Source organism: Cryptomeria japonica, chromosome 2 (assembly GCF_030272615.1).
Source record: "Cryptomeria japonica chromosome 2, Sugi_1.0, whole genome shotgun sequence".
Classification (NCBI taxonomy): Eukaryota; Viridiplantae; Streptophyta; class Pinopsida; order Cupressales; family Cupressaceae; genus Cryptomeria; species Cryptomeria japonica.
The window spans coordinates 119,873,719-119,945,807 of record NC_081406.1 but is presented as its reverse complement, the minus strand read 5'-3'; positions in this window follow the sequence as shown (position 1 = coordinate 119,945,807).

The following is a 72,089-nucleotide window of genomic DNA, read 5'->3' as shown; positions in this document are numbered from 1 at the left end:
CAACTTCCTTTATTTACCTTAGATTGATAATAATTTTTATCAACTTATGTAATAGATAGTACTCTCTACCTCCTCTAGTTTTAAATAAGAACCATTTTTCTATCTTGTTTATTTATGTGTACTAAGAAAGAGTCATCTTTGATCTACAACTATTATTTTCTTATTTATTTGTGAAAAATACATCTCATACTTTCAAACCCTTAACAAATTTATTGCAATATTTATGAACCTTTGTTTTGACCATATATATATATATATATATCATTTCTACAACACGCATATCTATGGTTTTATTTTGTAGATCCATGCACAAGATTTGTTTATTCTTATATTTTAATGTAATATAGATTATGTGGTTGCAAAATTACGTGGATTTGGTTCATTGTTATTGTGAAAAGGACAAATGATCCATAGTTTGAACACATAAATAAAGAAACTAATGCATTATATATTGACTACAAAAAGTAGAATTGAAACAAAAGTTTTGTCATCACTTTTTGAGAATTTGTAGAAAATATGAAGAAGGCATATTTAAAGATGCAAGAATGGTTTTAACATATTCCTCATTTTTTTTCAAGTTATTCTAAGTTCATTTTTTTAAGTGTATAACACCTACGCCAAGTTCATGTAGAATAAATAAATCTTATTCTTTTTAAAATTTTAATCCAAAACTAACATCAAATTAAACAAGAAGAGGTGAAGGATCAACACATTCATATATGTATGTGGAAGAAATGTGTTGTATAACTATAAAAATATATATTTCTCATGTCAAGTTTCAGTAAAATTAAATTCTATATTATATAAACATTGTATACTCACAACATAAGAATGAAATTTGAAATCTATGATGAATATTACTAAATTTAAATTAAATACACATATATGATAAAACATTCCAAAAAAAAATTTACTAACCAAAGACAAAAATAAATAAATAGTAAGATGCATAAATAAAGAAATGAAAAAGTCTATAAAGTAAATGAATTAGAGAATGCGAGAATGCTTACCATTAACATTTTGTTCTAAGTCACTCTAGGATATAGACTTAATTTGTTGAATGACACATAATCTTTAATGAAGAAAACTAACACATCTTAAATACATTGACAACCACCAATTTGTAATTTATTTTAAACACAAATGGAAAGAAACAAAAAATGTTTGTTGTGCTCTTGAAGAAATATATTTTCAACATTTAAAAGATTTTTAAATGTATGATGATACTTGTCTCCCAAGATACCAACCACTAAGTCACCTCCATTGTGCTTGTGTTTAATCACAATAAAAATTGTGCATACATTTCACATTCTAATCTACTCTCGTTGAATTCGTATAGTCATAAATTTCGTACTAAATATGTTAGGCCATAAATTTTGCTTCACAATTTAAAAATAATTCCTTTGGTTCTCTCTTGACATTGTTTTAAGACCAAGTCAAATGTTATCTTTCTTTTCTTCTCCCTATCATTTAAGGACGTGGCTATTCTGGTTCTAAAATGACACGTTAATGACATTTGAAAATTTGTCTTATTGATATTTCAATTTTTTTTGAAAAATCAAAGTCGTAGCTAATTATGTTGATCACAATCAACGATCTGTATTTTTTGCAAGAATCAATAACACGAAGGTTACTGATATGTACTGTGTTGTTTTAGAGCCAGTTTAGCCGCAAACTTTATTTAATAGGGGTAACAGTTTTATCATAATTGTGTTTATATATTTTTTAAATGTGTTGGTTATTAATTAAATCATTCATAAATATCACCATGCCCTTTGCCCCCTTTGGAACCTCATGCTCACTCAACCCCCTATGCCAACCCCTCAGCAACTTGTTGCCCTTTTTATGGCTTTTCCCAGATTTTTCCAACTTTCGCATGAGGCTTTTGCTATGACTAATTTCCCCATGTCTCTGCCTGGTTTTGCCTCCACGGTTTCAATCTTTGAGGTCTCCCCCAGCTTGACATTGTTTGCCTCTCCCAGCATGTCCAGCTCCCTTTCCAAGGGTAAAGGTAAAACCCCTGTCAAACGTAAACGAATAGTCTTTGAGGACAATTCGTCTTCCGAGGATGCTGAGAATGTTAACCCCTCCCTTGACTCTAATGGAAGAAGGAGGTTTGGCAGATTGGCCTCCAAAAGCTTGGTTAAAAAGAAGACCCCTGTGATTGAGATGATTGACTCTGAGGAGGACCCCACGGAGGACAACGATGGGGGGGGTCCCCTAAAAACACTATGGGGGCCCCTAGTAAGGATGCTACCAAAGCTAACAAGGGAAGGGATCCTATGCATATGGGCTCTGTGGGAGCCACTAGTGAGGGTAATATTGATACTCAACCCTTGGATTCTGTTGACAATAAGGATAGGGTCCCTATGGATATGGGCGTTGTGGGAGCCACTAGTGAGGACAATACTAATACTAAAGCCCCGGATTCTGTCGACTTGGACCCAGATGACAATTTGAAGATGGCGGAAGAGGTGATGGACTCTATTCCTCTTATGGTCCTTAACACTGGAACTGATTGTAACCCTGTTGAGGATGTGGCCAAGGCGGTGGATGTGATTGTGGATGAAAAGGCAACAGAGACCCCCTAGGGGGTCCCTACCCTGGAGCAAATGGAAAAGTTGTGCATCGACGTGATGGACATCATGCAAAAGATTGAGAATCTGGGTCTTGTACTGGAACTGAAGGCCATCATGGATGAGGTAAAGAGGCTCTAGAGCATGGTTGAAGCCAGGGACGCCCAAATTGTTGTCCTTAATAAGTTTTACCTACAGGTTTTACAAAGCTTGGCGCTCACCCTCTCTTCGATGAGGGAATGAACTGTGGATTCAGAGGAAGAGAAACAGGAGGCTAGGGAATTGTATAAGTTCATGTTCATTGATTGGAACAGTGTCATAGACTGCAGTGGGGTGCACAAGGCGACCCTATAGATGTTGTGTTTTCTCTATTTTTTGTTGTTTTTTATTTCAAAAGATTGGTTCTAGTTTGTTGTTAATGTTGTTATAGTGTTGTTGTTGCACTGTGGTTCCATTGATAGTTTTGCTATGTAAAGGGTCAGTGCCCTGGCCCCTAGTTTTCACTGCTATTTTAATAAAAAACATTAGCAATCACATATTATGTTTCTATACATATATTTCACTTTAGGAATTCTATATTACAAAGCATTGTCATACAATTAGGATCATACATGTTCATCATATGATATCATCTATGTCACATATCCCAATGTCCTAATTGGCACAAGTTTGACATATGTCATCATCATGTTCATGTAAGCAAATAACTATACACTTAGGATTATTTTTTAGCATATATGTGGAGCCTTGTTAATGGCCTACCCATATTATTATGTATAAATACCCACTTTGTACAGTCTTTAGATTAGAAAAGTCACAAATAGATTCACATTTAGCATTCATTATCTTTATTCTTTCTAAATATAATTGGTAGATTTGATATAGTCTTTCTACATCTTGAATGCATTTTTAGTTTAAATACATGATTTTCATTATGCATTCTATGATCTTGTTGCATTACTAACTAGCCTACAAAATTATCCACTAGTTCACTCTAGTAATTGAATCCTTCGTATTAGAGTCAAAGTACTTCTTTCATGTTAGTGTAGACATGCTTACAACAACTAAGGTAACTTAGCATATCTAGTTTAGTTTGTGAAATTTTAGATGAACATTGAAGAAAAAAGGTCAATCAGTGCATACCAAAGGTTTTAGTGGACACTTAATTAATGTTCAACTTTCATTCAAAATATAGTATAAATAATTCTATAGACTATTTGAGACTTCATAAATTTTCTTGGACTAGTAGTATTAAACCCCACTTTAGGATAAAATTAAAATGCCAAAACTAATCATACCTAAAATCATATACTTAAACAAATGTAATCAACACATATGTTGTACCCAATGATATGATCTAGTTTGATTGAAGATAATTTAATTATATTAATATAAATTGAATAAAAGACCCATGTTGAAAAAAATTGATGCATAAAACTGAATAGGAGTTGCACACAAGAAGGTAGATGCTAATCAGATTAGAAATAATACAACAACTACCTAGCATCATTATTAGTGAAGTAGAGTAAATTCTTGATTTAATCTATTAGCCTCATTGATATTAGAAGTTCAATCAAGCCCCTTCATTCAAATATAATTTGTATACACCTAAAAATGGTCTGAAGATAATTAATTAAATAAGCAATTATTTAATTAATCCCCCGTCCCAATTTAATTGAATTCATTAGCAATTTGATTAAATTCCCCCTTTTCATCTACTTATTAATAAATCTAAGGATTTATTTAATAGGTTCATTTTCATAATCCCCTTTAATTAATTAATTCAAATTAATTAATTCCCCCCATCAAATTCATCATCAAATTCATTTCTTCTAAATCCCCTAATTAATTAAAACAAATCAATTTATGAGTTGTTGAGATTAATTAGCCTTTTCCTATTATTTGAATTTTTAAATTCAAATTCTCCTAACTTCTAACTACCTAACCTAACCTCTTCTAAACCTAACTCATTTCATCTAACCCCGGGTTTAATTAACCATCCTAGCTTGCACATCCTAACCATCATGTCCCCTTGCCTTGAACTCTTTGCCCTCTCATGAGCAAAGCTTTGTGACACTTGTCACTAAGTGTTCCCTTTCATCCAACCTTTCTAGAAGCCTCTTGACACTTGTCACCATGGAGATGACAAATGTTCCCTTTCATCCAACCCCTTCTCCTACCAACCTCCAAATGTCCCCTTTCATCCAACCTCTTTGCCAACCTCCTCCAATTTAACCATTGATATCTTTAGACTTAATCTTGACCGTTGATTCCTGCCACCTCACCCCTAGCCTTGGAAATCCTATAAATAGACCCCATTTTGGAGCTCAAAGGATCCCCATCCCCATCCCCATCCCCATCCCCATCCCGATCCCAATCCCATCTCATTTTCATTCAAGCATTGTTACTATAGTCATATAGCTCTTAGCAATATCATTTTAGCATTGTTATCATGTTCAATTTTAGCTTAAATCTAGTTTATTTTCTAGCTCAATTTGCTTATCATCTAGCTTAATCTTATCATTTCTAGCTTAAATGCATCATTTATCATTTAAATCCTCCATTTAAGTGTAGTCAAGTCACATAATTTGCATGACCATATCTGAGAGCAAAATTCATACTCGCATTTACTAGGAGGCGATCGATCGCTTATCTATGGTTTTATCTTTCTTTGCTTTAAATTCATTAACCATGCTTGTAATGATCTATTGAGTGTTTTGTGTTGCAGGAACAGGTATACACTTCACAGGCACGACATTTTGGCACCCACCGTGGGCCAGAATCATTATTTTTGGCCTCTCAAACTTCAACAAGACTTCATCTATGTCGGGTCTGATTCATAATGTCGTACGAGTTCATTTTCTGGCTCACACGAATTTCCTTTTAAGCCGAGATGACAACTCATCCTGACTTGTATCAAGTAAATTCTGTGTCATATGATATCATTTAGCTTTTCATGCGAGGTGTAAAGGTGTGTCGTATGAGTCTCTGTCTAGATCTATTTTGACTCGTATTAGCTTATTCTTGTGTCGTACGGGCTTGTTTCTGCCCCTGTACGAAATTAGAAAGTTTTATCTTTTAATCTGTCAAAGCATGTTGTACGAATATCTGCCTCTGGGATTTCAAAATAAACTACATTTTAGGGTTTTTAGTTTTTAATCCGAGCTTTACTAATGTTAACCTTGGCTTGTTTGTGAGATTTTTGGCAGCTTAACTCTTTCCTGCAGAATGATTGATGAAGATATGCTTATCAAAGACTTAATTCCAAACACATCAATGACTACTGATGGATCTATTTTGCAGGTTGCCTAAAAGAATTCAACAAAACTTTGTGTATTCCTTAAAGTTTTTTTTAGGCACACTTGATTTTGCTAAAGGAATGAACAATCATGTATTTTGTGTCTTTGATGATAGGCGAGTATGCTCTCACCTTTCTTAGGTGATCATAAAGCTAGACTCATATTTTGCTTTCATTTATGCATATCTTTAGTAGGCCTGCCCTCCCGAGGAGCTAATAACTCTTAAAGCCATTACGGTCGGTGTGAGAGTAACGACCTAATTGGGAACGGCTAACGCAGGGTAATCCAACCCGCTATAAAATAAATGTGATTTGATGAAAATCAAGTCAACGACAATGCTCGGGAATAGCTCTCCTATGTACCTTTGAGTATAGAAAACCTTGGTTTTCAAGGCTGGGAGACCTCTTAATTGATTATTATACCCCGACGAATAGAATGCATCCCTTACTAGTGCCGGTTAAATTAGAAGCTACCCGATTCACCTCTGAAAGGGTGATAATCTTTGTGCAAGAGAGATAGTAACTCTCCCAAGATACTTGCTATATCATACCTCCATTAGTGTTTGGAGTTGGATAATACGGCGTTGAGAATCCATTGCGTGAGACTCAACGGCCGTATTCTGATTAGCTATTGGGTGCGTACCTAAGTTTGCAAGCAAAGGTTTTCTCTCCTCAACCAATTTCCTTAGGGTTTAGCATGCTTGGAGTCACTTATAAAATCATTTGTTTGCTGTGTATTCATACCTAAATTGAAAAATCAAACATCTAAAACTGGAAAACATAAGCAAAACATCAAAATTCACTAATCCAAATTTGACCAAACAAACACATTTTTCTATGTCCTATCCTCTATCGTACGAGTCATTTATCTTGTCGTATGGTTTACAAAAGTTTGTCGTACGAGCCTGTTCTTTTGCACATAAAAATCTCAATTTGTCATTTGGTCTTATATCTCTTGTCGTAAGACTCTGTTTTTATCAGTCTAGAGCTACTACTTTGCATGACTTTTTCAGGTTTGTCATTTTGCTTGATCAGTTTGCAGTAATCATAAATATCTGTTATCTATTATTTTGTGCTTAAATTGTCTACTTGGTTTGCTTGGTCAAGTTATCATCCATCAAAATCAGACTTTAGAACATAAACACCTTAAGATTTTCAAGTGCTCAGCCCCAACAAGTTTAAGATCTAAACATCTCAAAGTGCATTATCACCCTATTTGATAAACTAATCACTCAAACATAGTTTCTCATCAGGATCTATCATCCTTTATCATGAAACTGAAATGTTTGGTCAAGATAATCTTGTCCCACATCATAGGATATATCATTCCTACTAGACTTGGTTTTTATCAAATCACCATCATTGCACTCCTAAACCGAATATCGAAAAACTTCCAAACCTTTAAACACTTGAACCAACTTTTTGTGTCATATCGCGCTATCACATTTGCATTGATAGTTGATCACTTATCAAAACAACTTGTAGATAATCGAACCCTTGAAACGGAAACATAAACAATTGCAATAGTTGAAAATTATATCAACATGACATACCAAAGAAAAACACAAGAAAAAGACATAACAAACCAACGTATTAGAGAAATCAAACAAGTCCAAAATTAAAATCCAACTATTTTAAAACCTCACAAGAATTCAAATACATCTCAAAAGAAAGGTGGCTCTTTTATGCAACTCTTAAAGATATCCCTAAAGGATTTGGCTAAAGAAGATCAAAATCACACACCTATGTCTAGAGCAAAGGTTCATCGGTCCATAAGAAAATTGACTCTCCAAAGGCATTTATTCCTACACCTCCTAAAACCTTGCAAGAACCTTCCATAGCATCCTCACCAAACAATATACCCATCAAGCCTGTTTCAGAGGATCCTATTCAAAGTTCATCTCCTTCATATTCAAGCATTAATTCATAGTAGCATCCCCATAACGCTTCCTTGCAAATTGAAGTCCTCATTCATAGAACGCTCATTAAATGTGTTCTAATAGATGAGGGAGATGGACTGAATATTTTCTCTTTGAGTCTTGTTCATGGTTTGGGTTATTCAGAAGATGCAGTTGATCTCATGAAAAAGATCACATTTAAAGCCAATGATGAAGAAGAACGTTCCTCCAAGGGAATTGTGATTTTACCCATCAGAGTGGGACCTTTCTAGAAAGACACAGCATGCCAAGTTCTAGACTTGGACCTACCATACAACATACTCTTGGGAAGACCTTGGATACAGGATATACAAGCTATTACATCAAAGTGTCATCAGTGCCTGAAATTTCCATACAATGGGCAGGAAATCACTATATCAGTAGACTCAAATCGAATGCAGTGTTGTAGTAATATGGAATCAGCTAAAGAGGTCATAATTTCACATAACAGAAAGGCAACATCTTCAAGTACACAATCAAAGGAACAATCATCTTCATCAATTTTGTCAAGCATGGAAAAACAAATGTAGCTAAGAGATCGAGAGAATGGAGAATATTTCCTATCAAGGAAAAACAAACAAGAGCAACTTCAAATTGAAAGGGAAGAAGAAGCAGATATAGTAGTTGATGTAGTTCACACGTATGTAGGACAAATGTTAGGAACTAGCCTATTTGAATCAGAATCACATTAGACTGACATGGACTTAATTGAGGACAATCAGAAACTTTTTGTGAGAGGTCATTCTGATGAGAGTACTGTTCTAGACATGGAAATACATACTGAAAGCTCTGACATGTCTATCATGACCCCTAATATCTTTGAAACTATTCAACCTAAAGATCCTTTATCCTTAAGCTATCCTGAACCTATGGACTGGGAAAATGAAGAACATACTACCATTAAGACCTTACCGAATGACCATGCCATATCCTTATATCTTAATGAAATCGAACCTACAACAACTTTCACCAGGGATTTATCTAACGTATCTTCCAGACAAGTGGGTGTTAAATCTCCTAGTCATAAAAGTGAAAAACAAGAATACAATATCAAGTATAATGCTGAAAACCATTTATTGGCAACATTAGATTGGGAAAAAGTAAAAACAAATGACACATCTAATGGTGAAAACCTCCTCGAGGTGCCGAAAGATGGGAGATTTGACACCTTACCGGAATTTTATCAAAAGAAGTCATTTATCTTGATAGAACTAGCAGAGGTAGTTATCATTGGCACAACTAATCTATATCCAGCAATCTCTCTATTAGAACCAGCAAGGCAAAAATATTTAGAATCCTTCAAAGGATGGGAAATCAATTTTACCTAGTCATATGTACACATTTCAAGGTTCAATCCATATCTTACAATACATCACCTGAATATCAGTCCAGGAGCAAGCATCAATAATGGAACACAACACAGATCAGGAGCAAGTATTCTATTCATCACACCACAAGGTCATACAATCCCAAAAGCATACAAATTAAGCTTTCCATGCACCAACAACACCGCAGAATATGAAGCTTTGGTTACAAATATCAAAATAGCTATAGAATGGAACATTACACAACTTCAAGTCTTTGGAGACTCTCAGCTCATCATCAATCAAATCAATGATGACTATCAAATAAAAGATGAAAATCTAATGCCTTATAAAAAGATGGTTGATGATATCAAGAAATACTTTGTAGAAATAACTTTCCAGCGGATCCCAATAAATGACAACAAAGCAGCAAACACCATGGCTACACTTGCTTCTCTCCTCCAGACATGGGAAAATCAACAACATTATGAATTCGTGGTGGAAGAGTTATTTTACTCTGCCTATAATTGTCTAATTCCCAAACCATCTGTCAACTTATTGGACATGGTTTCTCTCGCTATGGCCAAACTTACACATACCTAAAAGATAACACCTTACCTCCTAACACATCAAAGAACCAAAAGAGAAACTTTATTCACCAATCCTCCCATTATACTCTTGTCGCAGATACCCTATTTAAATGAGGTCTAGATGGTCCTCTTTTAAGATGTCCTGAACAAGAAGAATTTGAGAAGGCCTTACGTGAAGTCCATAACAACATTTGTGGAACTCATTCAAGTGGTCTTACCCTTTCGAAAAAACTCATACACTTGGGCTATTATTGGCCGACTATGGAATGAGATTCTTTTTAGATAGCTAGAACATGCAAACAATGTCAGATCCATGGGAATTTGATTCATGCACCAGCACAAGAACTTCATGCTTTAGCAACATCTTGGCCTTTTTGTCAATGGGGTCTTGATCTAGTAGGAAACATAAATCCTTCTTCATCTAATGGTCACACATTCATCCTTGTAGCTACAAAATATTTCACAAAATGGATTGAGGAAGTACCTCTCATAAATATCACAGGAAAATAAATTGCTTCATTTATCTTGAACTACATCATCTATCGCTATAGAATACCAATGACCATTATCACTGATAATGGGTGATCGTTCAAGAATTAGGATGTACAAGAGCTATGTGAGTAATTCAAGATCCAACACAGATTGTCCACACCCTATTATCTGCAAGGGAATGGGCAAGCAGAAGCATCAAACAAAACTATTCTAAAAATCCTCAAAAAGATAGTGAACGATGCTAGAAGAGATTGACATATTCAATTGAACCCTACTCTATGGGCCTACCATAATAGTATCCACACACCAATAGGTGCCACACCTTTCTCTCTTGTATACGGATCAAAAGCAATATTTCCAATCGAAGTAGAGATACCCTCTCTACCTGTATCATTAAAAGGTCTCATCCCAAATCAAGAACAACGAGTATCTAGACTGCAAGAGTTAGAACTAATCCATGAATGAAGACAAAATGTCTTTGATCATCTAAAGGTATATCAACAAAGAATGTACCGGAGCTATAATCACAGGGTCAAACCATGAATCTTTCAAGTTGGGGAACTAGTACTAAAGGAAAATCCATGAAACCAGTCAGATTGAGAAAAGAAAGGAAAGTTTGAACCAAACTGGTTAGGTCCATTTGTGATCACATCAATATTTGGGTCAGTAGCATATCACCTATCAATACAGGATGAAGATCAGCTCGATAAACCCATCAATAGCATGCACCTGAAGAAGTTTTATGTCTGAAAAATTAGAAAAACCAAAAAACAGTGAAAAATCAAAAAAATAAAAAAACCGTGAAAAAGCAGAAAAATGAAAAAACTGTGAAAAAAAAAAAAGAAGAAAGAAGTGAAAATTCAGAAAATCAAAAACAGTTAAAAGCAAAAAAATCCAAAAAAGTGAAAAAGCAGAAAATCCAAAAAAAATCAAATATGAGAAAAAAGTGCAATAAAAACAGATGGTGAAAACCTGGCAAACAGGCACTATCTGTCCGCTAGCTCTTCCATCTATTAGTTCATGCATATTTCTGCTTGCATGCATTCATTTTCCATCAGAGCTATTCATATTAATCATAAAGCTTTTCTACATACGCAGGCATCGCAGCTGCTCTCTCACCATGGTTTGGATCATTGGGTATATCATACTAAATTTGTTTCTAGGCTTGGGGCAAAATCCTGCACTTAGCTGGGGGCAAAAATTGTGATCAATTCTAAGCTTAATCAAATAGGAAGAACAAACAGTTAGGCAACTCTTATCAAGTGAAAACTGAGACATATACAACATTTAACATGAGATCAAATTATCAACCATCAAACTATCACAAAGTCAGACTAAACCCATGGATGATATCTTTTTGATAATGATTTTAACACGATCGTTCAACTTCTGTATATTGATTTTCGCTATCATGATTTCTGAGTGAATCCAAGATGTCTTTGACTAGAGAAACAAGGAAGGAACATGATATTTTTCTTGTCTTTTGTCTGAAAATTAATCATTAAATTATGCAAATTTGTCTCAGAACATGATCACCAGAGTATCATCAAAGACATTTCCAATTTGTGTATTGAAATGATTAATACTACTTGTTTCATGCAAGCAACACTTAGGTCATCTCGGTTCAATTATACCTTGATGCTTGTGCTATCTTTCCATATCAAAATCTAGGAAAACAGTGCTCAGGTCATCATGGTTTAATCATACCATCGATGTTTGCACTCACTTCCCACATTTAAAAACCTCAGTGATGACAAAACACAATAATCTAGTGACTGGTCCGCTCGTAGCTTTGCATTGCATTTGCATTTTAGCTTGCATTTCATTCTTGCATGGGATCCCGCATGCTCCTTTTATCCAAGGTTAACTCTATCGTAGGAATCATCGATGTATTCTCACAAGTGTATACACAATTAGAATGATGACTCATATCTCTCCAGATATTGTTGACCCAGTGAAAATCTTATGCTATCCCTCTCATCAGATCCAACATCAACATAACTAAATCTTACTGCAACTTGACATCAACAAATGGTCAGTTCTTTATCCAATCAATCTTGTCAATTCTATCAATCAATCACATCTAAATCGATTCTCTCATGTCTTATACAAGATGTATCTTTCCTGAAACCAGACGTTCTGATATAGTCTTATATAGGATGTATCCTTCCTGAAACTAGACGCTCTGATCAGCCTTGTCTTATACAGGATGTATCCTTCTTGAAACCTGACTAAATCTCAGTCAATCTTATCATATCAAATGAAGCTTTATAAATCAATCAGAATTGTATCATCGAGATCAAAAAACTCGCATTTTCATCAATCAACTTTGCAGAAAATCAAATCAATTCTAATTGGGACATCAATCTCGCAAATCTCAAATAAATTCCTAAGGGGGCATCATCGTATCGCAATCTATCAATCAATAGCTGGGGCATCCTATCAAACCAATATCATCATCAAAATGAGATTATTCTTTGAATCAATGCATCATCACACCTCACTTCAAAGAGGGGCAAAATGTATACACCTAAAAATGGTCTGAAGATAATTAATTAAATAAGCAATTATTTAATTAATCACCCTTCCCAATTTAATTGAATTCATTAGCAATTTAATTAAATTCCCCCTTTTCATCTACTTATTAATAAATCTAAAGATTTATTTAATAGGTTCATTTTCATAATCCCCTTTAATTAATTAATTCAAATTAATTAATTCCCCCCCATCAAATTCATCATCAAACTCATTTCTTCTAAATCCCCTAATTAATTAAAACAAATCCATTTATGAGTTGTTGAGATTAATTAGCCTTTTCCTATTATTTAAATTTTTAAATTCAAATTCTCCTAACTTCTAACTACCTAACCTAACCTCTTCTAAACCTAACTCATTTCATCTAACCCCGGGTTTAATTAACCATCCTAGCTTGCACATCCTAACCATCATGTCCCCTTGCCTTGAACTCTTTGCCCTCTCATGAGCAAAGCTTTGTGACACTTGTCACTAAGTGTTCCCTTTCATCCAGCCTTTCTAGAAGCCTCTTGACACTTGTCACCATGGAGATGACAAATGTTCCCTTTCATCCAACCCCTTCTCCTACCAACCTCCAAATGTCCCCTTTCATCCAACCTCTTTGCCAACCTCCTCCAATTTAACCATTGATATCTTTAGACTTAATCTTGACCGTTGATTCCTGCCACCTCACCCCTAGCCTTGGAAATCCTATAAATAGACCCCATTTTGGAGCTCAAAGGATCCCCATCCCCATCCCCATCCCCATCCCCATCCCAATCCCATCTCATTTTCATTCAAGCATTGTTACTATAGTCATATAGCTCTTAGCAATATCATTTTAGCATTGTTATCATGTTCAATTTTAGCTTAAATCTAGTTTATTTTCTAGCTCAATTTGCTTATCATCTTCCTTAATCTTATCATTGCTAGCTTAAATGCATTATTTATCATTTAAATCCTCCATTTAAGTGTAGTCAAGTCACTGGAATTTGCATGACCAGATCTGAGAGCAAAATTCATACTCGCATTTACTAGGAGGCGATAGATCACTTATCTATGGTTTTATCTTTCTTTTCTTTAAATTCATTAACCATGCTTGTAATGATCTATTGAGTGTTTTGTGTTGCAGGAACATGTATACACTTCACAAGCATGACATTTTGGCGCTCACCGTGGGGCCGGAATCATCATTTTTGGTCTCTCAAACTTCAACAAGACTTCATCTCTGTCGAGTCTGATTCATAATGTCGTATGAGTTCATTTTCTGGCTCGTGCAAACTTCCTTTTAAGCCAGGACAACACCTCATCCTGACTCATATTAGGTAAATTTTGTGTCATATGATATCATTTAGCTTGTCGTGCGAGGTCTAAAGCTGTGTCGCATGAGTCTCTATCTGGATCTATTCTGACTCGTATTAGTTTATTCGTGTGTCATACGGGCCTTTTTCTGCCCCTGTATGAAATCTAAAGTTTTGTCAATTAATCTGTCAAAGCATGTCATACGAATATCTGCCTCTGGGATTTTAAAATAAACTACATTTCAGGGTTTTCTATTTTTATTCTGAGCTTTACTAATGCTAACCCTTGCTTGTTTGTGAGATTTTTGGCAGCTTAACTCTTTCCTGCAGGACGATTGACGAAGATATGCTTGTCAAAGACTTAATTCCAAACACATCAATGACTACTAATGGATCTATTTTGCAAGTTGCCTAAAAGAATTCAACAAAACTTTGTGTATTCCTTAAATTTTTTTTAGGCACACTTGATTTTGCTAAAGGAATGAACAATCATGTTTTTCGTGTCTTTGATGATAGGCGAGTATGCTCTCACCTTTCTTAGGTGAATAGAAAGCTAGACTCATCTTTTGCTTTCATTAGTGCATATCTTTAGCAGGCTTGCCCTCCCGAGGAGCTAATAACTCTTAAAGCCATTACGGCCGGTGTGAGGGGAACAAGCTAAGTGGGAACAGCTAACGCCAAGTAAACTAACCCACTATAAAATAAATGTGATTTGATGAAAATCAAGTCAACGACAGTGCTCGGGAATAGCTCTCCTTCGTACCTTTGGGAATAGTAAACCTTGGTTTTCAAGGCTGGGAGACCTCTTAATTGAGTATTATGCCCCGACACGTCGAACGGATCCCTTACTAGTACTGGTTAAATTAGAAGCTACCCGATTCACCTCTGAAAGGGTGATAATATTTGTGCAAGAGAGATAGTAACTTTCCCAAGATACTTGCCATATCATGCCCCCATTAGCGTTTGGAGCCGGATAATACAACATTGAGAATCCATTGCGTGCGACTCAACGGGGGTATTCTGATTAGCTATTGGGTGTGTACCTAAGTTTGCAAGCAATGGTTTTTCTCTCCTCAGTCAATTTCCTTAGGGTTTAGCATGCTTGAGGTCACTTATCAAATCATGTGTTTGTTGTGTATTCATACTTGAATTGAAAAATCAGACATCTTAAACTGGAAAACATAAGCAAAACATCAGAATTCACTAATCCAAATCCAACCAAACAAACACATTTTTCTATGTCCTGTCCTCTGTCGTACGAGTCATTTATCTTGTTGTATTGTTTAGAAAAGTTTGTCATACAAGCCTATTCTTTTGCACATAAAAATATCAGTCTGTCATTTGGTGTTATATCTCTTGTCATTTGGGGTTGTATAGTTTGTTGTACGAGTCTCTGTTTCTATCAGTCTAGAGCTGCTACTTTGCATGACTTTTTTAGGTCTGTCATTTTGCTTGATCAATTTACAGTAATCATAAACATCTGTTATCTGTTATTCTGTGCTTAAATTGTCTGCTCGGTTTGCTTGGTCAAGTTATCATCTGTCAAAATCAGGCTTTAGAACATAAACACCTTAAGATTTTCAAGTGCTCACCCCCAACAAGTTTAAGATCTAAACATCTCAAAAGTGCATTATCACCCTATTTGATAAACTGATCACTCAAACATAGTTTCTCATCAGGATCTATCATCCTTTATCATGAAACTGAAATGTTTGGTCAAGATAATCTTGTCCCACATTATAGGATATATCATTCCTACTCGACTTGGTTTTTATCAAATCACCATCATTGCACTCCTAAATTGAAGATCGAAAAACTTGCAAACCTTTAAACACTTGAACCATATTTTCGTGTCATATTGCACTATCAAATTTGCATTGACAATTGATCACTTATCAAAACAACTTGTAGACAATCGAACCCCTGAAACGGAAACAGAAACATTTGCAATAGCTGAAAATCATATCAACATGACATACCAAAGAAAAACACAAGAAGAAGACATAACAAGCCAACGTATCAGAGAAATCAAACAAGTCCAAAATCAAAATCCAACTATGTTAAAACCTCACAAGAATTCAAATATATCTGAAAAGAAAGGTGGCTCTTTTATGCAATGCTTAAAGATATTCCTAAAGGATTTGGCTTAAGAAGATCAAAATCGTGCACCTATGCTTAGCAAAGGTTCATCCATCCATAAGAAAATTGACTCTCCAAAGTCATTTATTCCTACACCTCCTGAAAGCTTGCAAGAACCTTCCATAGCATCCTCACCAAACAATATACCCATCAGACCTGTTTCAGAGGATCCTATTCAAAGTTCATCTCCTTCATATCCAAGCATTAATTCATTGCAGCATCCCCATAACGCTTCCTTGCATATTGAAGTCCTCATTCTTAGAACCCTCATTAAATGTGTTCTAATAGATGAGGGAGATGGACTGAATATTTTCTCTTTGAGTCTTGTTCATGGTTTGGGTTATTCAGAAGATGCAGTTGATCCCATGAAAAAGATCACATTTAAAGCCAATGATGAAGAAGAACGTTCCTCCAAGGGAATTGTGATTTTACCCATCAGAGTGGGACCTTTCTAGAAAGACACAGCATGCCAAGTTCTAGACTTGGACCTACCATACAACATAGTCTTGGGAAGACCCTGGATATAGGATATACAAGCTATTACATCAAAGTGTCATCAGTGCCTGAAATTTCCCTACAATGGGCAGGAAATCACTATATCAGTAGACTCAAATCTAGTGCAGTGTTGTAGTAATCTGAAATCAACTAAAGAGGTCATAATTTCACATAACAGAGAGGCAACATCTTCAAGTACACAATCAAAGGAACAATCATCTTCATCAATTTTGTCAAGCATGGAAAAACAAATTCAGCTAAGAGATCAAGAGAATGGAGAATATTTGCTATCAGGGAAAAACAAACAAGAGCAACTTCAAATTGAAAGGGAAGAAGAAGCATATATAGTAGTCGATGTAGTTCACACGTATGTAGGACAAACGTTAGGAACTAGCCTATTTAAATCAGAATCACATTTGACTGACATGGACTTAACTGAGGATGATCAAGAACTTTTTGTGAGAGGTCATTCTGACGAGAGTACCATTCTAGACATGGAAATACATACTGAAAGTTCTGACATTTCTATCATGACCCCTAATATCTTTGAAACTATTCAACCTGAAGATCCTTTATCCTTAAGCTATCCCGAACCTATGGACTGGGAAAATGAAGAACATACTACCATTGAGACCTTACCAAATGACCATGCTATATCCTTATATCTTAATGAAATCGAACCTACAACAACTTTCACCAGGGATTTCACTAACGTATCTTCCATTCAAGTGGGTGTTAAATCTCCTTGTCGTAAAAGTGAAAAACAAGAAAACAATATTAGGTATAATGCTGAAAACCATTTATTGGCAACATTAGATTGGGAAAAAGTAAAAATAAAGGATGCATCTAATGGTGGAAACCTCCTCGAGGTGCTGAAAGATGGGAGATTTGACCCCTTACCAGAATTTTATTAAAAGAAGTCATCTACCCTGATAGAACTAGCAAAGGCAGTTATCATTGGCACAATTAATCTATATCCAGCAATCTCTCTATCAGAACTAGCAAGGCAAAAATATTTGGAATCCTTCAATGGATGGCAAATCAATTTTACCTAGTCATATGCACACATTTCAGGGTTCAATCCATATCTTATAGTACATCACCTGAATATTTGTCCAGGAGCAAGCATCAATAATGGAATGCAACACGGATCAGGAGCAGGTATTCTATTCATCACACCACAAGGTCATACAATCCAAAAAGCATACAAATTAAGCTTTCCATGCACCAACAACATCGCAGAATATGAAGCTTTCGTTACAGGTATCAAAATAGCTGTAGAAAGGAACATTACACAACTTCAAGTCTTTTGAGACTCTCAGCTCATCATCAATCAAATCAATGATGACTATCAAACAAAAGATGAAAAGGTAATGCCTTATAAAAATATGGTTGATGATATCAAGAAACACTTTGGAGAAATAACTTTCCAGCAGATCCCAAGAAATGACAACAAAGCAGTAGACGTCATGGCTTTACTTGGTTCTCTCCTTCAGACACAAGAAAATATTGTATGTGAGTTCTATGTCTAAGACCTAGCACATAGTATCCTTTTGTATCGGTCCTACTTGAATTGGTAACATTACTTGTTCCTTTAGATGATCTTTCTTCATCATCATATGCTTTGATAGTAAACTTTTTGCATGGATCAATAGACTCCTCAGAGAAGCCTAATGCACAGATAAGTTTTAAGGTACACATATTGAGTCCAACTCCTCCATCTATTAATACTCTTTTGACTCGATGCTTGTAGACCAAGACTTCAATGTGGAGAGGAGTATTGTGTGGATGGCTCAATGAGATATTATCATGCTCAGAAAAAGTGAGATTATGAGGCCCTGTCATATGAGCGACCATGGCTTGGAATTTGTCAGCATCTAGATCTTGAGGTACATTTGTTTCTAATAACGCTCGTTCCAATATGTCTTTGTGTTTTGGCGAAAGTTTTAGAAACTCTAGTATAGATATTTGAGTAGGAGTTTTGGGCAGTTGACTGACTACATCATATTGAATTTTGGGTACAGTGTTTGTTGTTGACATATGTCCCTTCAAGACATATTTTTGAGCTCTAGTTGTTATGTTGACAAATTCATGATCACGTTTATCTCTGATTGTAATGATGTTTACTTCATTGTCCACAACTGATATATGATTGATGGTGTTATTGTAGATGTGATTGATACGAGCTCCACATGTATCGTTTGAGGTTGAAGCTCCATCTTTGTTGTAGTTTGGAAGAGGATTCTTAAAGGCTCCATGGTCACCATTTGTCTTGAGACCATCAACTGTTAAATCACCTCTATCAATCATGTCTTGAACAATGTTTTTTAGCCTCATGCAATCATTTGTTTGATGACCTTTGTTGAGATAAAAATCACAAAAGTGTGAGTCATTCCACCAAGGTGGTTTGATTTGTGGTTCAAAGTTGCTGATTGTTGGTAAAGAGATAATTTTGTTTGCTAGGAGTTCTCTGAATGCTGACACCAGTGATTGCCCCAATGGTGTGTAAATGTGTTTTGCATTATGCCGCCAACGTTGAAGAAATACCATGAATGTTTCATTGTTTTTCTGTTTGGTGTTACAGACATCTAACATGGTGATAGCATGTTGAATATTATAGGAATATTGAGTTATGAATTTGTTGACTAGTTCATTGAATGATCTGCTGAGAGGTGTGATTTTGGATAACCATTCCATTGTTTTCCCTCCCAAGCTTCGTGGGAATAACCTCATGAAATAGGTATCATCATGAGAAAATTCGAGACTCATTGTACATAATTCTCGAACATGATCACGGGTATCGCTTTTTCCATCATATTTGTCAAATTTGGGAACGCTTGAGTTTGGAGGAAAAGGCACCATGTTCAATCTTCTATCAAACAGATAAGGACAAATTTCATTTAATGAATACCGTATTGTTGTCCCTTGTTGCAAGTCTTGCATTTGTCTTTGTAACATTTGCATTTGTTGAGTAAGTGCAATCAAAGGTGCATTATTTTGCCGAGGGAAGAATTCTTCCCTTGCATTAGTTCTTAGTTGAAATGGTGTGTGGAATGGTATGTTTGATTCAGGGATGTGTTGCTCAGGGATGCCTTGCTCAGGCATGTTCTGTTCTGATATATTTTGTTCAGGTATGTGTTGTTTAGGGTCACAGACTTCTTCTCTTTGTCGTTCTTGATATTCATAATGTTGAGATCCTGTTCTAAAAATGTCTGTGTCCAAATCTTTCATAAGTTTAACTCCTTTTCTTGTGAGCATGAGTAGGTATTTTTCCTTGTCATTTTCCATGAGTCTTTCCACAAGGTTTTGAAATGAAGCGCTTTCTTGACATTCTTGAAGAAGTTCTTCAAAAATTTCGGTGTCCTCTAGATTTGGACACTCAAAAGGATTTGATAATCTCTAATTCATGCTGGATTCTAGTTGCATTTCGCTTTGTTTGTTTCATTGAGAGCGAGCGACAGTGGGCATTTAGAAATATTTGGGGGTTGGTGGTGGCAACCTTTGTATGTTATAAGTGATGCACTCATTGGGAAAGAATGCTGGATTGATCTTTCCTCCATGATTTATTTGTTGATTGAATGCGGACTTTTGGCAGAATGCTCTACTCCTCAAAGGTTCCTTGTCAAATTTGTTGGGTTTTACCTTGAAGATATAATCGTATATGACGAAGGAATGTTCGATAAGATTTGAAGAGTTGACGATTGATGTATAGAAATTTATTTCTTTTGGCAAGTTTCGAAGAACTTGGTTGTTGTTTCTTCAACTTAGTGTTATGATAAATACTCTTTCTTCTTAGAATATGAGGATTAGTCATGCACAAGTGATCAATGGTTTCCTTTGATTTGTTTTGGATTTAGTTTATCTTGTTTTGGAAACTCAAGTTTTACTTTATCAAAGTGAAGGTTTAGATGCCCCCTCATGACAAAGTGCATCAAATGATATGGAATATGAGCTTTTCCGATATGGAAACTTGATTTGACAACTTGGAGTTCTAAAACAAGTGTGTTTTGGGATAGAAATCCGTTTGATTGAAAGGACCTATTTGGCACTTGTGATGATGTTTCCTGATTTGGATAGGAGACATATGTTATCCTGCAAATAGTTTCAGATTTTGGACAACTTTGTTCGATGAGAAACTTGCTTTGGAAACAGTTTTCATACTTTGTTTTTGGTTTTTTGTTTGATGAAGTTTAGGTTGATGAAGAAAAACTTTCAAGAATGTTTTCAAAATTTTCAAAAATGACCTCTGTTTTCCCCCTGTTTTTGTGGTTTTGACTATGCGCTAAAACAAAGACGCGATGCGCTACAGAAAGTTCTCAAAGCACTAATGAAAAGACCCCAATGCTATGCTGCCCCCTGCTATGTGCTAACTAGTTAAAACTGTTTAATTTTGCTTCAATTTTGGTTCAAAATATCATGCGCTAATATGAGCCATCTATGCGCTATTTTTTAAACCCTACATGCTAAAGTTTGGCTTCCATGCGCTAAGCTGATGCTTCAATGCGCTAAACTATTTTTAATACGTGCCAAATGCAACTATTGGTTTTTAGATTATGGTGAAGCGCTACTGTTAAGACTTTATGCGCTAAGGATAAGGTTTAATGCACTAAAATATGGTCGCCACGTGCTAAGATGTTGTTCTTATGTGGTAAACTACCTTGACTTGTTTATTTTTGCAATTTTAGAGTTTTTGCCTTGAGTTTTTAATGTTGATAGATGATTTTCCAAAGTAACAAATGAAAGCATGACATTAAAGAGACAACCATTTTTCTTAATCTAAATAATAAGTGTATGTTCTGTGAGGATGTGTTCAAATCCTTAATGTTTTGACAGGTTTAGATACAACATGTACTTCAATCAGACTCTTTATTCAAGGTTCATAAGCAATATCATAGCCCACTAGTTTTGATACTCCATCAGCTCAAACAGTTGTGTCACCCCCTAGGGGGCACCCATTTTTTTGCCTTTTGTCAGAATTTAACCCAAAGTGAATTGCTTCACAATTGAGTAGTTATCTTAGGAGATATATGGTGAGCGATCTTGGGGGCAGATTCTTTCCCACCCTTGCACTATGATATTGCAAATGTCTGGTTACTAACTTGGCTCAAAGTTTCTATGCTAAGGTTCGTAATCAAGCTTCCTGTTCGGTCATCAGTGATAAACTCCCTCAAGAGGCTTCCCAACCTTTAGAATAAAGACTTTATGTATCTCAAGGATACTGGGGGAAGGCTAATCGCTTCACATAATCATTGAAAAGGACTTTCATCACTTTCCACTTTTGATTATAGTGGGTTGGAACACTTGGTTTCAAAGCTATTTCCCACTTAGGTCGTTCCCTTCACACTAGCCAAAAATGACTTTAAGAGTTTTTCAACCCCTCGGGAAGGCAGGCCTGCTAAAGGATTTATTGCTTGAATTAAAGAAAGCTTTAAGAGTGGTTTGGCTTTTTGATCACCTAATTAAGGGGAGAGCATATACCTTCCACTTTCAAGACAAAGAACACAAGTTCTTTTTAGCCCTTCAAAGCAATGATTTGTTAATCCTATATGGAGATGTTGCCCCACGAAGACATGGTGTTCTTTTTAAATTTTTAAGGCAATGATTTTCTAATCTAAAAAAAACAAACTTGGTAAACAAAATGAACACGATGTTTCATCAACAAAAGGAATCGATCGAAAGGGGAATATCTTCCCTCTTTAATTGCAAAAAAAAAAGGACTTTGGGACTTTGCGTGGTTCTTTACTTTGCCAAAACCTGAAATGGATCCTTTTATACACCAAAGGATGGTGAAGTTCTTTTTAATCCATTTGTTTGCAAAAACTTGAAAAAAAATAATTTTGATTTGTTCTTTTTAAAACCCAATTTGAAAATTTTCTCTCCTAGAAAAGCAAGGAAGAATTTGTTTTGTGGTTCTTTTTAAAGCCCAAACAAAAAGTGAGTTCAATTTTAATCAGAATCAATAGAAGTTTATATCTTAACTAACTTAACTAAGTTAGAAAAAACTTTAAACTATTTAATGATCCTAAAACTAAGCTCCCACCTGTAAAAACAATTTGTTAAAACCCTGCAAAATTCCAAGTGAAATTGTTAGAAAACCTGTGGGTTTTTGTGGAATTCAACAAGTCTAATTTCACATTTGGTTATAGTTTTTAGTTTTGCCTCTGTCTGTGATGTGCTACAAAACAAACTATACGTGCTACAAGGTAATTTAGATGCGCTATCGGAGAGGCCCAACGTGCTAAACTGTGTTTCAGATGCACTACTCTATTTTTCTCCTGCGCCGAGACCTATAGGAAAGTATTAGTGGGGATGATGCCCTAAGGTAAAGACTACATGGACTAGAGAATAGACCCCACATGCCAAATAGTGTGTTGAATGTGCTAAAATATCAACCAAATGCGCTAAGGGATGTTCACTATGCGCTAATTCCTATTTCCCGCATACCTGCAAAAGTGTTTATTTTTTAAAACTAATTTGATTAATGGGGTAGTGCCCCACGGTGGGCGCCAGAAATGTATTGGGGAAAAGCGGGTCAATGAAACTTAAAGAGTGAAAAATGTGGTCTCAAAGAGGCTCACTCACACACCCACAGGACTTCTTGGTACAAGTTATGGAGTCATGAAGAATGACTCAACTTCCCAAGGTTGGTTCCATGGTTCTCTATCTCACAAGGTCCCTCAAGCCAATGCCTTTTCTCTCAGATCACTGAGCAAAGTAGCTTAGGGATGAAAAATGCAAGAATGAGGGATGCTTATTATTGATTTAATTATGAAAATGCATCCTATCTATGCATGATTCTACAAATGCGATAAACTATATTATAAGATGACAAGATTAGAAACAATACTATCCTAACATGATATACTAGTTTATGAATTAAGCTAATGATAAAGGAAATAGTCTAAAATGTTTATTAGATTAATTCCTATTACAAAGAGAAACTGATAACTCAATGATGAATGAATAGTACCAAATTGGTACTGAGAGGGGGGGGTGAATCAGTACAGGCAAAAATACTTTACTAAAATCGGTTTGTCAGCAGACACTTTGCTTTGGCAAGCAAACAGTAACACCGGTCTTAAACAGAGTACAACTGGCAAAACCCAAAATAACTGAGACAAGCATAAATCAGTTGACACTTATCTTTTCATACAATTTAATACTTTATTTCCATTTCACCCTAGTGCATGAACAGGTAATCTATCATCAAAAATATGTAAACATCTAGATCAACATGATTTACCTTCAGACATTAATCACTTAAACCATCACATGAATAACACCACACATGACACAAATTTTTTTCACATGGAAACCCAATTGGGAAAAACCACGGTGGGGATGAATACCCATAAGCTATTTTTGTACTCTTTAGAAGTCTGCTTTGTTAGGAGCCTTGTCTAGTTAAAGACTGATACAATAGGTTCTATTAGGAACCGATCCTATTAGGGATCACCCGGTTAAGGGATGGCTAGAATACCTGGTTAAAGGTTACCTTGTTAGAGGATTTCAAGAACTCAATGGTTTTGAGCCACCCTGTTAAAGGATTTACAGTAAGCTGGTTAAAGCTACCCTATTAAGGGATTTCTCAACTGTTGAAGTGGTTAGAGATCAAAAGGTATTACAATGATCTGGTAACAACAGTCAATGCCAATGTAGATCCGCTTTAGCTCCTTTTCACCTTCTGCACTTATACTCTGTAGGTATCACTTCTCTCCTCTGGTCTGGTAAGAATCATGTATCTCTTCACTTGGATACAAATACACAAATTTTGCCAACAACCTCAGAAAGAAAAACAACATCGACCTTATAAGAAATAGATAGGTCGGTAGCATAAACCCTAAACCCTAAACCTATTAGGTTAAGCAATTCAAATGGTTCAATCTTGACCGTTGAGCACATTGCATTAAATGCAATAGTCTTGAACCGATCTCAAAGATGTTCTCCATCATTCGTTTTCCATTGCTTTCATAGTGGCTAATAACCCATCATGCATTTTCACCATTTACAGACTTCACACATTCTTGAGGTAGATAGGAATAATCTCCTTCATGCAAGATCCTTCATGCACACAAGGCTGATGTGGCAACACAATTTGTTCTTTGTTACAATGCTAACTCATCACATAAAGTCATCAGTTGAGTCACACAAGCTTGAAGCACTTCAACCGGAAACCTTGAAGTTGAGACTACCAACCGGTAGTCATACAAAGCTTCCATGTGTCGGTTCCCATACCAACATGCTGGTTCACCTTGAACAAACATACCGCTTCATTTTGAAACATATATCGGTTCACAATGTTATACTGGTTCTCACATATATCGGTTCTAGGTAACATACTAGTTCTCTCTTCAGCATATTGACATCAATGACAACATACAATGTCATCATGTCCTCATACCGGTTCACATAATGCCAATATACAAAGATATCTCTCTGCTTCACATCTTCTCCCCCAATTTCTACAGATATCTTCTCTGTTTCACTTCTTCTCCCCCTTTGACAACAATGCCAAAGTGGAGGCACAAGCTTCCCTGTTCCATTATGCTGCTCCCCCTGAGGAGTAGCATCCTTCAACACATCAATCCAAAAAAAAAAAATTGACTATGCAATACCTGACTGATGTGGACATATACCTTTAGTTCACCTCCTGAAGGGGCAACACCCCTAATTCACCTCTTAAGTACGTAAATGTAGCCTTTGGGAGAGGCCTGGTGAATATGTCTGCTAATTGCTCCTTACTGGAATCATGTTCTAGTGCAATCTCTTTGTTCTAAACCTTTTCCCTCAAGAAATGATACTTAAGCTCATAGTGCTTGGTTCTAGAATGTAAAACTAGATTCTTTGAAATATTGATAGCACTTGTGTTATCACAAAATATGCTTACTGGTTCAGATATAGGAACTTTGAAGCCATTTAATACATGCTTCATCCAGATTGTTAGAGTGCAGTTCATGAAAGCTGCAACATACTCCGCTTCTGCTGTAGACTGAGAGATACAACTCTTCTTCTTACTCATCCATGAGACCAGTCTACCACCGAGAAAGAATGCACCACTGGTTCTGCTCTTCTGGTCATCCACATTACCTGCCCAATCAGCATCTATGAATACTTTCAAGTTGAAATCATTGCTATAAGGATACCATAATCCATAGTCAACTGTTCCCTTCAGATACCTAAGAATCCGCTTGACTGCAACCAAATGGGATTCTTTTGGACTTTTCTAGAACCTTGCAGTAATGCCAACTGCTTCTGCAATATCTAGTCTGCTATGCACTACATAATGCAACTTACCAATCATTGATCGGTATTCCTTCTCATTAACCAATGCTGAGTCACCCTCTTTGGATAGTTTACAACCAGTCACCATCGGTGTACCAACCGGTTTTCTATCTTCCATGCCAAAGGTCTTCAACACCTCTTTGACATACTTGGATTGAGTGATAAAGATTCCATCTTTCATCTGCTGAATCTGTAGTCCAATGAAGAACTTAATCTCCCCTATGAGTGACATCTCAAACTCTTTCTTCATCTCATCTGCAAACTCATGACTCATCTTGTCATCTCCACCAAAGATAATGTCATCAACAAATATCTCACAAATTAGGATCTAATCTCCTTCAGATTTCAAGTAGATATTGTTGTCTTCACTTGTTCTTTCAAATCCAATTTTCACAAGATGGGAGTGCAGACGTTCATACCATGCTCTAGGTACCTATTTTAGACCATATAAGGCTTTATGTAGTGTACACACCATGTCACTATCTTTAGATAGGGCAAACCCATCTGGTTGCTCTATATACACCTCCTCTTCAAGTACACCATTTAGGAATGCAGATTTTACATCCATTTGATATACTTTGAATCCTTTAAAAGCTGCATATGCAAGAAGCATACGAACTCCTTCCAATCTGGCTACAGGAGAAAAGGTTTCTCCATAGTCTTCTCCTTCTTCTTGGGCATATCCTTTACACACCAGTCCAGCTTTGTTTCTAATCACTATGCCATCCTCATTCAGCTTATTTCTGAAAACCCATTTGGTACTGATGACATTTTTATGCTCCGGTCTAGGTACCAAAGACCATGTACCATTTTTTTCTATCTGGTCAAGTTCCTCTTACATTGCCTTGATCCAGTCTTCATCTTTATGTGCCTCTTTGAATGATTTAGGCTCAAATTCGGAGATCATACATGATTTTTCTCTGACCTTTCTTCTTGTAAGGATTCCTCCACCCTTATCTCCTATGATCTTCTTAGGATCATGATTCAGCTTGACATACTGAGGAATGGTCTTAACAGATTCCTCTTGCTTTTCTCCTTCATCCTCTTCTTCATCAGTATCAACATCTACATCTACCGGTGTAGGAACATTGTTACTAGTACTTGGTTGACTGGCAACCGGTTCATTTACTACTTGCTCACTGCCAGTTTCCTCAGTTTTCTCAGAGGTTTCATCAACTCTCACATTGATGCTTTCCATAATTCTATGAGTCCTATTATTGAAACTCTTGAGAGCTTTGCTCTTGGTGGAATACCCTAGGAATATTCCCTCATCACATTTTGCATCACATCTCGCATCAAATTTGCTCTGGTGTTCGCTCCTCTTGATGTAAAATTTGCTACCAAACACTCTAAAGTAGCTAACCACAGGTGTCTTACCGGTCCAATACTCATAAGGGTTTTTATCCTTACCTTTCTTGATGAGTACCTGGTTCATTGTGTAGACTACAGTGCTCACCGCTTCTCTCCAAAAGGTGCGAGCAACCTTTCCTTGAATCAACAATGTTCTTGCTGCTCAACCACAGTCTAATTATTCCTCTCTGCTAGGCCATTCTATTGTGGAGTCTGGGGGGCAGACAGTTGCCTCTTCATGCCATGTTCTTCACAGTACTTGTTGAATTCACTGGAAGTGAATTCCCCTCCTTGATCAGTTCTAAGGCACTTGATCCTTTTACCGCTTTCCTTCTCCACTAATGCTCTAAAAGATTTGAACTTTCCAAAAGCTTCAGACTTATCTTTCGAGAATGTGACCCACATCATTCTTGAGCAGTCATCAGTGAGAATCATGATGTACCTATCACCCTACACACTCCTAGTTTTCATAGGACCACACAAATCAGTATGCACAAGATCAAGTAAATTGTCAGCAGTGAAAGGCTTACCTTTAAAGGTTGAGGAAGACATTTTCCCCAATTGACACTCTCTGCACAAGGTATTTTCTGGTTTGCTCTGCACCGACAACCCTCTAACTTCCTTGATCTTACTGGCCTTCACAATGTTATCAAAGTTTACATGGAAGAGTCTCCTATGCCATATCCAGCTGTCATCGAACTTGGCCATAAGACATGTATTGATATTTGCATTCAGCTGAAATAGGCTACCTTTGGTCTGCATGCCAGTGGCCACCAATTCACCATTCTTTCCTTTGATTTTGCACACTCCATGCTTAAATTCTAGAGTGAGACCACTATCATTCAACTGGGCAACACTTAGAAGGTTGTGTCTGAGACCATCAACCCAATACACATTGTCAGCATTGCTCTTTCCATTCAAAGAGATGGACCCTCTGCCTTTGACCATACATGGTGCATCATTACCAAAGTGAACCACACCACCATCATACTCTTCCAAGGATATAAACTTGCTCCAGTCACCAGTCATATGGTGAGAACAACCACTGTCAATAATCCACTCATTGGAATTATCAAAGCGAGAGACAAGAGCCTTCTTGTCTGACACATCTTCCTTGACAACAACAAACACAATATCTTAATTTTCTTCATCTTCTGATTCCTCATCTGTGACACCTTCATCAACTGCCACAAAATAGTTTCTCCGATTTCCTCCTTTGAATTTCTTGAACCTTTCTGGTTTGTCCTTGTTGTCACCATTAGGACAATTTACAACAATATGTCCTATCCCATTTCAAGAAAAGCATTTCAAAGGGAGCTTACCTCTGTATTTACCGGTTCCTTTAGGAAGTTTCTTGGCAAGAAGAGCTTCAAATTCCATCAGAATCTCCTCATCATCCATTTCTCTGCTCTGTCTTGGTTCATCACTAGTGCTTGCTCCTTTTCTTTTTCTGGATGGTACAACAGAAGCTTTAAAAGTTGATTCAGTCTTTTGAACACTGCCATCAAAACTATTTAGCTCATAGGCTATCAACTTTGCAATAATGGAGTCTAGGGATACCTTAGTCTTGTCTATTGATCTGAACTCCTGAATAGCAGCAACCCTTATTGCATAGACCAGTAATAAGGATCTCAGAACTTTGCTTACCACAGTGGAATCTTCCATTTTACCACCTGCACTCTTGATATCTCCGATAATAGTTTTGATTCTCATTCCATACTGTTGAATGGTCTCACCTTCAACCATCCACATGTCTTCAAACTTCCCTCTAATGCTTTCTTTCTTAGCTTGTTTTACATGCTTATCACCGCCATAGATGTTTTCAAGAGTATCCCATACTTCATTGGGATTTCCTTTATCTTGGATATCAATAAACTCAATGTCAGATAAACTACTAATTAGGGCTTCCATGAATTGCCCGTTCTCCCGCATCTCTCTCTTTTGGTCATCGGTGAAAGTACTGGTAGGGGCAACATAAGAATTCTCAACATAGCTCCAGTGTTGAGCACCCATGCTTCTGATGTATATCTTCATTCTGTCTTTCCATATATTGAAATTATCTCTGTTGAACTTTGGACCTTCCCTCTTCATCATTAGACTAAGATCTTTTCCTCGAGCAGTTAAGCTTATAACATAGAGGACCTGGAGGATGCTCTGATACCAATTGATAACTCAATGATGAATAGATAGTACCAAACTGGTACTGAGAGGGGGGGGTGAATCAATACAGGCAAAAACACTTTACTAAAACCAGTTTGTCAGTAGACACTTCGATTTGGCAAGCAAACAGTAACACCGGTCTTAAACAGAGTACAACCAGCAAAACCCAGGATAACTGAGACAAGCATAAACTGGTTGACACTTATCTTTTCATACAATCTAATACTTCATTTCCATTTCACCCTAGTGCATGAACAGGTAATCTATCGTCAAAAATATGTAAATAGCTAGATCAACATGATTTACCTTCAGACACAAATCACTTAAACCATCACATGAATAAAACCACACATGACACACAAATTTTTTTCACGTGGAAACCCAAATGGGAAAAACCACGGTGGGGATGAATACCCACAAGCTGTTTTTCAACTCTTTAGAAGTTTGATCTATTAGGAGCCTTGTCCGGTTAAAGACTGATAGAATAGGTTCTGTTAGGAACCGATCCTATTAGGGATCACCAGGTTAAGGGATGGCTAGAATACCCGGTTAAGGGTTAAACCCAGTTAAAGGTTACCTTGTTAGAGGATTTCAAGAACTCAATGGTTTTGAGTCACCCTGTTAAAAGATTTACAGTAAGCTGGTTAAAGGTGCCCTATTAAGGGATTTCTCAACTGTTGAAGTGGTTAGAGATCAACAGGTATTACAATGATTTGGTAACAGCACTCAATGCCAATGCAGATCCGCTTTAGCTCCTCTTCACCTTCTGCACTTATACTCTGCAGGTATCACTTCTCTCCTTTGGTCTAACAAGAATCACGTATCTATTCACTTGGATACATACACACAACTTTTTCCAACAACCTCAGAAAGAAACACAACATCGACCTTATAGGAAACAGATAGGTCGGTAGCATAAACCCTAAACCCTAAACCTGTTAGGTTATGCAATTCAAATGGTTCAATCCTGACCGTTGAGCACATTGCATTAAATACAACAGTCTTGAATCGATCTGAAGACGTTCTCCATCATTTGTTTTCGACCGCTTTCATGGCGGCTGATAACCCATCACATGTTTTCACCATTTACAGACTTCGCACTTTCTCAAGGTAGATAGGAACAATCTCCATCATGCAAGATCTTCATGCGCACAAGGCTGATGTGGCAACACAATCTGTTCTTCATTACAATGCTAACTCATCACACAAAGTCAACGATTGAGTCACACAGGCTTGAAGCACTTCAATTGAAAACCCTAAAGTTGAGACTACCAATTGGTAGTCATACAAAGCTTCTATGTGTCAGTTCCCATACCAACATGTCGGTTCACCTTGAACAAACATACCGCTTCACTTTGGCACATATACTGGTTCACAATGTTATACTGGTTCTCACATATACCGGTTCTAGGTAACATACCAATTCTCTCTTCAGCATATTGACATCAATGACTATTAGGATTCCCACAGATACTGAGAGGGGGGGTGAATCAGTATCTAATTAGTTATTGAAATTTCTTGTATTAAAACATGCAGAACATATTATGACAGTGTACCGGTATGCAAGAAATAATGCAATAAACAGAATCAAGAACATCCACATGAAAAGTACACCATAACACAATTATTTAACAAGGAAACCCGGTGTGGGAAAAACCTCGGTGGGATTTGTGACCCACAATATTATCTTACTGGCCAATAAGAGAATATTACTTACAATAGGGGCCTGCACATGCAGGAAGGCCAACTGCCTAGAGCTCACTGCTCAATGGGAAGTTACACTGACTTACAATAAGGATTATATAAATCCAATAACTTGTACTGCTTTACAATTAACATCTTCAATGTCAGATTCAGTACCGGTTCCTACTCTGTTCTTTACATATACCTCTGACCTATATTTCGCACATTAGGTCTACCTAATATTTTCTTTTTTTCAGCTACCTCATTATTATAAATGTCTATAATGATCTCCCTTATATATAAGAGTCATTTTATAATTTACCAAGTTGGCTTACAATAATAAACAAAATATTGTATAACAAAAATCCCGTCGGCCTTTGTGCCGGTATACTTTCTTTCTTCTATGCCGGTGCCGATGTAGAGTATGATCTACTGATGTCGGTATACTATCTTGTCGGTGTAATGCTTTGCCGATATAATGTCTTGCCGGTGCCATAGGATTGCAAGGTTGCCATCAATGACAAAACCTTCAATCACCTTCAATGTCTCATTGGAGTGTCCATATGCCAACAATCTCCCCCTTTGGCATTGATGGCAACACTCATGAGAAATTTCAAAAAGTGTTCCCCAAAAAGGTGTGTCCAAAAATGTTACCAAAAATGTGTGCTCCCCCTGAGCACATGATTCCTATGTTTTGAACTTTCTCATCCCACTACTCCCCCTTTGGCATCAATGACAAAGGTTGTCAAGATGTCAATAGAGTTTATAGTTTCATCTATCCATAACCTCAACCTTGTAGTTGGGTGGTTATAATCTGATAAAGATCTCCCAAAATCAAGTTTATACTATCCATAAACTTCTTACTATCTCTTATTGTTGTCTCAGTTCTCTTTACTGTACCGATGAGATGCTACAAATGCTCTGTCGGTGTTTTGCTTCCCTGTGTGAATGCCTCAGAAATTTCCTTCCGCAGAGATGCTAAATAGTCCAATCTTGGACTTAGTTTAGATCTCAAATGTTTTGCCTTGTTTATTATTCTTTCTTTCTCTCTTTCCAATTTGAGTAGTTCTTCCTCAAAATTTTCTATCTTCTCTTCAAAAACTGATAGTGTATCAAGTGAGTTGACAAAACTATCTGCAAGTTTATTGATCTCATCCTGTGCCTTGCTTATTTTCTTGTCAATATCCATAGTCAAAAAGTTTGTTTTACATGTGTCTTTATACAGATTTTTGTATTCTTTCAACAAATTACATAGTTCTGGTAGTAGTGTGTCAAAATCTTTATTACACTTCTTTATTTCCTCATCAAAGAATTTCTGTTTTTCAATTTCTACCTTATCGTTCACTGATTCTTCCTTTATTTTCTCAATATTTCTTAAGATATATTTACACAATGTATCCAATTGTCCTAAAGAATCTTTGTTATCTATATTACAATTGGGAGCTATTACCTTCAAAATTGGTATAGAATCATCAATTGCTTTGTAAGCTTGTGAGTTGCAGTCGGTTATTTTCTTGATAGAATCAAGTAATACCTCAGTCACATTTGTTGATTTATATCCTGATGATGATCCAACAATCTGAGTACCAGTGGAAGTAACCATGTTTGTATTGACCTTTGGTAGGTCAGTTTGTGTCTGCATTTCCTTAAGCACTAGTTTTTCTACTTCACTAGTTACCGGTGGTACTGTTTCCTTTTGTACCTATTCCTGTTGATGTTGTTCCGGAGCCTTTAGCTCTATTTGTTTTTCTGTATGTTGCATTGCCTCAGTCTGTGACTCAGTCTCTACCTTTTTCTCTGTATTTTCTGCTGGTTTCTTTGTTTCCCTTGCTACCGGAGGCTCATTATCCATATCTAACTTATTAGTTGTATCTTTGTCTACTATTATGTTGATCTTTTGAGTATCAACATTCATAGTATATAGGACTTCAGAATTAGGATTATTATCCTCTATGTCCATACTCTCTACTGCTGGTTGTTCTTCAGTAGTTGTTATTTTCACCAGTGGAGTATTTAAAGAAGGTGGGGGTAAGTTGTCCTTAACTTTGATGCTTGGTGGTCCACCAACTTTGTCTTTCCCCTTGTCTCTATCTTTCTGATATACCTTTATAGGTCTGGGGCTCATATATTCTTCCTGTTTTTCTTTTTCTACCAGGAATATGTCCCATGCATCTTTTGTCTCCTTAGTCACTTCTTTGACTCTTCCTACCAGTAGTGCAATGTGCCAGTGTGCAGTAGAAAATACTGACCGGTTGGCTTCAGTAATTATATCATCAATTTCTTTGGCGGAGTTCACTGGGTGTACAACAAGTAGCCTCTCTACCTTGATTTTCTTGTCAAGATCTACTACCGCTAGTCTTCTTGCTTCTATCCTTTTGAACAGTTCATTTGGAATCTCATTTACTATTTCCATCAAAAATTTCTTATAAATGTCCATGTGTAATATAACACTATTTTCAACTTTCTCTTTTTCATCAGTTGTTAGAGTGTCATATATTTTCTCTAAGTTTTTTAGTTTACCTTCCTCTGTGATTTCATTCAGTAGTATATCAAGAGGGGCCAAGTCTTTGTTTGTCCTCTTCTTCTTCTTGGGTGTCAGTTTCTTCTTTGGTGTGACTTTTCTTACCGGAGATCTCATTGCTTGTTGTTTTTGTCTTGTCCTTTTGGGTGAAGGTGTGGTTGCCGGTGAGGGATCTCTTTTCCTTACAACTCTTTTAAAAGTTGCAGGCATGTCACTCTCTGAAGAAGTACCTATTGGTGATAGATGAGTTTCAGGTTGTAGAGCTGCCAGCTCATCCTCTGTTATACCAGTTTTCTTAAGTACATCTTCCTTTATTGCCTTAGCCTATCTAGAACCTCTTCTTATGGCTACCTCAACCTTTTTCACTATTTTCTTGGATTGTATTTGTCTTTCTATAGTTTCTGCATTACCAAATACTTCTTCCTTGGGTTCTTTGGGAGCTTCTAGGAGTGCTTTGGCATATGTTTCAACTATGTGATCATCTATTTCATAGCCCATCTCTGTTACCCAGACAGTCCTAGGGATGACTGCTTCCATCCAAATTTCATCCTTTTTTATTACAAAGCAGATTTCTTTCTTGTATTTGTCAACCATCTTTTGTGATAGTCTGATTCTTTGCTTCATTTTGGCCTTAAATGCTTGGAAAAAGTCTTTTATATTTTGTTTCTTGTCTTCACCCATGTTATTGAATAGTTTAGTTAATTATTTTCCTACCGGTATGTCATATCCAAGTTCTTTATAACCTATTCTGGGAACCTATTTTGTTATGTGTAACATTAGGCATACTAACAAATTCCCAAATCTGAAAGTTCCTTTCTTGTCCTTTTTTATCTTTCCAAGGTTGTCAATTAGTTCATCCTTTAACCATTCACATATGTCAATTCTTGCCTTGTCTGTTACCATATCATAAGCACTCTTAATGCATAAACTTGAAATTGAATTAAGTCTATTAGCATGAGTGGCTTTATAACCTAATATCACACCGATGAATCTCACAATGATATCTTTTATATCATTAACCCTTAGAGACCTCTTGTCGAATGTTGCACTGGTCAGTTTTGTAACTAGGTCATTTGGAACCTTCTTGGTTTTATCTGGTCTCTTACTGGTGGTCAGTAACCCTGTGACATCTTTCACAGCTTCCTTAGTGATTTTATGGATTGTATCTAACCAGAAAAATTCTCCATGTACTCTGCTTAAGACTATCCTAATCACATCCTTAGGAAATTCAGGAATGTTAAGGATTTCTGTAAATCCTAGGGTTTCAATAATCTTGTGTTCATCTTTGATATTTCCGGTGTTATCACATATCATGGTTTTATACATGGTTTTGATTTCCTCATCTCCTAATTCTTCAATGTTGCAGTGGATGTACATTCTGGGGTCTTCAGCATAAACAACTCCCTTGGGTATTTGAGAAAAAGCACCTAAGGTATCATCCTTCTTTGCTATCTCAGGAACTAACTAAAATACAGGCCTAGGTCTTTCTATTATCTCAACAACAGTAGGGTTTGCTATGTATTCAATTGCAGAGGTGGATGCCATGATTAAATACCTTTTACTGCCTTGGATGGATGATTGCTTGGAGTGTGCTTGCTTCTTGCTCAAAATGCCTTAGCTCGGAGTCTTTGCACTCTTTGAAAATTTGAAATCACAGTGAAATGAAATGGAGCCAAAACCTTACCTTTATAGTGTCTTTTTGCCATCTACCACATTAAGTGCATGTCGGTTAAGTATTCACTTAACATTGTCTACCGGTAATAAGTAATTTTTCAGCTTCTTATCTCTAACTGAGGGAATAATTAGCACGTGTCATTAGGCTACCAAGCCCTGAAGGAAATTTTCTTCAGTTAGATGAAGAACTTCCTATCAGTGGAGCATTGCTCTGTTCTCTCGGTGTAGTAATACTTTGTCTGTCGGTGGGGTGTTAATTGATTCTACCGGTGGAGGAGTATTTCCAATTTTTAGATCTATTTTTCTAATCCATTGTTTTGAGAATTCCTACTTTACCTCTTCAACTTTTTCTTTCCCTTTCAAGCTAGCACTTTTGTTGTCTACCGGTGTTCCTTTACTTCTACAAAATTTAGCAATATGGCCAATCTTGTTACATGCATAACAAGTTACATTGTTCTTCTGAATAGCTTTCCCATAACCTAAGCTAGTTTGTGTTCTGCATTGATTTGATAAGTGTCCATATCTTCCATAGACATAACATCTTACATTCATTCTACAATTTTCTAAGTTGTGACCAACTTTATTGCATTTTGAACATTGACTGGTGGGTGTGTTGATATTTTGATAATTCCTAGATCTACATTCATTTGCTCTATGACCATACTTATTACAGTTAAAGCATTTACCAATGAATTTATAAGCATTAGGTTGTCTTACCGATTTGCTGTGATCCTAAGTATTTGCAGTACCGGAGCTTTCACCAACTTCAAAGCCAATTCCAGAAGTGTCACCTTTAGGTTTTTGATTCTTCAACAAGTCACCAACTTCTTCTTAGCTTTTCTTGAATTTTTCTTTGTGTTGATTTGCAGTATCCAATTCTCTTTGTAAGAGCTCTTTCTGTCCCATTAGTTCATTTGAGTCATTCTGAGTATGCATCAGATCTATTTTTAATAGGTCATTTTCATAGCTAAGTCTTGTGTTCTCATTTGCTACATCACTTAGTTTTCTGGTCAATTCCTCTTCATTCTTCTTTCTATCTTCAATTTCTTTGCAAAATCTCATAGTAATATCCTGCATCTCATTCTTTGTTGTAATGTTCTCCAATTTTAGCTTGCTTATCTCATCGTTAAGTAATTCCTTTTCATCATTCTCAAATTGCATCTTTTCACAAAGTTCTCTTCTCTTGTTTCTTGCAGTTGTGAGATTTTCTTGAAGTGCCTGAATGATATTCTGAGCTTCCCTTAGATCATCTTCAAGTTTGATGTTTTTTAATTTTTTTGTATCATAGTCTGAGAGAGCTGCTTCAAGTTGCTTCATCAAGTTTTCCATCTTTACCGGTGTCAAGATCTTCCTCAAGCTGTTAGGCTTCTAAAAATAGAGGACTAGGCTTTGATACCAATTGTTAGGATTCCCATAGATACTGAGAGGGGGGTGAATAAGTATCTAACCGGTTATTGAAATTTCTTGTATTAAAACATGCAGAACATATTATGATAGTGTACCAGTATGCAAGAAATAATGCAATAAATAGAATCAAGAACATCCACATGAAAAGTACACCATAACACAATGATTTAACGAGGAAACCCGGTGTGGGAAAAACCTCGGTGGGATTTGTGACCCACAATATTATCTTACTGGCCAATAAGAGAATATTACTTACAATAGGGGCCTGCACATGCAGGAAGGCCAACTGCCTAGAGCTCACTGCTCAATGGGAAGTTACACTGACTTACAATAAGGATTATATAAATCCAATAACTTGTACTACTTTACAATAGCATCTTCGATGCCAGATTCAGTACTGGTTCCTGCTCTGTTCTTTACATATACCTCTGACCTATATTTCGCACATTAGGTCTGCTTAATATTTTCTTTTTTTCAGCTACCTCATTATTATAAATTTCTATAATGATCTCCTTTATATATAAGAGTCATTTTACAATTTGCCAAGTCGGCTTACAATAATAAACAAAATATTGTATAACAAAAGTCCTGTTGGCCTTTGTGCCAGTATACTTTATTTCTTTTGTGCCGGTGCCAGTGTAGAGTATGATCTGTTGATGCCGGTATACTATCTTGTTGGTGTAATGCTTTGCCGGTCCCATAGGATTGCAAGGTTTCCATCAATGACAAAACCTTCAATCACCTTCAATGTCTCATTGGAGTGTCCATATGCCAACAATGACAACATACATTGTCATCATGTCCTCATACCGGTTCACATAATGCCAACAGAAACTAGATGTGTAATAAAATTGAGCATAAATGAGATACTAAAAGCTTGCATGGATCCTAAAATGGAGGAATGAGAGCTCTATTTATAGTGAAAATAGGGCAATGGATGGTCAGGATTGAAAGAGTTAATCAAGGGTCAAGTTTGAAAGTTGTCAATCCATGTTTACAATTTTCACGAATGAAATGGTGACAATTGTCAACATAAGGCTAGTTAAGAGGAGAGGTAGGAAGCATTAAATGCTTGAGAAGACCTCATGGTTACCCTAGGAGGTAATGGTTAAGGTTAGGTTAGGGTTATCCAATCAATAAAGATTTTACCCAAGAGGTAAACTCTTGTGCAAAGGTTAAAGGAATAACCATGGTCAAAGCAATGAATGCTTGATGAGACCCCTGGGTTAGATGAGGGTTAAGTTAGTGAAAAAGTCTCTAACCATACCACTAAGGGTTAGTTAATCATTAATGGTTTGAAGACTTTGGGGAAAAATTTGTAAGAGTCCTTCCAAATTTGGGGGTATTCAACAAGTTAGCTTGTCAACAAGTTAGCTTGTCGAATGGATAAAGGCTTTAATGCCTTTTGAAAACTTTACTCCAAATTTGAGAAGTGACCTCCTCAAATTTAGGGCAAAGGGATAATGGATGGGTTAAGATTAATTGATTAGGATTAGATGGATTCTAGAAGAAATTAAGAATAGGGTTTAGAATGCAAGTGGGAGATGTAGGATTTTGCAAGTGGGTGAGGGAAAATAGAATTAATTAAAATAAATTATTTTATTTCAATTTGGTTGCATTTTGGGAAATTGAATAAATTAGATTTATTCAATTTGGGGTAAACTATTTAATTAAATGTAAATTTAATTAAAAAGTTAGAAGGGATTCATTTAAATAAAATGATTTATTCAATTAAATGATATAAAGGGCTCTAGTGAATTTAACTAAATAAATTGAATAATTTACTTAATTAAATAGATGAATATGGGTGATTTAGTTAAATTAGATTTAACTAAATAGAGGAATGAACATAAAATATTCATTTAGGAATATGGTCATTTTTATACGTCTACATTTTGCCCCTCTTTGAAGTGACGTGTGTGCACATGTTGATTCAAAGAAAATGATGTGTTGTGATGATTTGGTTATGATCAATTTTTATGTCATTTTGAGATTTTCATGTCATGCCCCAGATTTGATAACCAATGCCCCAGATTTGATTAAATGATGTTGATAATGCCCCCTCGGGAGATGAATCAAAATTTTTAAAAATTTCATTTGATTTGGATAATTTTAAGAGCATTTTAAATTTTGGTTGATGTTGAATGTGATAAATTGATTCATCTCCCGATAATGATGTTTGGTAGGGTTGCATGAGACACCACGAGCAATGTTCACGTTCCTCCACGTAACCCTAATTTCAATTTACCCTATAAAAGGGAAAAAGTGATTCTTTTTTGTCTCATTTGTGCTTGTTGACTTTGGAGAAAGTGACATTTGGAGAGAAGTCAACATGCCGATTCTGTATTCCTCTCATTGATTCAAGCGCGTGCGGAGGTATCGGAGGCCCGCCGCCTATGGACCACCGGTAAGTCAACCTTTTTGACCCTTTTTGGATTTTTCATTTTGTCATTTTTGGTTATGTTTTCAATTTGTCACGTGGATTTTACGTTTTAGCATGTCAGGGTCAAAATGTAGTGCATACGATAGGTTTCATAGTGCGTAGGTTTCAAAAAAAAAGGGTAGCATCCGAACAGTTTAAGGTAGCGCATTGGTAGATTAGGTTAGCGCACCGGGTGCATAGGGTAGCACAGAGGGTAAAACGGGTAGCACATAGGAGATATCTAGCGCATAGGGTTTCTAGGAGGTCGCATGGGTAGGTATAGATAGCGCGTAGGTATGACCTAGCGCATAGGGTAACTTTAGCGCTTAGGGTAGGTTAGGTGGCGCTTTGGAAGAAAAGGGAAGTGCATACGTTTTGGCTAGCACATAGGGTAGATTGGGTAGCACTTAGAGAGGACAAGTTAGCACATGATAAGCAGTTTAGCATGTAGACAAGATGGTTTAGCGCATAGGGAAAAAAATTTGGTATAGTGTGATTGTGAATGAAGAAAATTGGTAGGTTGATGCTAGTTCTACCAGGATAAGTGCAATTTGTCAGTTTGCATGTTTGTTGTCATTGTTTTGATAAGTTGTCCAATATTATGATTTCTGATATAACTTGATTTGATTTGCGATTTTTTAAGTTGATATAGATTTGATGCAAATTTGATATGATGTGGTTTTTGATATGAATGTTTTTTTTTAAATATGAACTTGATTTGATATGGGATTGTTTCAAGTTGATATATATGTGGAGTTTGAGTTGTTTTACAAGCTGATATGGATATGAAACTTGAGTTGTGTTACAAGTTGCTATGAAACTTGAGTTGTGTTACAAGTTGATATGAATGTGAAACTTGAGTTGTGTTACAAGTTGATATGATTTGATGGATTGATATGATGTGGAACTTGATTTAGATTGTTTAAAGTTTCAAGTTTTTGAGATGAATTTGATTTTGATATCCATGTGTTGATGAGGAAACTGATATTGGACTTTCTTTGCTTTTGACAGGAGCGTCTTGGAGTGGTTCAGTCGCGTGAGCGATTTCCGAGACCGTGGTCATTGATACCACGATTGACACAAGCAGATAGAGACATTATTGAGAGGTGTGGCCTAACTGCGTTGTTAGATATGCCTCGGTTTATCGTGAACCAGGGTTTATTGACAGCATTGGTGGAGAGGTGGCACAATGATACGAACACCTTTCATTTGGTGACAGTCGAGATTACAATGATGCCTGAGGATTGTTACCAGATTCTGCGGATTCCTATGGTAGGTGCACTGCTACCTTATGAGAAGACCGAGGGTGGGACTGAGGCACTTCATCGGATCCTGTAGGATGATACTGTTTGTGGGTATGAGATCCCCTGGCAAGAGTTCTTGGATTTGGATTATGCTCCTCTACCATCAGTTTTGGCAGGTTTCATAGGTGGGTTCTTATGTCCCGATCGTAGCTCAAAGGGACTAGCAGTGGGGTGGTGATTGGTGCTGGAGGATATGGTGATGCAGGGTCATTGATTTGCATGGGGGTTGGCTATGTTGGCCCACTTATACAGAGAATTGCATCAAGTAGTTTATTTGGGTTATAGCAGTTTATCAGCTGGAGTGACACTGCTATAGGTATGGGCATGGGAGCATATTCCCGCAGCTAGGCCATTGGCAGACAAAGATAGGCCTGTTGGGTGTGTGTACGCATATGGGTACTGAGGGATAGTTGTCCAATGTAAGCTGGACAAACTAGAGCAGTGGAGGAGAGTTTTGGATGATATTGATACGGTCGTCTGTTAACCATATACAGGTTATGAGGTATGGGCAGAGGATGGGATGGAGATACCCCATGTTTTCATGTCTAGGTATCTGATAGGGCAGACGCCCTTTGTTATAGAGAGGTTTTTGCATAGCCAGTATGGTCGACAGTAGGGGATTCCACAGGGAGCATGCTTTTATGCTCGACAGAGATAGGACATTCTGGATTGGGGTCCGATGATTGATAGCGCGGTGGCAGTGGAGGATTTCTTTCATTTAGCCAACTAGATTTGGGATTATGCCCCTGAGATAGTGGATGCAGGGATGACTGACGAGTTTGCAGCACTCTTTGTAGAGCATGCATTGGCTCATATATCAGATCTGGTGGAGATGATTCCCGCCTTTGATGACGATGAGGAGGTAGATGAGGGAGGTGGTGATGGAGGAGGAGGTGATGGCAGAGATGGTGGAGGAGGTGGCCAAGGTCGGCGAGGAGATAGAGGGAGATTGGATTGGGGGAAGAGAGGAGATAGGGGTGGAGATGGTGGTGATAGGGGGATATGGGTGGAGAGAGTTGTGTGGCGAGCTATGATGGATAAAGGGAGAGGAGGTTTGGCTATCAGAGCTGGGGGTGAGGAGAGGGTTGGAGAGGTGATAGTGGTGGTGGGAGGTCATGATGATTTCAAACAACTGGCCCAGAGGAGGAGATCTGATGTATTACCTCCATTAGCACTGAGGATAGGTAGAGGGACAGGGGGTACCCCTTCACAAGTACCCCTACAGATGCGGATTCCGATGCATGAAGAGGATGCACAGATTAGATTGCTTCAGTTGTCAGTGCAGCATTTGCAGACATAGTAGTTGGCGCATCAGCGTCAAATTATTCAGCTAACTACAGAGCATGATACGGAGATAGAGCAGCAGGGTCGAGCAAAGGAGCTCGTGGTGAGTTTGTAGAGAGCGGCATCAGGTGGCGCGATGAGAGACACTTTGAGAGAGCTAGCTTTGAGAGCCAAGGAGGTGGAGTATTATCGAAGACATTACGAGGATGTGGTGCCTAGGGAGCACCAAGTGTAGAGATTTGACACAGTTGAGATCCAGTCAATCTCAAGAGACTAGGTTGAGGACAAAGAGCAGAGGCGTGACAGGGCCTTCGAGATAGGATCCACCTGGAGATCTAGGTGTTAGGACATCTACAGTGAGACCATCTCCTCCAGAGATAGTCATACCTGAGAGATGTTGTCTCTATCGTATTTTGATCATTGTGGTGTATGGACACAGTCATGACATATTTTGTATATTGATCATTTTTTGGAGATATATATATGACACCATTTTCTTTGATCCTCATGTGATGTGTTATGGATTATGCTTTCTATATGTTTTGGTGTATTCTATGATGATGCAATGCTTAGATAGATGCATGTGATGTGATATTTGATGAATATGATTTGAAAATGCATGATGTTGTGAGATGTATCTTGTATGATATGATATGTTGTGAGATGTATCTTGAAAATGAGATGTATGATATGATATGTTGTGAGATGTATCCTGAAAATGAGATGTATCTTGAAAATGAGATGTATGATATGATATGCAACTAATTGATTTGAGCATCCTCATTCTGTATTTGTCATCCCTGTATAGCCACATGTTGTTTGCTTTCTTTATATGTATCATCATTGAGCATTGATTTGTTTTGGGATATGTTGAAATTTTATACAAGCATAATGGTATAATTGAACCATAATGACCTGAGAAAAATTTACATGATTTTTAATTTTGCAAGATAGCACAAGTGTCAAGGTATAATTGAACCAGGACGACCTGAGTGTGGATTGCATATAAATAGACAAGATCAAACCATTTGTATGTGCAAAGTGGATTCATGTCTTTAGTGATATGTTGTGAATCATGTCTCGAGACAAGTATTTACACAGTACAGATGATCGCCTCACAGACAGAAAATTAAGAAAATATTGGAGTCTCCTCGATGTTCTCTAGCATTGTTGAGAAAATTTAGAGGATCCAATAATTCAAAAAGCTCAAGTGCAAAAATAGTCAAAACTTTATGCAAGATGCAACATTTAATACTTCAGAAAATCATCCATCATCTTTTGTGAATCTTGTTAAGCGATCAATGTTTTGCTTTGTGGTTGTCTGAGTTTTGTTTGCTAGATATGATGTTCTGAGTTTGCTTCTAGTTTTGATGGCTTGAACATGCTACAAGTTTTGATTAATATTGCCCCTAGCCAAGTGTGCCTCTTGATGTGGATATGTACAATGATTACCAAGCCATCGTGAGATGCGGTGAAAGGATATGCAGATAAACCAGGATAGTGACTATGCTAAGTATGCCCTGGATGGATATTTTGATAAAAATGTCAAGCAATGGGTGATAATGCTTTACTGTGGATATAATGGTATGGATATAGATAGAGAAGCTGTCCTCTCACAATAGCGCCTGTTGCCATGTTTTTACCAGTTGCTTTTATTGTACCTTTTTATTTGCTTTTTCTTGATTTTTTGATATTTTGGATTTTTCTGTGCATTAGACTTCTCAAGTGTAGTATTTCTTCAAATGGATGTTGTTAGTTGGTTCATCAAGCACATCTCCTTCTGAATTTGTTAGCTGATAAGTGCCTAATCCATAGGCTGATATGATGACATAGGGACCTAACTAGGTAGGTTCAAATTTCCCTTTCTTTTCCCGATCTTTCTGATTTCTAGGATTTTCTTCGAGTACTAGGTCACCAATTTTAAAAATTTGGGGAATAACCTTGTGGTTGTAGCTCCTGCACATGCATTGTTGATATGCTTTGAGATGAGTGTAGGCACATTGGCGTCTTTCATCTAGTTCAAGCTCTTGCAGTCAGTTAACTCGATACTCTTCATTTGGGATTAAGCCTTTCAGAGAGACTCTGAGAGATGGAGTTTCTACCTCCAGGGGTAAAATAGCTTCTAATCCATATACCACTGAATATGGTGTAGCTCCTGTAGGTGTGCGGATGCTATTTCTGTATGCCCAAAGTGCCAAATTAAGTTGTATATGCCAATCTTTGTCTGCTTCATTCACTGTTTTCTTTAGGATTTTCAATATTGTCTTGTTGGATGCTTCTGCCTGACCATTCCCTTGTGGGTAGTAAGGTGTAGAAAAATGATGTTGGATTTTGAATTTTTCACATAGTTCTCGCACATCTTGGTTCTTGAAAGGTCGTCCATTATTTGTGATGATGGAACTTGGAATACCATATCTGCAGATCAGATAATTAAGGATAAAAGAGGCAATTTGTTTCCCAGCCACTGTGGTCATGGGGACTGCTTCAATCCATTTGGTAAAGTATTCTATTGCAGTTATAATGAACTTGTGTCCATTTGAAGATGAAGGATGGATTTTGCCAACCAAGTCTAGTCCCCACTGACAAAAGGGCTAGGATGTTGTGAATGGATGTAGTTCTTGTGCAGGTGCATGTATAAGATTGCCATGGATTTGACATTTAGGACACTTCTTTGCAAAGTGATAAGAGTCTTTTTCCATTGTCGGCCAATAATATCCCATTCTTAGAATCTTTTTAGCAAGAGGAGTACCACTTGAATGTGTGCCACAGATACCTTCGTGAAGCTCATTTAAAGTGGAGTCAGATTCATTATGATCAAGGCAACGAAGAAGAGTACCATCTAGACCTCGACAGTACAAAGTATCAACAGTGAGAGTATAATGGACGGCCTACCGGATAAAGTTACATTTTTGGTTTTGGGATAGGTCAATGGGTAGGATGTTGTTTTTAAGATAATCGTATATTGGTCCATATAATGGAGAATCCGAACCGGTCAAGGCATAGATAACATGGGAATCAGAGTGGTCATAGGATGGGGAGAACAATTGCCCTACCAGAAACTCGTAACGACTCTGTTGCTCTGGGATTTGCAGTAGTGAAGCGATAGTAGCCATTGCATTGGCTGCTTTGTTATCCAACCTTTGTATTTGTTTGAAGGTGATGTGTACAAAATATTGCTTGAAATCATCCACCATTCGCTTGTATGGTAGCAGCTTGTCATCCTTTGTCTGATAGTCATTGTTGATTTGATTGACGACTAGTTGTAAATCTCCATAGACTTTTAACTTTGTGATTCTCCATTCTACAGCCATTTTGACGACTAGTCTTGGTGTAGTGTGTCCTTCAGGAGTGATGAACAAAATTCTAGCACCTAAGCCATGTTGTGTGTAGGATCCATCAAAGTACAAGGTCCATTATTTGGTGAGATAGCAAGAACGTCCCTGTCCAAAAATTTGATCTCCATAGTTTGTTTTCTAGGTAGTGGTGCTTTAGCCAGTTGATCAGCAATCGCTTGTCCTTTGATAGCTTGTCGTTCTGTGTAGTGGATATTAAATTCACTGAGAATCATGACCCATTTAGCCAATCTGCCTATAAGAGTTGCCTTGCTGAGTAGATATTTGAGAGGATCAATTTTTGCAACCAGCTTAATTGTATGCGCTAGCATGTAATGTCGGAACTTTTGAGAGGCAAATACCACTATTAGACAAGCCTTCTAAATGAATGTATAGTTTAATTCATATCTGTTTAATGTCCTATTGATGTAGTATATAGCTCGTTCCTTGCCTTGTTGATCTTCTTGTGCTAACAATGCCCCCAATGATATATCTATTTTTGAAATGTAGAGAATGAGCGGCTTCCCTGCTACTGGTGGTACTAGAACTGGTGGGTTTATTAGATACTATTTGATTTCATAGGACTTTGCACATTTGGTTTCCCATCTGAATGGCACATTTTTATGTAGAAAATGATTAAATGAGAGACTTTTATCTGCTAGTTGAGCGATGAATTGCCTGATTGATTGGAGTCGTCCTTGTAGAGATCTGAGCTGACTGATGTTCTTTGGTGGTGGCATCTCCATAATGGCTTGTACCTTTGCTGGATCCACTTCAATACCTTTAGCTGAAACTATGTAGCCTAGTAACTTGCCTGATGTAACCTTGAAGACACACTTCTTAGGGTTGAGCCTGACTTGGAATTTCTCTAATCTGTCAAAAATATTTTCTAAGATGCTTAGATGTTCCGCTCTGGTGAATAATTTAGCTAGTAAATCTTCCACATAGTCTTCCATGAAGGTATCCATCATGTCATGAAAGATTGTTGTCATTGCTCATTGATAAGTTTCTCCTGCATTCTTTAAGCTAAAAGGCATGACATTTCAACAGTACATTCCCTAAGGACAGGTAAACGTTGTTCTATCTTGATCTTTCGAGGCTATTTTGATTTGATTATAGCCTGAAAAACCATCCATTAGTGATAGCATTGCATGGCCTACTGTGAGGTCTACAATTATGTCGATACTGGGCAAAGGAAAGTCATCCTTTAGACAAGCATTTTTGACATCTTTGAAATCAGAGCATATTCTGATGCTACCATTTAGTTTTGATACCAGTACAATGTTGGAAATCCATTCAGCATAGTCAATAGATCGAATGAATCTGACATCTAATAGTTTCTTTAGTTCAGCTTTAACCATGAGTGCCACATGTGGATTCATCTTTCGTAGTTTTTGTTTGATTGGCTTAGCTCCTGGAGTAATGGACAAGTGATGCATGCTTAATTGTGGATCAATCTTGGGCATATCTGCATATGACCAAGCAAAGTTGATTTGTTTTTCTTTAAATTTTTTTATAAATAATGATCTTTCTTCCTCTATTAGAGATTTTGCCAAGTGTATGTTTTTGGCTGCTTTTGTAGTACCAATGTTGATTGATTGAGTGGGCTCAATCAATATGGGTGATCGCTCATGATAATGCTCAGGAAGAGTGTCAAGTCTCCCATCTTTAGGTGCCTTTAAAAGGTTTTCACCCTCAGATGCATCCTTTATTTTTACTTTTTTGTGATCCATTATTGCCATTGACTGGTTTTCAGCAATAGATCCTTTATTGGTTTCATTTTTGCGACTGAGAGACTTGGCACTCCCTGGATTGCAGACGTCGTTACTTTATTCACTGCTAGATTTAGTTTTTGGATTAATGGTACACAAGTAATGTATAATAGATTCATCATTTGGGAAAATTGGTATATCATGAATTTCATGTTCATCCCAGTCTATGAGGTCAGGAAAGACAAGTGGCAAGGATTCGTTTGGCGGATCAAGTTCTGCTACTATAAGTGTCAGGATGGAGGTATCTTCGTGATTGGCCTGGGTGTCAAAGAAGTTAAGGATTTCATTGAAGTCTTTGATGGTATCATCTTCCATATAGACTTGCTCATAATGATGTTGCTCATTTTCCTTATCATCATAGATATTTTGTGGACCAAATTCAAGCGGTCTAGATTCTGTGTTGCGCGCTTCTTGAGAGATGGGTGTATGACTGTCCTTTGCACAAATATCTTCAATAGCATTAGAACAATTGCCCCATTCATATTCATTGGAATCAGTCTCAGAGGTAGTATCCCAGATTCTATCAGTGTTGTGGACTGGTATGCTGTAGGATGAGAATAGGTCTTTGATGATTGATACAAGTTTGATAGTTTTCTTTGACTCTGTGTCAGATCCTGCTTCTACTCTTTGTATTTGTTCATATATTGTCTCTCCTTGGGGAGGAATGATGTTATTAGGAGGTGATTTTTCTTTGTTGTATATTGGTTCTTGAACATGATGTACTTCTGTAGATGCTATCTTCTTTTGAATGATGGGCTTTTCTTGATGTTGCTTCCTTTCTTGATGTTCATGTTCCTTACATATTGTCTCTGCTAACTCAAATAGTTCCTCCTACCAGGAGTCTTCCTTGTACTTCTTCTTTTCTTTCCACTGAGGTTTTTCATATTTGCATGGTGCCCTTCTTGGTAGTAGAGTGAGTTCAAAGCCCAATCCTTTTTTGTCTTTACTGAATTGTGAAGGAGGATCTATTGGTTTCATTACGCCTTCCTGACATTTTCCGATAGGTCCTTTGCCATTGTATCCCATTTGTTGCATGATTAAGTAGCCTTTTCCATACAAGTGTGTTGGTATAAATACTTCCATAGTAGTTGCTCTATCATTTTCTTCTTCATCCTTGTATAACCAGCTAAGGATGTCCTTTTCCTCTGATTCATGTGCTAGAGTGTCGAGTTGGATGAATGTGCCATCAAACTTGGTGATGGGTTGAGTTGCTTGATGTGTTGATGCTGTAGGTAATCCATGAGATTTGGGTGATGTTGGTAAGTTGGCCAAACACATGGGTTCCAAAGAGTATTCTCCCATGCCTTTCTCTTTGATTTTTAGTTTTTTCTTGAAATCTATAGACAATCATGTAGACTTTTCCTACTAAAGATCTGATGCTGAGTAACTGTGTTTTTCTCTATTATGTGGAACTAAGCTGTCTTGGGCTGCCCCCATTGCATTACAATATTGAAAAAGATTGTGATCCACTGATATAGAAATATCCTACCCATTGTAGGGGAACTTAACACACTGATGATAAGTAGAAGGTACTACTTGCATTTCATGTATCCAAGGTCGACCCAATAAGATATTATATGTGAGTTCTATGTCTAAGACCTGACACATAGTATCCTTTTGTATCGGTCCTACTTGAATCGGTAACATTACTATTCCTTTAGATGATCTTTCTTCATCATCATATGCTTTGATAGTGATCTTTTTGCGTGGATCAATAGACTCCTCAGAGAATCCTAATACACGGATAATTTTTAAGGTACAGATATTGAGTCCAGCTCCTCCATCTATTAGTACTCTTTTGACTCGATGCTTGTAGACCAAGACTTCAATGTGGAGAGGATTATTGTGTGGATGGCTCAATGAGATATTATCATGCTTAGAAAAAGTGAGATTATGAGTCCCTGTCATATGAGCGACCATGGCTTGGAATTTGTCAGCATCCAGATCTTGAGGTACATTTGTTTCTAATAATGCCCGTTCCAATATGTCTTTGTGTTTTGGTGAAAGTTTTAGCAACTCTAGTATAGATATTTGAGTAGGAGTTTTGTGCAGTTGACTGACTACATCATATTGAATTTTGGGTACAGTGTTTGTTGTTGACATATGTCCTTCAAGACATATTTTTGAGCTCTGGTTGTTACGTTGATAGATTCATGATCACGTTTATCTCTGATTGTGATGATGTTTACTTCATTGTCCACAACTAATATATGATTGATAGTGTTATTGTAGATGTGATTGATATGAGCTCCACGTGTATCATTTGAGGTTGAAGCTCCATCTTTGTTGTAGTTTGGAAGAGGATTCTTAAAGGCTCCATGGTCACCATTTGTCTTGAGACCATCAACTATTAAATCACCTCTATCAATCATGTCTTGAACAATGTTATTCAGCCTCATGCAATCATTTGTTTGATGACCTTTGTTGCGATAAAAATCACAAAAGTCTGAGTCATTCCACCAAGGTGGTTTGATTTGTGGTTCAAAGTTGTTGATTGCTGGTAAAGAGATAGTTTTGTTTGCCAGGAGTTCTCTGAATGCTGACTCCGGTGATTGCCCCACTGGTGTGTAAATGCGTTTTGCATTACCCCATGAGTTTGGATTAGGTCCCCTATTGGTGTTATTGTTTTGGGTATTATTGGTGTTGTTGGTGCTGGGTTGATCTTGATTGGTATTCAACACATAAGTGTTAGTATCTGGGTTAGCACCTTTGGGATTCTTTGTAGCTTGAGGATTACCTAATAATGCGAGCATGGGCTAGTTAGATTTTGGATCATTTGATTCATTGCCTCCTTCATTTCCATTGTTTTTATTTCTGGTCCAGAATCTGGATTTGTCTAAGTTGTTATTGTTTTGGTTGTTGTAATTGGATGAACTTGTTCCTTCTTTGAAGAACTTTAATGTTCCTTTCTTGACACATGCCTCTTCTACTTGGATGCCATTCTCAATCAATTTAGCGAAAGATGGTATGCATTGGAGTTTGAGTCTGTAACTCATCTCACTATTCAAGTTGTCGATGAAAATTTCCATTTTTTCTTTTTCAGGCACATCTCGAGGATATCTTGAAACCATACGCCACCAACGTTGAAGGAATACCATGAATGTTTTATTGTTTTCCTGTTTGGTGTTACAAATGTCTAACATGGTGATAGCAGGTTGAATGTTATAGGAATATTGAGTTATTAATTTGTTGACTAGTTCATCAAATGATCTTATGAGAGGTGTGATTTTGGATAACCATTCCATTGTTTTCCCTCCCAAGCTTCGTGGGAATAACCTCATCAAATAGGTATCGTCATGAGCAAATTCAAGACTCATTGTACAGAATTCTCGAACATGATCACGGGGATCACTTTTTCCATCATATTTGTCAAATTTGGGAACGTCTGAGTTTGGAGGAAAAGGCACCATGTTTAATATTCTGTCAAACAGATAAGGACAAATTTCATTTAATGAATACCGTATTGTTGTCCCTTGTTGCATGTCTTGCATTTGTCTTTGTAACATTTGCATTTGTTGAGTATGAGCAATCAAAGGTGCATTATTTTACCGAGGGAAGAATTCTTCCCTTGCATTATTTCTTAGTTGAAATGGTGTGTGGAATGGTATGTTTGATTCAGGGATGTGTTGCTCAAGGATGCCTTGCTCAGGCATGTTTTGTTCTGGTATATTTTGTTTAGGTATGTGTTGTTTAGGGTCAAAGACTTCTTCTTCTCTTTGTCGATCTTGATATTCGTAATGTCGAGATCCTATTCTAAAAATGTCTGTGTCCAAATCTTCCGGAAGTTTAACTCCTTTGCTTGTGAGCATGAGTAGGTATTTTTCCTTGTCATTTTCCATGAGTCTTTCCACAAGTTTTTGAAATGAAGCGCTTTCTTGACATTCTTGAAGAAGTTCTTCAGAAATTTTGGCTCTAGATTTGGACACTCGAAAGGATTTGATAATCTCTAATTCATGCTGGATTCTGATTGAATTACGCTTTGTTTGTTTCATTGAGAGCGAGTGATAGTGGGCATTTAGAAATATTTGGGGGTTGGTGGTGGCATCCTTGGTATGTTATAAGTGATGCACTTGTCGGGAAAGAATGTTGGATTGATCTTTCCTCCACGATTTATTTGTTGACTGAATGCGGAGTTTTGGCAGAATGCTCTACTCCTCAAAGGTTCCTTGTCAAATTCGTTGGTTTTATCTTGAAGATATAATCGTATATGACGAAGGAATGTTTGATAAGATTTGAAGAGTTGACGATTGATGTATAGAAATTTATTTCTTTTGGCAAGTTTCGAAGAACTTGGTTGTTGTTTCTTCAACTCAGTGTTATCATAAATACTCTTTCTTCTTAGAATATGAGGATTAGTCATGCACAAGCAATCAATGGTTTCCTTTGATTTGTTTTGGATTTAGTTTAGCTTGTTTTGGAAACTCAAGTTTTACTTTATCAAAGTGAAGGTTTAGATGCCCCCTCACGACAAAGTGCGTCAAATGATATGGAATACGAGCTTTCCCGATATGGAAACTCTATTTGACAACTTGGAGTTCTGAAACAAGTGTGTTTTGGGATAGAAATCCATTTGATTGAAAGGACCTATTTGGCAGTTGTGATGATGTTTCTGGATTTTGATAGGAGAGATATGTTATCCTGTGACTAGTTTCAGATTTTGGACAACTTTGTTCGATGAGAAACTTGCTTTGGAAATAGTTTTGATACTCTATTTTTGGTTTTTTGTTTGATGAAGTTTAGGCTGATGAAGAAAAACTCTCGAGAATGTTTTCAAAATTTTCAAAAATGACCTCTATTTTCCCCCCCTATTCTTGTGGTTTTGACTATATGCTAAAATAGAGACGCGATGCGCTACAGAAAGTTCTCAAAGTGCTAACAAAAAGAACGCACATGCTATGTTGCCCCTTGCTACACGCTAACTGGTTAAAACTATTTAATTTTGCTCCAATTTTGGTTCAAAAGATCATGCGCTAATATGAGTCGTCTATGTGCTATTTGTTAAACCCTACGTGCTAAAGTTTGGCTTCCACGCTCTAAGCTGATGATTCAATGCGCTAAACTATTTTTAATACGTGCCAAATGGAACTGTTGGTTTTTAGATTCTGGTGAAGCGCTACTGTTAAGACTTTATGCGCTAAGGATAAGGTTTAATGCGCTAAAATATGGTCGCCACGCACTAAGATGTTGTTGTTACATGCTAAACTGCCTTGACTTGTTTGGTTTTTGCAATTTTGCAGTTTTTGCCTTTAGTTTTTAATGTTGATAGATGATTTTCCGAAGTAACAAATGAAAGCATGCCATTAAAGAGACAGCCATTTTGCTTAATCTAAACAATAAGTGTATGTTCTGTGAGGATGTGTTCAAATCCTCAATGTTTTCACAGGTTTAGATACAACATGTACTTCAATCAGACTCTTTATTCAAGGGTCATAAGCAATATCATAGCCCACTAGTCTCGATACTCTGTTAGCTCAAACAACTGTGTCACCCCCTAGGGGGTGCCCATTTTTTTGCCTTTTGCCAGAAATTAACCCAAAGTGAATTTCTTCACAATTGAGTAGTTATCTTGGGAGATATATGGTGAGCGATCTTGGGGATGGATTCTTCCCCACACTTGCACTATGATATTGCAAATGTCTGGTTATTGACTTGGCTCAAACTTTCTAGGCTAAGGTTCGTAATCAAGCTTTCTATTCGGCCGTCGGTGATAAACTCCCTTAGGAGACTTCCTAACCTTTAGAACAAAGGCTTTACATATCTCAAGGATACTAGGGGAAGGCTAATCATTGTGTGTAACCATTGAAATGGACTTTTGTCACTTTCCACTTTTGATTATAGTGGGTTGGAACACTTGGCTTCAAAGTTGTTTCCCACTTAGGTCGTTCCCTTCACACTGGCCAAAAATGGCTTTAAGAGTTTTTCAACCCCTCAGGAAGGTAGGCCTGTTAAAGCATTTGTTGCTTGAATTAAAGAAAGCTTTAAGAGTGGTTTGGATTTTTGATCACCCAATTAAGGGGAGAACATATACCTTCCACTTTCGAGACAAAGCACACAAGTTCTTTTTATCCCTTCAAAACAATGATTTGTTAATCCTATATGGAGATGTTGCCCCATGAAGACATGGTGTTCTTTTTAACTTTTCAAGGCAATGATTTTATGATCTAAAAAAAAAAAAACTTGGTCAACAAAATAAACACGATGTTTCGTCAACAAAAGGAATCGATCGAAAGGGGAATATCTTCCCTCTTTAATTGCAAAAAAAAGGACTTTGGGACTTTGTGTGGTTCTTTACTTTTCCAAAAGCTGAAATGGATCCTTTTATACACCAAAGGATGGTGAAGTTATTTTTAATCCATTTGTTTGCAAAAACTTTAAAAAAATAAATTTTGATTTGTTCTTTTTAAAACCCAATTTGAAAATTTTCTCTCCTCGAAAAGAAAGGAAGAATTTTTTTTGTGGTTCTTTTTAAAGCCCAAATAAAAAGTGATTTCAATTTTAACAAGAATTAATAGAAGTTTATATCTTAACTAACTTAACTAAGTTAGCAAAAAATTTAAACTTTTTAATGATCCTAAAACTAAGCAAACAATTTGTTAAAACCTTGCAAAATTCCAAGTGAAATTGTTAGAAAACCTGTGGGTTTTTGTGGACTTCAACAAGTCTAATTTCACATTCGGTTACAGTTTTTAGTTTTTCCTCTGTCTGTGATGCGCTACAGAACAAACTGTATGCGCTACAAGGTAATCCGGATGCGCTATCGGACAGGCCTGATGCACTAAACTATGTTTCAGATGCACTACTCTGTTTTTCTCCTATGTCGAGACCTACAGGAACATATTAGTAGGGACGATACGCTAAGGTAAAGACTGCATGCACTAGAGAATACACCCCATGCACCAAACAGTGTGTTGGATGCGCTTAAAGATCCACCAAATGTGCTAAGGTATGTTCACTATGTGCTAATTCCTATTTCTCGCGTACTTGCAAAAGTGTTTATTTTTTAAAACTGATTTGGTTAATGGGGTAGTTCCCCACAGTGGGCGCCAAAAATGTATGCAGGAAAAGCGTGTCAATGAAACTTAAAGAGTGAAAAATGTGGTCTCAAAGAGGCTTACTCACACACCCATAGGACTTCTTGGTGTAAGTTATGGAGTCATGAAGAATGACTCAACTTCCCAAGGTTTGTTCCATGGTTCTCTATCTCACAAGGTCCCTCAAGCCAATGCCTTTGCTCTCAGATCACTGAGAAAAGTGGCTTAGGGATGACAAATGCAAGAACGAGGGATGCTTATGATTGATTTAATTATGAAAATGCATCCTATCTATGCATGATTCTACAAATGGGATAAAATAGATTATAAGATGACAAGATTAGTAACAATATTATCCTAACATGATATACTAGTTTATTAATTAAGCTAATGATAAAGGAAATAGTCTAAAATGTTTATTAGATTAATTCCTATTACAAAGAGAAACTAGATGTGCTAATAAAATTGAGCATAAATGAGATACTAAAATCTTGCATGGATCCTAAAATGGAGGAATGAGAGCTCTATTTATAGTGAAAATAGGGCAATGGATGGTCAGGATTGAAAGAGTTAATCAAGGATCAAGTTTGAAAGTTGTCAATCCTTGTTTACAATTTTCACCAATGAAATGGTGACAATTATCAACATAAAGCTGGTTGAGAGGAGAGATAGGAAGCATTAAATGCTTGAGAAGACCTCATGGTTACCCTAGGAGGTAAGGTTTAAGGTTAGGTTAGGATTATCCAATCGATAAAGCTTTTACCAAAGAGGTAAACTCTTGTGCAAAGGTTAAAAGAATAACCATGGTCAAAGCAATGAATGCTTGATGAGACCCCTGGGTAAGATGAGGGTTAAGTTAGTCAAAAAGTCTCTAACCATACCACTAAGGGTTAGTTAACCATTAATGGTTTGAAGACTTTGGGGAAAAATTTGTAAGAGTCCTTCCAAATTTGGGGGTATTCAACAAGTTAGCTTGTTGAATGGATAAAGGCTTTAATGCCTTTTGAAGACTTTACTCCAAATTTGAGAAGTGACCTCCTCAAATTTAGGGAAAAGGGATAATGGATGGGTTAAGATTAATTGATTAGGATTAGATGGAATCTAAAAAAAATTAGGGATAGGGTTTAGGATGCAAGTGGGAGATGTAGGATTTTGCAAGTGGTTGAGGGAAAATAGAATTAATTAAAATAAATTAATAAATTGCTTTATTTCAATTTGGTTGCGATTTGGGAAATTGAATAAATTAGATTAATTTAATTTGGGGTAAACTATTTAATTAAATGTAAATTTAATTAAAAAGTTAGAAGAAGGGATTTATTTAAATAAAATGATTTATTTAATTAAATGATGTAAAGGGCTCTAGTGAATTTAACTAAATAAATTGAATAATTTACTTAATTAAATAGAGGAATGTGGGTGATTTAGTTAAATTAGATTTAACTAAATAGAGGAATGAACATAAAATATTCATTTAGGAATATGGTCATTTTTATACGTCTACAGCTAGAACATGCAAACAATGTCAGATCCATGGGAATTTGATTCATGCACCAGCACAAGAACTTCATGCTTTAGCAACATCTTGGCCTTTTTGTCAATGAGGTCTTGATCTAGTAGGAAAGATAAATCCTTCTTCATCTAATGGTCACAAATTCATCTTTGTAGCTACAAAATATTTCACAAAATGGATTGAGGCAGCACCTCTCATAAATATCACAGGAAAACAAATTGCTGCATTTATCTTGAACTACATCATCTGTCGCTACAGAATACTAATGACCATTATCACTGATAATGGGCGACCATTCAAGAATCAAGATGTACAAGAGCTATGTGAGAAATTCAAGATCCAACACAGATTATCCACACCCTATTATCTGCAAGGGAATGGGCAAATAGAAGCATCAAACAAAACTATTATGAAAATCCTCAAAAAGATAGTGAACGATGCTGGAAGAGATTGACATATTCAATTGAACCCTGCTCTATGGGCCTACTATACTAGTATCTACGCACCAACAGGTGGCACACCTTGATCTCTTGTATACACATTAGAAGCAATATTGTCAATCGAAGTAGAGATACCCTTTCTATGTGTATCATTAAAAGGTCTCATCCCAGATGAAGAACAATGAGTATCTAGTCTGCAAGAGTTAGAATTGATCCATGAACGAAGACAAAATGCCTTTGATCATCTAAAGGTATATCAACAAAGAATGTGTTAGAGCTATAATCATAGGGTCAAACCACAAATCTTTCAAGTTGGGGAACTAGTACTAAAGGAAAATCCACGAAACCAGTCAGATCGAGAAAAGAAAGGAAAGTTTGAACCAAACTAGTTAGGTCCATTTGTGATCACAATAGTATTTGGGTTAGGAGCATATCAGCTATCAACACAGGATGGAGATCAGCTTGATGAACCCAGCAATAGCATGCACCTAAAGAAGTTTTATGTCTGAAAAAATCAAAAAAATCAAAAAACAGTGAAAAATCAGAAAAATCAAAAAACAATGAAAAAGCAAAAAAAAAATAGTGAAAAAAAAAAGTGAAAAATCAGAAAATCAAAAACAATGAAAGAGAAAAAAAAACCGAAAAAGTGAAAAAGGATAAAATCCAAAAAAAAATCAAATATGAGAAAAAAGTGCAATAAAAACAGATGGTGAAAACTTGGGAAACAGGCGCTATCTGTTCGCTAGCTCTTCCATCTATTAGTTCATGCATATTTCTGCTTGCATGCATTCATTTTCCATCAGAATTATTCATATCCATCATAAAGCTTTTGTACATACACAGGCATCGCATCTACTCTCTCACCATAGTTTGGATCATTGGGTATATCATACTAAATTTGTTTCTAGGCTTGGGGCAAAATCCTGTACTTAGTTGGGGCCAAAAATTTGGATCAATTCTGAGCTTAATCAAACAGGAAGAACAAACAGTTAGACAACTCTTATCAAGCAAAAACTGAGACATATACAACATTGAACACGAGATCAAATTATCAACCATCAAACTATCACAAAGTCAGTCTAAACTCATGGATGATATCTTTTGGATAATGATTTTAACATGATCGTTCAACTTCTCTATATTGATTTTCGCTATCATGATTTCTAAGTGAATCCAGGATGTCTTTGACTAGAGGAAGAAAGAAGGAACATGATATTTTTCTTGTTTGTTGTCTGAAAATTAATCATTAATATGTGCAAATTTGTCTCAGAATATGATCACCATGATGAACAGTAACTACCCAAAAGGTGTTGAGAGGGGAGGGGTGAATCAGTACACACAAATACTTCTTAATAACTTAAACTGTAAAGACTACACTTACTGGTAAACAATATTACTGCTTAACAGTAAACACTAAAACATCACATGAAAAAGCATCACACATAACACACTAATTTTTCATGTGGAAACCCAACTGGGAAAAACCACGGTGGGGATGAATACCCACATGTTGTTCTTGAACTCTTCTGAAGTCCACTCTATTAGGAGCCTAGTCCAGTTAAGGACTTTACAACAGGTTCTGCTAGGAACCGATCCTGCTAGGGATCACCGGGTTAAGGGATGGCTAAATACCCGATTAGAGGTTAAAACCTTGTTAAAGGTTACCTTGTAAGAGGATTTGAAGAACTCAATGATTTTGAGTCACCTTGTTAAAGGACTTACAAAAAGCCTATTAAAGCTACCTGATAAAGGGATTTTGCAACTGCTGAAATGGTTAGAATTCATTAGGTAATACATTGATCCGATAACAGCACTCGATGCCAAGGTAGATCTACTTTAGTTCCTTTACATCTGCAATCACACTCTACAGATCTCTACTCACTCCTCTGGTCTGGCAAGAATAATTTCACATACATTCATTTGCCAACAAATTCAAATGAAAAACATCATCGACCTTATAGACAACAATTAGGTCGATGGCCAAAACCTAAAACCCTAAGCATCTAGGTTAACAATACAGTCGGTCCAATCCTGGCCGTTTAAACACATTACATAGAGTAAAATAATCTTGAACAAATCTCAAGATGTTCTCCATCATCCGTTCTTCACCACTTCTGGAAGTTTATAACCCATCACACACTCTCCACTGTTTACTAAGATTTTGCACATTCTCGAGGTAGATAGAATCAATCTTCTTCATGCAAGGTCCTCAAAGAAATTCTTCATGCGCACAAGGCTGACGTGGCAACATGATCTGATCTTCATTTCAATGCTAACTCATCAAAGGATGTCGTCGGTCGAATCACACAAACTTGGAATGCATCAACCAGATGAAACCCTGAAGCTAAGACTACCAACCGATAGTCATATCAAATGAAACCCTGATACAAACTTTGCATATACTGGTTCACACTCCAACATACTGGTTAACTTTTTTCATATACCAGTTCATACCATCATACCGGTTCACTTGCTAGTTTTCTTACTTCAATATACCAGTTCATACTTCAACATATTGACATCAATGACAACATACAATATCATCATGTCATCAAACTCTACACATATGCCAACAATCTCCCCCTTTGATATTGATGGCAATATACAAAGATATCTCTACATCTTCTTCCATATAATATGTCTTCAATACTACAGATATCTTCTCTGCTTCACATCTTCTCCCCCTTTGACAATAATGCCAAAGTGGAGGCACAAACATCCATGATCTACTATGTTGCTCCCCCTAAGGAGTAGCATCCTTCATCACATCAATCCTGAAAATATTTGACAATGCAATACCTGACTAATGTGGAGCACATACCTTTAGTTCACCTCTTGAAGGGGCAGCGCCCCTAATTCACCTCTTAAATAGGTAAATGTAGCCTTTGGTAGAGGCTTGGTGAATATATCTACTAACTAATGTTTACTAGAAACATGTTCCAATACAACCTCTTTGTTTTGAACTTTCTCCCTCAAGAAATGATACTTGAGCTTGAAGTGCTTGGTTTTAGCATGCAATACTGGATTCTTGGAAATATTAATTGCACTTGTGTTATCACAAAATATACTCACCTATTCAGATACAGGGACTTTGAAACCACTTAATACATGCTTCATCCAGATTATATGAGTGCGGTTCATAAATGCTTCTACATATTCTGCTTCTGCTGTAGACTGAGAGATACAACTCTGCTTCTTGCTCATCCATGAGACTAGTCTACCACCAAGAAAGAATGCACCACCGACTGTGCTCTTTTGGTCATCCACATTACCATCCCAATCCACATCAGTAAACACTTTGAGATTGAAATCATTACTATATGGATACCACAATCCATAATCTATAGTTCCCTTCAAATATCTAAGAATCTGCTTGACTACTACCAAGTGGGATTCTCTTGGAATTTTCTGAAAACATGCAGCAATGCCCACTGCATGTGCAATGTCCAATCTATTGTGTTCTGCATAGTGCAACTTACCAATCATTGACCGGTATTCCTTCTCATTCACCAATGCAGAGTCATCTTCTTTTGACAATTTACAACTGGTCATCATTGGTGTACCAACCGGTTTGTTGTCTTCCATGCCAAAGGTCTTCAACACCTCTTTGATGTACTTGGATTGAGTGATAAAGATACCATCTTTCATTTGTTGAATCTATAGTGCAATGAAGAACTTAATCTCTCCAATTAGTGACATCTTGAATTCCTTCTTTATTTCATCTGCAAACACATGGCTCATCTTATCATCTCCACCAAAAATTATGTCATCAACAAACACTTCACAGATCAGAATCTGATCTCCTTTTATCTTCAGATAGATATTTCTATCTTCACTTGTTCTTTCAAATCCAATCTTCACAAGATGAGAGTGTAAACGTTCATACCATTCTCTAGGTGCTTGCTTCAATCCATACAAGGATTTATGTAGCCTACACACCATATCACTATCTTCTGATAGGGCAAACCCATCTGGTTGCTCTATATAAAATTCCTCTTCAAGTATTCCATTCAGGAATGCAAATTTTACATCCATCTAATACACTTTGAATCCCTTGAAGGATGCATATGCAAGTAGCATTCAAACTCCTTCTAATCTATCTACTAGAGAAAAGGTTTCTCCATAGTCTTCTCCTTCTTCTTGAGTATATCCCTTACATACCAATCTTACTTTATTTCTTACCACTGTGCCATCTTCATTCAACTTGTTTCTAAATACCCATTTGGTGCCAATAACATTTTTGAGCTCAGGTCTAGGTACCAAAGACCATGTACCATTCTTTTCTATCTAGTCAAGTTTTTCTTCCATAGCCTTAAATCCAATCTTTATCTTGGTGTGCTTCTTTAAATGTTTTGGGCTCAAATTCAGAAATCATGCAAGAATTCTCTTTGACTTTTCTTCTTGTAAGTATTTCTGCATCCTTATCCCCTATGATCTGCTTTGGATCGTGATGCAACTTTACATACCTAGGAATTATCTTAATTGATTCCTCTTTCTTTTCCTCTTCATCCTCATCTTCATCAGTATCTACTAGTGTAGGAGAATTGTTACTTGTACTTGGTTGTTTTGCAACTAGTTCCCAGAAGGTGACATCCAATTCATCTATCACTCACTCGCTGTCGGTTTCCTCAGGTTTCTCAGAGGTTTCATCAACTCTAACATTGATACTTTCAACAATTCTCTGAGTCTTATTGTTAAAACACTTGAGAGATTTGCTCTTGGTGGAATACCCTAGGAATATTCCCTCGTCACATTTTGCATCAAACTTGTTCTGGTATTCACTTCTCTTGATATAACACTTGCTACCAAACACTCTAAAGTAGCTTACTACTAGAGTCTTACTAGTCCAATACTCATAAGGAGTTTTATCCTTACCTTTCTTGATGAGTACCTAGTTCATAGTGTAGACTTTAGTGTTCACCGCTTCTCTCCAAAAAGTGTGAGCAACCTTCCCTTGAATCAACATTGTTTTGGCTGCTTCAACTATAGTCTGGTTGTTCCTTTCTGCTAGTCCATTCTGCTATGGAGTCGGGGGGCAAACAGTTTCCTCTTGATGCCATTCTCTTCATAGTACTTATTGAATTCTCCAGAAGTGAACTCATCTCCTTGGTCGGTTCTAAGGCATTTGATTCTCTTACCACTTTCCTTTTCAACTAGTGCTTTGAAGGCTTTAAACTTTCCAAAAGCTTCAGTCTTGTCTTTCAAGAATGTGACCCACATCATTCTTGAGAAATCATCAGTAAGAATCATAAAGTACCTATCTCCTTGAACACTCCTAGTTTTCATAGGACCACACAAATCAGTATGCACAAGATCAAGTAAATTATCTATTGTGAAAGATTTACCTTTCAAGGTTGAGAAAGACATTTTCCCCAGTTGACATTCTCTGCACAAAGGATTCTTCGATTTGTTCAGCACAGGAAATCCTCTAACTGCCTTGATCTTACTAGCCTTCACAATATTATCAAAATTTACATGGCAGTCTCCTATGCCATATCCAGCTGTCATCAAACTTATCCATTAGATACTGAGTGATATTTTTATTTAACTGAAATAAGTTACCTTTGGTCTACATACTGGTGGCCATCAGTTCACCACTCTTTCCTTTTATTTTGCACACTCCATCTTTGAATTCCAGAGTGAGTCCTTTATCATTCAGCTGGGCAACACTCAAAAGGTTATGCCTAAGACCTTCTACCCAATACACATTATCAGCATTGCTTTTTCCATTTAGAGAGATGGACCCTTTTCCTGTTACCATACATGGTGCATCATTATCAAATCAGACTACACCTCCATCGTACTCTTCCACAGATAGAAACTTTTTTCGGTCACTAGTCATGTGGTGAGAACATCCACTATCAATAATCCACTCATTAGAATTATCAAAGTGGGAGACAAGAGCCTTCTTGTCTGAGACATCTTCCTTAATGGATACAAACACTATGTCTTTTCTTTCGTCATGTTTTGATTCGTCATCAGTGACACCTTCATCAACTGCAACAAGACAGTTTCTCCTATTTCTTCCTTTGAAATTTTTAAACTTCTCCGGTTTGTCCTTATTATCACTATTGGGACAGTTGACAACAATGTGTCCTATCTTATTGCAAGAAAAACATTTCAAAGGGAGCTTACCTTTGTATTTTCCAGTTCCCTTAGGAAGTCTCTTGGCAAGAAGAGCTTCAAATTCCATCAGGATCTCCTCATCATCCATATCTCTACTTTGTTTGGGTTCGCAACTAGCACCAGCTTCTTTTCCCTTTCTAGATAGTGCATCAGATGCCCTAAAGGCTGATTCAATCTTCTGAACACTGCCATCATAACTGTTTAGCTCATATGCAGTCAACTTAGCAATGATGGAATCAAGAGATACCTTTGTCTTGTCATAGATCTCAACTCCTGAATAGTGGCAACCCTTATTGCATAGATTGGTAATAAGGATCTCAAAACTTTGCTAACAACGGTGGGATCATCTATTTTTCCTCCTGCACTCTTGATGTCTCCTACAACAGTTTTAATTCTTATACCATATTGTTGAATGGTCTCTCCTTCAACCATCTGCATGTCTTCAAATTTTCCCCTAAGGCTCTCTTCCTTAGCTTGCTTCACATGCTCATCATCGCCATAGATAGTCTTCAGAGTATCCCATACATCTTTGGGATTGTCTTTATCCTATACATCTATAAACTCAATATCAGATAGACTGCTGATAAGAGCTTCCATGACTTGCCCATTCTCCTGAATTTATCTTCTTTGATCATCGGTGAGAGTACCGATAGGGACAACATAAGTATTCTCAACATAGTTCCAGTGTTGAGCACCCATGATTCTAATGTAGATTTTCATTCTTTCCTTCCATATCTTAAAGTTATCTCTATTGAACTTAGGACCTTCCCTCTTCATCGTTAGAATAGGATATTTTCCTCAAGTGGTTAAGCTTATAACATAGAGGACCTGGAGGACACTCTGATACCAATTGATGAATAATGATGAACAATAAATACCAAACAGGTACTGAGAGGAGGGGGGTGAATCAGTACACACAAAAACTTCTTAACAACTTAAACTGTAAAGACTGCACTAATTGGTAAACAATATCATCGATCTAAATCATCGCACTACCGGTAAAACCCAGTATGATTGTAAAAGACATAAACCGGTAACATCTAGATCATCTCAAAACCTAATATCTCATCTCTATTTCACCCATATGCTTAAGCAAGTAATACATCATAAATACAATGACCCTTGGATCAACTTGCATTACCACTTAACAGTAAACACTAAAACATCACATGAAAAAGCATCACACATAACACACTGATTTTTCACATGGAAACCCAACTGGGAAAAACCATGATGGGGATGAATACCCACAATTTGTTCTTGAACTCTTCTGAAGTCCACTCTATTAGGAGCTTAGTCCGGTTAAGAACTTTACAATAGGTTCTGCTAGGAACTAATCCTACTAGGGATCGTCTGGTTAAGGGATGGCTAAATACCCAGTTAGAGGTTAAAACCCTGTTAAAGGTTACCTTGTAAGAGGATTTGAAGAACTCAATGATTTTGAGTCACCCTGTTAAAGGATTTACAAAAATCCTGTTAAAGCTACCTAGTAAAGGGATTTTCCAACTCCTGAAATGGTTAGAAGTCAACAGGTAATACACTGATCTGATAACAACACTCAATGCCAAGGAAGATCCACTTCAGTTCCTTTACATCTGCAATCACACTCTACAAATCTCTATTCACTCCTTCGATCTAGCAAGAATCACTTCACATCCATTCATTTGCTAACAACTTCAAATGAAAAACACCATCGACGTTATAGACAACAATTAGGTCGGTGGCCAAAACCTAAAACCCTAAGCATCTAGGTTAACAATACAATCAATCCAATCCTGGCCGTTTAAACACATTACATAGAGTAAAACAATATTGAACAAAACTCAAGACGTTCTCCATCATCCGTTCTTCACCGCTTCTGGAAGCTGATAACCCATCATGCACTCTCCATCGTTTACTAAGATTTTGCACATTCCTGAGGTAGATAGAATCATTCTTCTTCATGCAAGATCCTCAAGGAAATTATTCACGCGCACAAGGCTGATGTGGCACAAGGCTGATGTGGCAACATGATCTGATCTTCATTTCAATTCTAACTCATCACAGGATGTCATCGGTCGAATCACACAGACCTGGAATGCATCAACCAGAAACCCTGAAGCTGAAACTACCAACTGGTAGTCATATCAAATGAAACCCCGATACAAACTTTGCGTATACCAGTTCACACGCCAACATACTGGTTCACTTTTTTCATATACCGGTTCATACCATCATACCGATTCACTTGCTAGTTTGCTAACTTCAATATACCGGTTCATACTTCATCATATTGACATCAATGATAACATACAATATCATCATGTCATCAAACTTTGCACATATGCCAACACACTTGAGTATCATCAAAGATATTTCCGATTTGCGTATTGAAATGATTAATACTGCCTATTTCATGCAAGCAACACTCAGGTCATCTCGGTTCAATTATACCTCGATGCTTGTGCTAACTTGCCATATCTAAATCCAGGAAAGCAGTGCTCAGGTCATCATGGTTTAATCATACCATCGATGTTTGCACTCACTTCCCACACTTAAAAAGCTCAATGATGACAAAATGCAATAATCCAGTAACTGGTCCGCTCGTAGCTTTGCATTGCATTTGCATTTTAGCTTGCATTTCATTCTTGCATGGGATTCCACATGCTCCTTTTATCCAAGGTTAACTCTGTCGTAGGAATCATCGATGTATTCTCACAAGTGTATATACAATCAGAATGATGACTCATATCTCTCCAGATATTGTTGACCCAATGAAAATCTTATGCTATCCCTCTCATCAGATCCAACATCAGCATATCTAAATCTTACTACAACTTGATATCAACAAACTGTCAGTTCTTTATCCATTCAATCTTATGAATTCTATCAATCAATCACATCTAAATCGATTCTCTCATGTCTTATACGGGATGTATCTTTCTTAAACCTAGATGTTCTGATCTAGTCTTATACAGGATGTATCCTTCCTGAAACCAGACGCTCTGATCAACCTTATCTTATATAGGATGTATCCTTCCTGAAACCAGACTAAATCTCAATCAATCTTATCATATCAAATCAAGCTTTATCAATCAATTAGAATTGTATCATCGAGATCAAAGAACTCGCATTTTCATCAATGAACAATTTAAAATATCAAATCAATTCTAATCTAACCCCGAGTTTAATTAACCATCCTAGCTTGCACATCCTAACCACCATATCCCCTTGCCTTGAACTCTTTGACCTCTCATGAGAAAAGCTTTGTGACACTTGTCACTAAGTGTTCCCTTTCATCCAACCTTTCTAGAAGCCTCTTGACACTTGTCACAATGGGGATGACAAATGTTCCCTTTCATCCAACCCCTTCTCCTACCAACCTCCAAATGTCCCCTTTCATCCAACCTCTTTGCCAACCTCCTCCAATTTAACCATTGATATCTTTAGACTTAATCTTGACCATTGATTCCTGCCACCTCACCCCTAGCCTTGGAAATCCTATAAATAGAGCCCATTTTGGAACTCAAAGGATCCCCATCCACATCCCCATGCCCGTCCCCATCCCCATCCCATCTCATTTTCATTCAAGCATTGTTACTATAGTCATATAGCTCTTAGAAATATCATTTTATCATTGTTATCATGTTCAATTTTAGCTTAAATCTAGTTTATTTTCTAGCTCAATTTGCTTATCATCTAGTTTAATCTTATCATTGCTAGCTTAAATGCATCATTTATCATTTAAATATTCCATTTAAGTGTAGTCAAGTCCCTGGAATTTGCATGACCAGATCTGAGAAAAATTCATAGTCGCATTTAGTAGGAGGCGATAGATCGCTTAGCTATGGTTTTATCTTTCTTTGCTTTAAATTCATTAACCATGCTTGTAATGATCTATTGAGTGCTTTGTGTTGCAGGAATAGGTATACACTTCACAGGCACGACATAATTAATAAAAATTCAAGATTAATTAAGATATGGATAAAATATATCCTTTCATGGATATCCATAAATACCTATTATGTTCTCATATTTTAACAAGACTTGTTTTCAAAAGAATTCATTCACTTTTCTACAAATTATCAAAATGGTATAAATCTTGAATGTGTTTATACGATCTCAAATTTTATTGCAATATTTTTTTCCTATTAATGTTCATGAATTGACTTGTCTAATATGACTATAGATGCAATTAACAAGATTAGTCATCATGCAATTTTTTACTATTGAAGTCTTTGAGCTTCATAGGTATAATTAGTGTAAAGTTCAATTATGTGTTTCTTCTAAAGGTGTGAGGTGTATACATATTAAAATTAATATTAGTTATTCTTTAATAGAAGTTCTTGCACCTCTCTTTTCTCATCAAATGCTTATATCTCTATATTTGAAGAAATTTAAGATGATAGAGATGATTTTCCCTTTTCAAGGAATCTCTCATTTATAATTTGTTAGCTTGATTATGTTAAAACAAATGAAGAGTGTTTTAGTTCAAACTATATTAATATAAATAATTTTACTTGAAATTGTCTTATTGATGAAATAATAATGACAATTTTACTTCATTATTTTTCAAATGTTAGTAACCATAGTTTTGAGCCATATTTTCTCATATTCAACCAAAAGTTTTTCAATTGAACCAACTTGATGTACACACTCAAATTCCTAATTCTATCCAACTTGATAATGGAATCCATTAAAGCGAATTGCTATTATCATTATGTTATGACAAGATTAGAAATATAAGAATATTTTTGTCAAAGCTAGTTCCATAAAACTAGCTTGAGCATAAATATTCTCAAATATTTGATCTTATCAAGTTGTTAAAAGACCAAAAAATTGAGTAGCTAGAAGCACCAAAATAATCACTCAAACCCACATATGTGGTGCCTTCATGGAATATATTTCTTCTCCTATCCATATGTTGTAATTTATCTATCAAAATAGTCAACTTCATGTTGTTTGTGATGGGGTCAAATGAAACAATATATAGACAATATTTTACATTTGCATATATCTTATAATTAGCTTTTTGAAAAACAATATATAATAAAATTTTAGAACTATGCCCAACATTTATAAAGGATAGCTAATACAAACATAATTTGACAACTTGAAGCACCTAAAAGTGACATATATATGCTTTACATTTTAAAATGGTATAAAATAATTAAATATATAACTTTTAGATCTCTCTCTCTCTCTCTCTCTCTCTCTCTCTCTCTCTCTCTCTCTCTCTCTCTCTCTCTCTCTCTCTCTCTCTCTCTCTCTCTCTCTCTCTCTCTCTCTCTCTCTCTCTCTCTCTCTCTCTCTCTCTATAGATATATAGATAGATAGATAGATAGATAGATAGATAGATAGATAGATAGATATAATTGTTGAAAAATATCAAAAAATGTGATTGGCAAGAATCCACATTTACTATAGTAATTTTTTTAGTTCTCATGAATTTTCTTTTTTCACTTAGCTTACTGAAAATATGACTATTTTGATTCCATACCTCTACTTTATGTCTAAACAATTTAAAATAAATAAAAAGAGAAGAGCATCTATCCATCCATCAAACATTCGTCATCAAGCATCCTCAAGTATTCAAGAACATTTCATCCCACCATATCCTTTAAGAATCATGGAGCAACAAATCTACATCAATTTTTATAAAAGCATGTGTGTTTGATTAGGTTATTCATATTCATGTTATGTCAAGTCATGTTATTGTATCAACACTCGTGATCACATCTAAAGAGCATTGCATAATCATCCATTATCAATCACAGAAGATCTGAGGTAATATCATTCAACATTTACTTTAGCATTTCCATTTGCAATTTAAATTAAATTAGGGTTAATTCCAAACTCGAGATTTGACCTAGGAAAACACCTATCAACAACATCATTTCCTTCTTTTTGTGTGCAGGTGATATATTTAGGAGCCACAAATGGAATTTTTGGCAGAGGAGACGATGATGATTAGTTTTGACTTTTGTAGAGGCAAAAAATAAATGATCGGATCGCTAATTGTCACTAGGTCCTAAGAATTTTTTATGATCTTCTGGGAACAGATTTTGAGCGATATCTCAAATCCAAAAGATTCCTATCTATTTGCATCTGACATTGGGGACCAGGTTGCTAATCACCACATGGTCTCACACTTTCGAGTTAAACTTGCTATCACAAGTGCTCTTTTGTTTCTTTTTCTCAGACTTGGCTCCGTGTCTATAACTTATTGTTTCTATTGTTTTATGTCAATTCTCTATCACTCATCCCAAATCAAGATTTAAAATTACACTCTCTTACTTGCATCATCAACTAAACAAAAAAACATAATTGAGGTCGGATCTATTGAATTCAATATACTTTTAATGTTTTATGTGGAAACAAGTGGGCTTCCTAGTTTACATTTGCTTAGCTTGTGAATGCTTGTATGCCATTTCCATCCATTAGATCAAGAATATTAGTCCTATCCTATTTTAAAACTTCAACATATTCACTCTTTGGGCCCTTTCTTTAAGTGTGTATTTTCTTCTATATCATTTAAATGTCATTAATCTTAATATAAATTCTAGATTTTATATTATGGCCTTATTACCTTGCTTCCCTTAAAATTTGAGCCTATTTTTTAGGACACTTGAGACAAGTCTGAAGCGTCAAATACTTTTTGGCTAAAATTTTGGGAGAGTAATGTGTCAGCCCTAACATTTCTATATCTAGTCTCAAAATTGGAATATGACTGTTGTAAGTCAGCCTAAAATGTGAATTACCTTGAGAAGCCTATATAAGGCATCATTCCTAATTTTTTTTGTAATCTCATCTTATCTTCACAATTCAAGAGAAAATATTCTTTCTTAGGAGTAGGTCTGAGTATAAGGAGCATCAAGCTACAACAATTTGTCTTCAATTATAATTTCATGATGGATTTTGTGATAATGTATCATGTTATTGCATCAACACTTGGAGGACATATCCTAAGAGAATTGCATCATCAATCAAATGTATCATCATTTCATTTTAGATATAGCCTCAGCCTTGTAAAGGTGACCTTTATTTCTAATCATCATTGTTGTAGGGTTTATTCCAACCCAAGGTTTAACTTAGGCAAGCCCTTGTACAACTCATCATTGTTGTAGGGTTAATTCCAACCCATCGTTTAACTTAGGAAAGCCCTTGTACAACTCAACACCATATTTTTTCTCTTCTTTTGTGTAGTTGTAGGCTTAGAAATATGTTCCAAACTTAGTTGGAAGGTACATGAGGATAATGCAAATGGAAATAGAGGTATCCAGATAAAAATTGGTAGAAAAGGGAAGGAATAGGGCACCTAGAACCATAGCCTAGGTCTTTTAGCTTGAAATTTGATTAGAACATAGTTTGGAAACTCTTTAGACTAGTTTGAGCCCTAATCTGCACCTAGATACATATTAGGACTAGGGTACCTAGCTCTAGTGTCCCACCATTTTGCTACAAACAAGACTGGAGGGTCCAAAATGGACTAACCAACCTTTTAGCCAAACATCACAATAACACAACAAGGAATTGAATACAGATAATAACAAAAGATTTTATTGATGAATATAGAATGAGTACATGCCCATAGGTCTTCACATGCTTAGTAAATTTGGGCCATCGGTCCCACATGTAGGCACACATGTCACCATGGGTTTATTACAATGAAATACTAAATATAAGTCTTCTAAATCTACATTCTCCTAACTACAACTCCCTAACTACTCCCTAGCTAGTGCTAATGATCTCCTACACCTCTTGAAGTATTTAAATACCAGATCCCTACATTAGAAGTGATATGTGTCAACCTCCCTAGTCTCATTATTGGTGTAATGTGTGTACAAGATTTGGGTAATTGAAGAGGGCCAAAATATTGGTACAAATAGGTGCATACATATCTGAGTGTTATTTGTCCCCATATCCACCACATGACAAACTTTACAAGGCTCAAAAAGGGTCCCCATGTTTTTTACATTGGGTTTAACCTAAGATATTTTGAGATGCTCCTGCATCAAATATTTGAGTTTATTTGAAAAGTGCACCTTGCATAATGCTAGGTGTGCTCCAAACTATTTCAATTATTCCTCTAAGAACCAAGTTGCATCTTCTATTGGCTTTTTCTTCCATTTGACTATATATTTTGTGTACTCCTTATCCCTTATTGCATCTAGTTCAATTGTCAAGGATTTATTTGATCTATTATGGTGGTACTTGTGGTAGTTGTTGCTATAGTAATGCTTTCATTTCATCCTCCTATTCTCCTTGAAACTAATCAAGGTCCACAATGTTGAATATTGGTTAAATGTACACAACTTCTGGTAACTCTATTTCATAGGCATTTCTGGAATTAATCTTTTAGATGATCTTGCAAGGTCCAAAGTTCTTCATTTTAATCTTATTATATGTGCCTATTGAAAATCTCTCTTTCTAAAGGTACACCATGACCTCATCTCTAACTTCAAATTCCTTATGTCTTGATTTGGTGTCTTCTTGCTCCTTATACCAGTTGTTCATGATCTCCAAGTGTAACTTCACCTCCTTGTGGAAAATATTCATATACTCAACAAGCTCCTCTACCTCTACACTCTTCTTATCTCATGTGCTATTATCTCGAAGTTCAATCACTCCCATAGGATGTAGTTCAATAAAAATCTCAAATGGTGTCTTTCTGGTACTCCAATATACTGATTTGTTGTATGAAAACTCTACTTGTGGCAAGACTATGTCATAGTTCTTCATTTTAACTTCACCAAGTATTTAAGCAAGTTTCCCAAGCTTATTTTTACTACTTTAGTCTTTTAATCAGTTTGTGGGTGAAATGTCAAGCTGAACTTTAGGTTATTTTCAATCTTTTTCCATAGTGTCCTCCAAAAGTATCCAATAAAGTTGGTATCCCAATTTGAGATAATCCTCTTCAATATCCCATAAAACCTCACCAATTCTCATAAAAATAAGTCAACAATATGAACTACACCATGTCCTTTTACAGGGAATAAAGTTTTTCATTTGTTATCTCGTCATTCATCCTTCATAGCAGGAGTAAGTCACCCTACAAAATTTTATTCGATTCCTTATCTTTCTAGAAATTCCTTGGTTCAATCTTTAATCCATTTGTAAATTGTCTCTTAATCCATAGCGCCAAGTTTTAATGGTCTGCTTGAACCCCATGAACTCATTGAACCATTTTGAAGGGGGTTCATAATGTTCATTTAGGTTCCGGAGGTTCTAAGGTGTCTAAAAGGTTTTCATGCTAACGTTCACTCAAAGTGTTTTGCAGAGGTTCTTTTTCATGGTCGTGTATGATGCGTTATATCCTCTTTCTCCAAGTCGTGAACCCTTTGAACCTAGTTCAAATAGTTCAGTGGTGTTCAGTATGTTCAATGAGGTTCAAAAGACCAGCGACACTTAATAGAGTTAATCTTTTCAAAAGAGAATTTTCTTGGCACCGTGTACGCTTTGAACTACTTGAACTCTCATGAAGTCAATTAAGATTGTTCATGCATGTTCAAATCAGGTGGGTCCCATGGGATAAAAGACATGATGGTGCATTTATTGCTATGTATGATGGAGATTGAACCATATCTCAGGTGACGTCAATTGGTTGAGTTTTCAAGGCCAGTAATCATTTTTGGGAATTGGCGGTTACTCCAAAAATTCTCCAATACGATGTCCAATCCCAACACTCAGCACATTTGAGTTGACAATTAGAATTAATGCACTTAATAAGTTCGTATCACTTATTTTTTCTATAAGGTATGAAGTGATTAATTTCTGAAAATTTGTTCTTCATTGTTGCGGAGTTTTTGGATAGAAGGTTTGTTTGCTGGTAGTCATCTGATTGGTCTCAACTATGAAGGTGAGTTTGTTTCCTATCTTCTCCAGTGATTTTTACCTTCTTTTTCTTTCTCGTAATAAAATTTGCTGGGAAAAATAAGGGTTGTTGTTTATGAATTATGAAGTCTACACTGCACCTTTTCAGGAATATTTTCAGTCTTGCATGCACAGAGCCCATAGTTAGTGATATAGACTTGAAAGGAGAAAATTTGGAAGTTTTAAAGGAAAGGGTGTTTAAAGGAATTGATGGTTCATTTGGTTTAAAAATTATGAGTAGTGGTCTCATAGAAGTGGCAGCCTTTCCTCCTGCTGTACCTTGCCCAGAACTA